This window comes from Xenopus laevis, chromosome 4L, assembly GCF_017654675.1.
Source record: "Xenopus laevis strain J_2021 chromosome 4L, Xenopus_laevis_v10.1, whole genome shotgun sequence".
In the NCBI taxonomy this organism is placed as follows: Eukaryota; Metazoa; Chordata; class Amphibia; order Anura; family Pipidae; genus Xenopus; species Xenopus laevis.
This window is the reverse complement of record NC_054377.1, coordinates 40166058-40219694: the sequence shown is the minus strand read 5'-3', so window position 1 is coordinate 40219694 and position 53637 is coordinate 40166058. Positions and strand designations below refer to the sequence as shown.

Sequence of the window (53637 nt, the reverse complement as noted above, 5' to 3'; positions counted from 1 at the left end):
AGATTTCTTTTTCATTAAAGAAAGTAAAAAATGGGATTTTATGTTTTTGCCTTTATATCCCCATTTAATTGAGTTGTGGCCTAGTCCCTATCACTAATCCTATGGCACTCGCAGACTGCTTATGTGCAAATGTGACTGGTGGTTGTTCAATGTGTAAATCAAATTAGGTTTTATCTTCTGGATTGATGCTATTTGCATTTGGCCAAACTTATACTATCACACCTCCTTTCTTTTCTGTTTGGCTTCCTCAAAAAACAGAAAAGTTAAAACTAAGAGCTCTGCGCCTTAGAAAAGGGCAACTTAAGTCTAAAATAGAATAATGTTAGAAATGCTGTATTTTGTATACTAAATATAAACATGAACTTACCTCAAAAAACAGAAAAGTTTAAACTGAGAGCTCTGCGCCTTAGAAAAGGCCACCCCCACTTTATTTTCCTCCTTGAACTTGAAAATTGTTCAATCTGCTTCAAAGAGACTGTGTATAGGCACCTAGACTGTTTTTCTGCATACAAATAGTTACCCACTCAAAAGTAAAGATTTTCCTAGTGATCCTTTCTCCTTCAGAGTGAACAGGTTGCCCTCTTATGTTCAACCAACAGATGGAGCTGTGTGTGACTCACATTCCCCACATTTTGTAATCTCTGTACTCGAGTACACTTTTGTAGAGCAGTTACGCTTACCAATACTGCACTGTTGAAGCTTGATATCTTCTGCAGGCTTCACTATCCTGCCACACACAGCTTGTGCCTCATTTGATTAATCAACCCCAGAGTGAAGAGCTGGAGGCTTGGGTGTCTGTAGAAATTTTCCAGGGGGGGGGGGGGGCAAGGAAGAAAACATATTACACAAATTACTTGTACCCATGTTTTGGTTTCCACACAAACCTAACAACAGCTTTTCTATAAATATATCAAGTAGTAAGTGTTGCTCATGTATAGCATTGCCATTCTATTAGTGAAACTCTTGTTTGCCAGGACAGTATTTGGTCTTTTCTACTTTCTTAGCGCAACTAGCCAGTGGTTTGTAGAATGTTTTTCCTTTGAGTTCTAGTTACAGCTGGATTTGAATTTTTTCCATATGCTATACCATTTTTGTGGCCCCACCAATATATATTGCATAATAAATTTCCTGTACACAATTTTTTGTGGTCCCATGAAAAATAGAAAATGGGGGTTCTACTGTACATAAAGTAGAGTAACAACAGCAGCAGAAAGTGCACAACGAAATGTCACTAGTATAGAATCTATGTGTATACATTCTATTTCTGCTAGGGGAAAGCTGCTTTGTTCCCAAAGTGGTAGAAGGGTTAAAAGATAAGAAACATCCAAAAATAAACAATGAGGTGGATTCAGGAGCAGGAGAGGGGAGTGAGGTGCAAAACTATAAATTATAATATTATAGATATGTAACGCTAATCTGGGCTATCCAAACCACAGATAGTTAAGTGTCAAGCAAGTCACATGAGCATGGGTTACATTGCGACACACATCGCTAAGTGAAAGTTTCCCATTAAGGTGTAGTGGAACTACAACACTCAGGCTACTGTACATAAAAATATGAATGATTGGACGCCAGGAGGTTCTTAAGGTGAAAAACAAATGGATGGTTTATTAGCACAAGCAAATAACCACAGGGTTTACTCACATATGAGGAGGTATTAGCATATCACAGTTCAAGTGGATAGATGAGGATAATACAGCAATGAAGGATGTGACTCCCCTAAGGCATAGTAGTCAAGCGTACATCAATTCCCTCAGGCAGATATACCTTTAAGTGGTCCAGATCCCATCCAGCGGAGTGGTTAGGGAGAAGTCTAGACTAACACCGTATCCGTTGTGGTCCGTTCACTAAAGGCATACGAGGAAGCCTTTTGGGAAACTACTTCCTGCTACTTATCCTTGATGGAGCACACAACTGCTCTTGCTATATAAGCTGTCTATCTCACTCTCCTAGAGAGTCTATGAATAAACTACCCTGTGCTTGCTAACCTCATTCACAGGTCCACAGGTTTCCTGGTCCCCAACTTAAACACTAAAGGTGCTGTCCCTTTAGGGCGGTTTTACTGGGCCTTGGTGTTCCCAGGCTCAGTGGGCTCAACAACCTAGCTGGAAGGACACCAGGAGCCAAAGAGGAAGATCCACCCCTTTCCACACACTATATTGAAGTGTGGTAGGAAGTGGTCATTACACCCTTTGCCCAATAACTATTGGTTATGCAAATACTCAAATAGATACATAGGCTTTTGCCTAGTAACTAGGGATGTAATGGAAAAGGGTAGGGATTTAAAGCCATAGGATCATAGTAAAACCTATGGGTCCCTACAGATATTTCTCTCTGTACAGATCCACACCTACACAGATATATAGAATGAGGCAGAGAGTTATTAGAAACAGAGAGGTTAGTGTGGGGTAACTCAGCAGAATATGAAAGGGAAGGGTAAAAGAGGAGAGTGTATAGAGTGAGGCAGAGAGTTATTAGAGACTAGACTAGGCTCATTATAGTCTCTATTACTCGCACACACAGTCTGTCAGAACTTCTTACACACAGTTGCCCTCACACACATTAAGGTGCAAATTTATCAAGGGTCGAATTTTGAATTTGACCCAAATTCAAATTTGAATTGAATTTGGACTATTCCCTAGTCGAAGTACACAAAAATTAGCTCAAAATTCAAATTTTTTTTATTCAAATTTTCACTTTGACCTTTGATAAATCTGCCCCTAACACTAATAGCTAATTTTACACACACAAACAATTGCATTCACACTCTAAGCTTAACACAACAGATTCACACTCATCTGCCCTGGGAAAGAAGCTGCTTCATTATAGTTGAGGAGCAGGAAGGACGGAATGGCAGAGCTAAATCTGGACTGCAGCTCTGAGCAGATGAATAGGCATTGGGATGGTCCATTATTTGAATGGGTGCTGACCATAAGATATAAGCTTTTTTTTAAGTTTATTGCAGGTTCTAAATGGTAATTTTAAGAAATGTGTTCATATAAAAAAAGAACAAAACAATATATATATTCATATGGCAAGAGAATATCCTTTATTATGAAGTACAAGTCCGGGGGGGTCAAGTGCCCCCCCTGCCCCTATATGTGGACAGCCAAGGCTGGAGGTTGCAATCTTATATTCAACCAATTCCTTATATAATATTGGCTGTAATCTCCGTACTCCCATAAAAGTTCTTTTGGGAGTTGTTAGCCTCACAAATACTGCACTGTGGCCGTCACATGTCCCCTGCTGCAGGCTTCACTACCCTGGCACACACAACATGTGATTCATTGGAGTAATCATGCCCAGAATTACACAATGCAGCTAAATCAGTGGTACAATGCTGGACACAGGCAAATACTTCCATTTTACCATATGTCCAAACAACCTTATTTATGGCCAGGTTGACTGAATTTCCCTTTTTTTGACTTTAGTATCAGTGAGTGTGTCTGTTGATAAACTGTAAAATGAATGATATTTTAATTACTTTAATCAGCCAGAGTAACCACTCTTTTTTATTGGAGAAAAACACACACACACACACACACACACACATAAGATGCTTCATATTTTCAGTGTATAAAAATGTCCAAAATAACTGCGACACAAAAAAAATCAAGTTTGCATTGATGACTGCAACAAGCTAGCTAGTGTCATAGTGGTCACAGTTTCACCTTGTATCATCCCCATGAAAGCTGTTCAGCATCTGCTTCCAGAAAAAAATGTTCTGAGTGTTATTTTTCCCACAGTGGGTTGCACAGTTGTCCCAAAATAACATAAGCTTATACAAGGTCTGTCAGAAACCAAATCTGCTTGACTCATTAAAAAAATTTAATATCTTAGCATTGTAAAAGCCCTGAGTGTATAAACAAGTCCATATAAATCATGATAAAACATATCCAGTTAGTTATAGACAAGGAAAACACATCAAGACATATCAATGGCTGTGTTTGATGGGCTGGGCTGCATCATATGCACTGTGAACATGGGACCTGTTCCTAAACTAAGAAACAGATGTGGCCAGAAACAATTGCCACGGATATAGAAAACCAATCAGGATCAGAACTGAATACCTAATTTTTTTTTTTTTTTTTTACTGGCTATCAAGGCAATATCCTGTACCAAAAGTAGAATGTACATGTGCTATAACTGTATATCTTACTGTATTCTGGAAATGGAAGTGCAGTAATGCACTGTTCCTTTATAACTGTTACCAAATCATTTTTGTGCAGCATTGCCTTTACCATCGCACTGCAAACAATATTTGTTATTCCGTGTGATTTTGAGTTTTAAATTGTGACAAATCATGTATATAGAGGAAATACAGGTATGGGATCTGTTATCTGAATTGAACTACCATCATGGTTTGAAAGCAGATAAAATTGAGGCAAGCACTTTATTAAAACAAGGTCACAATTTCAGTCACTTCAAGGACAACAGCGAGTACTAGATACTGTACCAGCCTCACTATAATAGTGAGTGGCTTAAGTGAGCTTTAAGATGACTCATGAAATGTCCTGTGCCATGTACATGCACACACATCTTAAAGGGGTGTTCACCTTTAAGGCAACTTTTAGTATGTTATAGAATGGCGAATGCTAGGAAACTTTTCAATTGGTTTTCATATTTATTTTATAGTTATTTGCCTTTTTCTTCTGACCACCACATTTCTTTCCTTCTATTGTGTACACATGGACTTCTGTACCAGACTTCCTGTTTTCAGCCTAAACCTCCAGGGTTAGGGATTGAGCATGCTCAGTTTGCTCCTCTCTCCCTCCCTCCTCCTCCTCTCCATGCTGTAATCTGAGCCCAGAGCTATGAGTGAGCAGGGAGAGACTCAGGCAGGAAGTGATGTCACACCAAGCTAATATGGCAGCTGCTAACCTAAACAAACAGAAACCTTCTAAAAGCTGTTACTCAGGTATGGTAAAGCATTCGTCAGAATAATTATAGTGTTATAGTTTGCACTTCTGCGGCTAATCTATTGGCAATAAATTGCTTTGGTAGCTTTCCTTCTCCTTTAAAATGCAAATTGAAGAGCTGCTGCATAAAAAGCTAATAACTCAAAAACCACAAATAAAAATTGAAAACCAAATGCAAATTGTCTCAGAATATCATTTTCTACATCATACTAAAAGTTATCTCAAAGGTGAACCACCCTTTTAAGGACCTGCTTACATAAATGTTAGTGCACACACAGAGAATTTTGTATGAAAATACATAATTTAATAGCCATGCCTGCACACACAACTTTTTGTAAAAGTAGATACATTTTAAAGGGCACATGTACATAGTGTACTGAATGCATGTTGTGCCTTCCCCTGAATTAACTAATTAAATAACTAAGGGGCAATATACGGTAATGTGTTTTTTTAGCACATTACTATACTATATTATACTGACTTATGTTAATTCCACAATTTTTAAAAAAAAAAATAACACTCATACCCTTTTACCAACCCATAAGGCATAAACAAACCTCACCCCTTTAGTAGCTGTTAAACAAAAACTCCCCAGTAGACTCCATCAAGTAGAGGAACTGTTGCAGCTCCATTGCAAACCTGCCCTAGAGAGTACCAGTACCTCAAAGCTAGACAATATTGCTGACAATTTGTTCACTAACTTTAAAAGAGGGACAGTAAGATAAAAGAAGAAAAAAAAACTTAAAAATTCTAGTCAACAGATACTGTTGGAATATTATATGCTAGAATCTAATTCACCAGAACGGGGTTCCAGCTAACTAGTTTATTCCTGTCTGTTACTGTATATACTTGAAACACTTTGCATAGATAGTTCATTATCTACACTTTGGAATTTTAGCTAGGACAATAAAAACCTTTTAAAACTAAAAACGCTACAAGACTGTGCTGACAGGAACACTTTTTCCAGTAGCTGGGAGTTAAATTATGATTTTGTTTTTACACTGTGCAACACAAATATAGTTATAATGGAATTCCTCCATTTGGCAAGTGAACTGAAAGTACATCAGTGTAAATACTGCCCCAAATGTTCTTTTGGATAGGTAAGATTTAACAGATTGCAGTTTTGTATCAGTGGTTTCCTGAAAGTAGTGCTTTGATTAAAAAAAAAAAAAAGGAAGAGAAAGTTTCCCTGTTTATGCACATGGTGTGTGAAATTAATTTTTGTCAAAATTGCACTAAAATTTCAACAGAAGGAGTGTATATCAATCCAGGGAGATGTTTGATCTTAACTCTGCAGATCATCCAACAACACCCATATAAATATCCTGTTTCTGTGCAATCTAGCACTCATCATCTCCATAAACTGGTATTTTTACCAGGAACCTTATTTATGCAGCTAGTTCTTTTCATTCCACATTTCTTATTGCACTGTTCCTTTTTTAGTTGGATTTTGCTTCTTCTTTTTTTTCATCGTTAGGATCCATCTCTGTCAAAACACAGCTGAAAATCATCTGAGTCCACCGTGTAAGAAAAGCTGGAAAATAGAAACCCATAAACTATGAAATATATATCTATAGCTCTATATACACACACACGTCTATAGAAAGCAGTTTTCATATTATATTATAATAGAGCATTGAGGATTTCATGTTTCTTTAATATCTACAAAGTGTCGTTACTGGTGTTGCCATTTTTTCCAAAGGCACAGTATTAGTTAAATGGAGATCACCTGTGTGTAGCCAAAGGGTGTGCAAAGCAAACATAAATAAACACACAGACTCAAAGATGTAATTGCTGCCAAAAGTGCATTAACTATATGCTGACTTGAAGAGGTGTGCACTTTGCTATTATTTATTTTATCATAATCAAATCACTTTGTAGAGATTTGTTTTACACAAGAAAAAAAATTCAAAGTGATTCAATCCTCTGTGACAATATAACATAGAAACTATACATGTACACTTACACACACCGTTTACGATCACCCATTATTAAATCATGCATTCTAAAACTTAGCAAATGCTAATTAGAAAACAAGACTTCTAAATATAGGATATAAAAAAAATGTGATGTAATTGTGGGAGAAGTATCCTGTCTCATGAAGCACAAAGGATTCTGGTACTCATTTAGCTAGGCACATAAAGCTATGTTGTAAAATTTAATCTAGATGTTAAAGTGAGATTAAATAAACAATATTTAATAGACATTAAATAGACAATAATGTTCTTTCATCTTAAAAAGAAATTCTTCATGCATATGGGATTTTGTATGTTGACTTTATGTTCTTATAACTTGTGTGGCAGGTTTGGGTGGTTTTATATCATAGACAAACAAAACTAAAGCACCTGAACCCTCCCCAACTGACCTATATAAATGTCTGCAATCACAAGTGCTTGTCATGAAATTGGTGCCTGGAAATGCAGAATGGCAGGTTTTCAAGCAGAAGTAAGCATTAAAATCACCCTGTGTGAATTTGCCCAAATTCTGTTTTTAAAAGAATTCTCTCTTTCATAAGAAGGATATGCTTCCTAAGAAATAGTCTCTTATCAGATTCTAACTTAGGGTAGGACTACACGGATGTTTTCGGCAGGATCCAACGCGCTGCGACAAATCGCATGCATTTTGTCGCAGAGGGTAAGATCGCGCCAAAAACATCCATGTAGTCCTACCCATAGATTAAAGGCAGATGTGGTCAATCCTCTGCTAGCAAAATAATGCCAATGAACACCCGATACCTCCTTAATCCTCCGCCTGTCACAGCACACTTGGGGGATTGTTCAGTATAAAAACTGTCTAAATTTTTGGCTAACTAACTATATTACAAACATTTTTTATTTTGCACAAACCTATTTACCCAGTTTTTATTTTTACATTGAACTGTTAAAGAGTAGTAAAGTGTAGCTTCAGATTTCTTTCTGATGGGAGAGCCGACACATAACGGAACAATTCAGTGTAAAAAAAAAAAAAACTTGGATGGGGGAGGAGCCAAGATGGCACGTGAGCAGACGCACTAACCTGTAGCTCCCTACAAGAAATATCCTGTACTTGATTCTACTAAATACATCGCAAAATACTACCAGGAGATCAGCAGCCTTTCTGTGTGAAACATGGGAAAGCAAATGAAACACGACCCGGCTGGACAAATACCTCTCCTCTTCTCAAACAGCCCCAGACCCCATCTTACCACAAGAAGCAGCTGCACCAGCAGAGCCATCGAATAAGGATCTTCTGCAGCCCATAAACGAGTCACATGCCAGCACAACATCACAGCTTGACACCATTAAAGTGAATATCTCGCTCCTCCGCCAGGACGTTCAAAACCTCCGGGAACTAACGAAAGACGTGGGGCAGCGCATGGCGGCTGTGGAAGACGCAATACGAGTCCCTGACTGCCCGAGTATCCAAGTAGCTGCTTGAGGTCTCGGCTAAGGCAGAAGACATCGAGAATATGCTGTAGCAGAATAATGTCCACCTTATTGGACTGCGGCCCGCAAAAAAGATCAGCTGACCTATAATGGCGCCCGCATATACCAGTTTCCCGATTACTCTGCTTCGGTACAGAAGCAGCAAGCATCCTTTCGCAAATGGCGAGGGCTTGGCCTATAGTAAGTATAAAGCCGCTATGTAACAGGAGAGACACCCCTGGCGATTACACATAAACATAACTCATGCCAGTAGTTCACAATACGAACTGAGATATTTTGATGCCTTGTTACCTGGACATTCATATCCTGGATACAAATTATACACATGTGCCTTGGCCATAATTACGGGACACAGTCTGGATAATGCCCCAGTATTTATATATACACTTTTGGATGTTGGCTTACCACAGCAGGGTGTGAAAAAAGCCTAACCACATAAACCTAGGCAAGCATCAAAATGTAAGACATCCCCCCCATGGTAATTCTCACAACTCCACTGGAACTATTTACCAATCCTGGGTTAACTGAGGCACTGTATATCACAGCTACTGGCTATGAGCCCATTTAACAGACAATAGTGGCACAACTGAAATGTTATGATATCAGATTAAGGCAACTGACTGTAGCCTGGCCACAATTGTTCCTCCCCGTAAGAGTTTCTTCACAGTTAAGGGTCTAGGCCCACCCATGTTGGGGGTAAGGTTGCCATCTTTTCCAGAAAAAAAATACTGGCCTTCCTATAGATTCTTTTTTTCCTTTTAATAACATTGAGATCAACCATAATTTTTACTGGCCAGGCCAGTAAAACACAGATCCAGGTGGCAACCCTAGTCGGGGGGATGAGCAGGGTGGGTTAGGGATTCTTTGGGACAGTTTTTTTGTCAACTGGTTCACACTGCCATTGCATACGCAAAATGTCTAACTATTAGCACTGTAACAGGTGACAGATCTCATGCAACCTCTGAAGTTGGCCATAGATGAAAAGATCTTTAAAAGATCTTTTCTTTATCGTGAGACCACGATTATCTCGAAATGATTGTTTAAATGTACGATGTGTCCATCAACTAAAAAGACCATTTCAGGCGATATGGCCAGCAAAACCGACGGGTAGCTGCCTGCTTGGCCCTGCAAACATAGATAGATTGCACTGGGACCGATAAGATTTTTTAACCTGGCCAATCAATTTTCTGACAGATGTCGGACAAAAAATCATAAGATGTACGATCGTTCGAATCCCAATAACTTCACGATAATTTGACGGATTGGTCATATTTCGCTAAAATCGGTCGTTCGGCAAAGAAAAATCTTTACATCTATGGGGACCTTTACGTTAATCTCTTGGAACACCAGGGTGCCTTAGCTTCGGCAGACTTTGCCCAACAGGTGGTATCTGCGGAATACTTTCCCAGAGCCTTCTCAGATCACTCACCCCTGGCCATTACTATTGCCACAGAAGAAGACTGATCATTCCCAAGAAGCATATGAGGCCTATTCGGACACTAATCAGGGCACTGCTAGCCCAGATATTTTATGGGAGGCCTCCAAAGTAGTGGCCCGAGGAGCCTTTATTGGAGAAAATGCAATAACCAGATGGTTGGCCAAACCAGAGTTCAGGGAGGCAGAGACAGCCTTTAGAGAGGCTGAGGAACCCCACATCCAAATATCCACAGAGGCTACCCATTAGACCCTATGTAAGGCACAAAGGTCCCTTGAATTACAATTGACTAGGAAACGGTTATTATATAGAGACCAAAGGATATTTGACCAGGGAGATAAGGCTGGGAAACTGGTGGTGAGACTGGCCATAGCCAGGGACTCCCAAACCTTGATACACAAAATAAGGTACTCCGATTTCTACCCCACAAGGAATCCTTGAGATGTTTGTCAAATTCTACAAGGATTTATATAAATCAAGAGCCACATACTCCCAAGATCAATTATCCCAATCCCTAGAGATGATACAGTTCCCCAGACTTACACGAGAATCTTGGCTCTCCCCTCAAATAAAACTCCTGGCACTGATGGATTCCCAACAGCCTGGTATATTCTGCAAGGCAACCTCTTAATCCAGCAACTGTTCAAAACCTATGAATATGCTATAGAGCAGGGAACTCTTCCTCCCGCGTTTTACAAGGCAAACATAATGCTAATTGCCAAAGAAGGGAAGGACCCAGAGTCTTGCGACTCATATAAGACCATCACTCATTACCACAGATGCAAAGATTTTTGCTAAGATTTTAGCCACGAGACTGGCAAAGGTTGCCCCACAATCATTAACTTGGATCAAACAGGTTTTATGCCTGCAAAATCAACTGCTATTAACCTCAGGAGAGTATATACCCACCTCCAAACACAACAATATGGGCTCTAGGATCCTAGTTCACTGGATGCCACTAACACTGGGAGCATCCAGTGGGTAACTAAATTCAAATATTTGGGCATTGTTATCTCACCAGACCTCTCCTCATATACGGTTGAACATATAGATCCAGCCATTGAACAATTCAAGGCTGTAACAACAGTATTATTCAAGCTTCCTATAACCCTTTGGGGTAGAGTAAACTTGTATGAAATGATTTATCTGCCAAAATTGCTTTATAAGCTGCATAATTCCCCGATATGGGTCCCAGAGAACCTGTTTCACAGGTTCAACTCAATCCTCATTCCCTTCCTTTGGGCCAATAAATCTCTGTGCATTGCATGGTGCTCTCTCATAGCCCTGATTAACAAGGTGGGTCTTGCCTTACCCCACCTACGTTATTTCTTGGCAAGTCAGATGCATCACATACATACCTGGTTCCACAGTGACATAGATGACCCTACCCTTGTATTGTTAGCCAGCAGATTGGGTTTGCTGGAGGCTATAAAGAATGCCATATAGTAAACTGGCGGACTAAGAAGATTGCCCATCTACACTGACTACCCTCTTTAGAGCCTGGAAAATTGCTTGTACACTTACTGGGCATGCGCCGCCAATACTTTCCCCCTTTCTACCTCTCTTGCGGAATTCTAACCTTCCCCATCTTGAAACCCTACAAGATTTCTCATATTGGCAGCCGAGAGGCTTGAAATTCCGGGGGGATATCCTGACAGACCAGTCCTTCCCTACCTATCAACAGCTTAAACTCAAGCTTGAACCCCTGCACCTACAATTGTACAGATATCTACAACTATGCCATGCTTTCAGGGCCCAATTTTCCTCTCTTGACATATCATATACAACCCCCTGGTGGAACAGATCCTACATAATCCAGACACCCCTAACTTAACATCAAGGTTATACCAGGTACTGATAGGTCCTATCACCCCCTCCCTTTACCAAAGCTCAAAGATGCTGGCAGCGATCTCTCCCAGCCCTCAGTGAGGAGCAATGGGAGGAAACCACCGATTCGCTATATGGGGATTTAATCTCATTTATTATTCACAGGTTAATTTCAATTTAAATGTGTTTACCAATTATATGTCACCCTAGCAAGGATTCGGAGAATGGGCGGGCGGACGGACTGTAGGTGAATGTCCACATTGTGGGGAGGCAGAGGCGTCCTTTTTGCATCTGGCATGGAGTTGGATCCCAGTACATAGATTTTGGGAGGAGGTTATAAAATACTTGCCAGACAATTTGAACCTACCCCAAGTGTGCTGCCCTGAGGTTTGTCTACTGGGGTTGGTAGAGGATCTGCTCCCCCTGAATAAGACTCGATCACTCATGAGAATACTGCTATTCTATGCTAAAAAGTGGTGGCGATGGGCTGGATGGGAACTGATACTCCAATAATAAATGTCTGGGTCAAATTAGTAAATAAAGTGTTACCATCCATTAAACTTACATATGTCGCTCGGGGCTGCCCGGCAAAGTTTGATGGATATTTATGATGGCTATATGGAGCCCGTAGTTAGACATAAACCTGGTGGAGATTCCAGATTAAGCTCCCTTTGACAGGGCAGGAACTAGCCCCATCCTTCTGAAATAATGTATGTATAATCCAACTATGCTTGTGAACCATGTTATGTTTTGTTTAAATCCCCCTTGTACCCCCCTTCCCTGAAAAATTTAAAATAAAAATTGGATAAATGTATAGGATGTGCAAAATAAAATTATGTTTCTAAAATAGTTAGTTAGCCAAAAATGTAATCAATATGGGCTGCAATGAGCAGATGTCTAACAAAACGTCCTGCTTTTCAGCTCTCTAACTCTGTGAGTTAGTCAGCGACTTGAAAGGGGGCCACATGGGAAATAATTGTTCAGCGAGTTTGCAATTGATCCTCAGCATGCAGGTCAGATTCAAAAGCAACCAGTTATGACCAATGTGCCCCCCCCCCAAGTCACTGATTGGTTACTGCCTGGTAACCAATCAGTGGAAACCAAGAGAGTAGTTCTGGCTATTATATTAGACATCCAGTCACTCCAGCCTTTATACATTATCTTTTTGGCTAATTATATTAGAAACATTTTTTATTTTGCACAGCCTATCCATATACCCAGTTTTTACACTGAACAATTACTTTAAGCTTTCGGTGCATACACAGTTGCAGCCGGAAAGCTACGTAAATTGATGAAAAGTATCACAAAGAAATCCGAAGCTACCGGACATGCCACCCATGAGCTCTGCTTCACTACTCCGCATATATCAATCAGTATTGCTGCCTGGGTCACTTTTCCAAATATAACACTATGCAGGAAGGGGAGCCAGTGGAGAGTGGAGAATGAGGGCTTTTAGCAGCGAGGTTACTTCTCCTTTAAGTCTAAATATATTCAGAAACGTGCACAATCTTTAAAATATTATATATTAAAATTGATCAATATCGCTACATAGCAAATACTTATTTTGGAGAGCTCTGTTTTTAAAAGACTTACCTAAAATCTTGCTAATGAAAGGAGGCCTTTTGGATTCAGGGAGATAAATTCCCATGAAGTAGACAGGAATCCCAGACAAGGCTATGCCAATCCCAATAAGAGAATTCACAGTATCACTGTACAGTGGAACAATCACCAGAAAGACTGTACACAGGCAAAATACGATGGGGTAAAACAAGCTGAGCTGTAAAAATGGAAAGAAAGTTACACTGTGTAAGAGAGTATAAAAAAACAAGACTATGGGGGGGAGTGTTAAGCAGAGAAAAGGCAAGGGGGGTTTAGTGAGCATATAAAGGGTAATGATGCAAGGCACTAAAATACAAGAGAAGCCAAGACAATGTAGTTGAGAGTTTTATAAATAAATGCATCTAAAACTAAGGATTTTTTTCTTATATAATTCTAAATATTTACATTTTGCTAACAAAAAGGTTTATATCCTGACAAATTCCATGCAATATGTACATACCCAAATAGATAGCCCAACTCAGTCCATGTATTGTCTGTTTTTTACGTGGTTCAACAACAAAGAGTATAATAGGCATACGTTCGTTTATTATAGGAAATGTACTAAATGACCCTGTGTTGGTGTTTGCTTTATAATAAGACCACATTTCCTGTGGATAGCATTGTAACCTTCACTGTGTAAATAACATAAGGACTCACCTTGACTGGTCGTGGTAGTTCAGGCCTTTTATAGCGCAGATAAATCTGACCAGCTATAGACAGGCCAACAAAGAACCAGTAACTGAAACTGTAATAGTTGATAAGCTGGAAGACATCTTTCACAGCCAAATAGACGAGGGTAGCAGCACACTGTATAAAGAGCATACTAACAATATAAAGAACAAGGAGTAACCAATGATAATACACACTATCAGTGATCAGAAATTTTCTGTTGATGTTTAAATGAAATACATCATCTGAGCCATATAATAATATGAGCCATGCATATATTTTATGTGCATCTTATAAAGGTACAATTTATACTTTTTTTTTCTAGAGCAAATACATTTCAAATAATATCTACTTATTTAGCGGAAAATATGATCTCTACTTTTAATAATACGGGTATGGGATCCACAATCTAGAAAACGGTTATCCAGAAAGCTCTGAGTTAAGAAAAGGCTATGTCCCATAGACTCCATTTTAATCAAATAATTCAGATTTTTAACAAGGATTTCCTTTTTCTCCGTAATAATAAAACAGAACCTTGTATTTGATCCTAACTAAGATATAATCAATCCTTACTGGAGGTGAAACAATCGCACTGGGTTTATAAAATGTTTAAAGGACAAGGAAAGGCCAAACATAATATGAAGTTCAGGAAAAGGTGTACCTCTATTCAGTGTAGAAATTTCTTTGATGCATGCCTCTGTTTAAAAGATCCATCGCAGACGATTTCACAAATGCTTGCAGTACAGAATGCCAAACACCCAGAATTCACCGGGCTCCTCTCATGACCCTGACTGCAACGCATGCGCATTAGGACTAAGTTATCGGGAGCGCTCTCTCCCCTGCAGCCGTCTCTCTCTCTTAAATATGCAAATGTCTGCCCTCCCTCCATACAAGCCTGGCCAATTGGATTCTTTAATGGGTATTGTTATTGGGATTCCGTGTTGGGATTCCATAGCTGTTCTCTAAGAGTTAACACACTGCAGCCGGTTACTAAAATATATTTGGTATGCACTTCAAATTCATGCTCTCCTGCTATAACCGAGCTCTATCACTAGCCAAAGAACAATACTTCTCTTATCTAATATCTACTATGTCCTCCAAACCACAGCAACTGTTTGCCACATTTAACTCACTCCTATGCCCCCCTCCACCTATTAATGTTACCGCCCAAGACCTTGCTCATTTCTTTAATGAAAAAAAATCGCTCTCATTAGGCTGAGCATACCGTCCGACAACAATCTCAGACCAACGTGCAGTCCACTCATATCTACTTTGCACTCCTTCACACCTGCAACTCTAGATGAAGTTAGCAAACTTCTAGCCTGCTCAAAACCCACCACCTGCTCCCTTGACCCCATACCCGCTCGCCTTCTCCACCCAATCTCTGATACACTCTCTCCTGCACTTACCCACCTATTTAATCTTTCACTCTCTACTGGTACCTTTCCATCATTATACAAACAAGCTCCCCCACTAACTATCGACCGGTCTCCCTTCTTCCATTCGCATCCAAATTACTAGAAAGGCTTGTTTACAAACGCCTGATCCAGTATCTCACTCACAACTCCCTCCTCGACCCCTTGCAATCTGGCTTCCGCCCATCACACTCGACTGAAACTGCACTCACCAAAGTAACCAATGATCTTCTATTGGCAAAGTCTAAAGGTCATTATTCCATTCTAATCCTTCTAGATCTCTCTGCAGCTTTTGACACAGTTGACCACACACTCCTCCTTGTATAAAAAGAACAGAGGCGCCAAAAGAATAAAAGGATATAAACCAGTTACAAAACAAAAACTTTTAATCAGAGGAGGCAGTAGTGGACTTACCTCCTCCAAGCAGACACAAAACGACTGTAATTAAGCAGACCCGCTTCTTCAGGCAATAAACATAGGAGTTACAGCATCTGGCAGTAGTATACACACTTAGCGCCTCTGTGAGGCGCTAAGTGTGTATACTACTGCCAGATGCTGTAACTGCTTAATTACAGTCGTTTTGTGTCTGCTTGGAGGAGCTAAGTCCACTACTGCCTCCTCTGATTACAAAGTTTTTGTTTTTTAACTCGTTTATATCCTTTTATTCTTTTGGCGCCTCTGTTCTTTTTATACAATACTAAGTCCACCCTGGGAGGAGGGTTGATACCCTTTTTCTATCTACAGAGAGCGACTTCTTAATCCTGAGTGGGGTCAGGACAATCTCCCCACATGCCTTTACAGTGGTTGCCTATTGGTAACCCTGGTTTGTGAGTATATGTTATCTACTCTTATTTCATTATCCCTTACCAATACATATTACACTATTGGGGCTCTTGGTGTTCTTTTTGTTTATCTCTTTGCAAACACACTCCTCCTTGACATTCTACACTCAGCTGGCATTCGGGACACTGCTCTTTCATGGTTTACATCTTATCTGTCTGACCGTTCCTTTAAAGTTTCCTTCTCTAACTCTACTTCTACTACTTTCCCACTCTCTGTCGAAGTTCCTCAAGGCTCTGTTCTTGGCCCCCTGCTGTTCTCGCTCTATACAACTTCACTAGGAAAACTTATTCAGTCATTTGGACTTCAGTATCACCTTTATGCTGATGACACCCAACTCTACTTGTCTACTCCTGATCTTTCTAATTCTGTCCTTTCCCAAGTCACAGACTGTCTCTCTGCTGTCTCCACCTGGATGTCACAGCGCCACCTGAAACGGAACCTTTCAAAAACAGAACTCATTATATTTCCTCCAAGATCTTCCCGTCCCTCAGATATCACTCACCGTAAACAACACCACCTTTCATTCCACCACACAGGGACGCTGCCTAGGAGTTATCTTAGACTCTCATCTGTCTTTTTCACCACACATTCAAACACTGGAAAAATCTTGCCATATTCAACTGCGCAACATTGCTCAAATACGACCCTATCTCAGTTCAGAATCAACTAAAGCACTGATTCAGTCTCTCATCATCTCCCGCCTTGATTACTGCAACTTACTCCTCACAGGTATTCCAACAAGTCACCTTTCACAACTCCAATCTGTTCTAAACGCGGCCGCTAGACTCATTCATCTAGCTCGCCGCTCAACATCAGCTGCTCCCATATGCATGTCCCTTCACTGGCTCCCAATCTCTTCTAGAATCAAATTACTTACACTCACATTCAAGGCCCTTAATAATGAAACCCCTCCCTATATTTCATCTCTAATCTCCAAATACACTCCTTCACGAAACCTACGCTCTGCTTCTGATCTTTGCCTCACTTCTCCTCTGATCACTTCTGCCCATTCTCGTCTACAAGACTTCTCTCGGGCTTCTGCTTTTCTCTGGAACTCTCTGCCACAAGCTGTCAGACTTTCTCCTTCTTTCCAAACTTTCAAGCGCTCCTTTAAGACCCATCTGTTTAAAGAGGCTTATTCGATGTACCTTAATTAATCATTAATGTATCAAAAATGACAAAATGTTTATATAATCCTAATGTCTCAATTGTATCCTAACCTTTTAGTTTGTAAACTCTAATCTCTAGGTCCTTCTAACCCTATTGTACTTTGTAATTCTTGTTTGTTATCCACCATTTATTCCCGGTTTGCTATAACTGCAGTAAAGCACTGCGTATCTTGACAGCACGATATAAATAAATGATGATGATGATAAATATATTTGGTATGTATTTTGACCAAGGCTAATCTTGAGCAGAAGCAACCCCCACCGTTGCTTCCTACTCTTCATTAATCTTGTCAGGTCCCTAAAAGAAATGCTGCGCAGAGCAGCTTCCAGAGGTTTAACAGAGCTGCAAAAGAGTGTTTTATTTAAGAGGGGACCGATTTGCTAAGTTTATATTTAACCTCCTCCTCTTTAAGCTATGTGTGCTTTGATCCTTTCATGGCTGGCCTTCCTGCTCTGCATTCTGCAAGGCACAGTTATTAATGGGTTAATTTTGACTGCGGCTAATCTTCAGCAGAAGCACCCATACCCCCACTGCTGCTTCAATAATCTTGCCGGTGCCAGCGCAGCTTCCAGAGGGAGGTAGAGTGGATTAACAAAGCTGCAGAAGAGATACAGTTTATTTTAAAAGGGACTGATTTGCCGCAACTACTGTTACACACTGACACGTGCAAAACAGCAGGAAGGACTTAGATTCTGACGTGCTGTAGTCCAAAATGGTGGACACGATCATCAAATCAAGAGTTACTGTGCATGCAGGGAATATAACCTTTAGACAAGATATTACGAAAAAAAAAGTTAGCGGTTGAGAAGGAGGGGTGTAAGTGGACTTTAAAATGATTATATCGTTAAAAACTGTTTCCTTGTCCTTTAAATTATTTGTAGTAGACTTAGGGGCAGATTTATCAAGAGTCGAATTTCGAATTCATGGGAGTTTAACTTCAACAAACTCAAAAAAAAAAACTTGAAAATTAAATTTTTCAATTCAGACCTTGATAAATCTGCCGATTAAAGTATCGAGATCGAAATTAAACCAGGTCCCAAGCTTTCTGGATAACAGATCCCATACAGGTATATACATTTTTCTTTGCCTGAAGCTTTCACATAATTGCAACCTTCCAGCAGTTGCTGGAGTCCAGAAACAGTTAAGATTTCAGGATGTTTGTCTGCTGCATGTTTCAGCACAGCATCAAAATGCCTAAAATAACTATTGTAAGTATCAATTTCTTTCATGTCCTTTTGGAGATCTTGAAAAATTGCTTGTTGTTTTGTTGTAATTATTGCTTACAACACACTGATTATCTATTCAATACATATTGCTTGCCTACCTCCAGATCAATAGTAATGGATTAATCTCAAGACAGATTGATCTGTATCTTTAAATATGCAAATTCCCATTAACATTTTGGGTGCCATGCTGTTGGGAATGTAGAGCTCCATTTCTGCATGCATAAGCTGCCATTTAATTTGACCTCACAGAAGTGGGAAATGTATTTACAGGCATTATTTGTAAGCAGAAGATGCAGAGAGAGAGATATATTAATCTTACATTAAACAGCAGTGCAGGCACAGGAGTAAACCTCTCTCGATGGATTAAGCACAGCATGTCAGGTAGATGTCCCTCCCTTGCTCCAACAAAGAACAGCCTGCCGAAAAATACTTTAAACATTAACTTCAGTTGTCAAGGAGTCGACATGTAAACATTTTATTAAAGGATAATTGATTTGTACGCCTACAAGCTGGAGCATGCAAAACAATTGGACATTACTTAATGATAATGTTTGTGGTCATCACAGTACTATTCCAGGTATAAACATCTAAGCAAATATATGGGTTTCATATTTCACTAGTGTAAATATGTAATGGCTTCACACTTTCAATTTAGTGGACAGAGTTAATCTAATTCTGACTAATAGGTTTCAAATTTTAATTAGAGAGGGTAATGTATAGCTGCTACAGTTTTGTCTGAGCAGTCAAAAACAACTTTTGTTAATTTTATTCTGGCTGACTGAATGTAATGACTGCTGTGAGGTACTAGTTTTAGTTGGTAATGCTGCATATGTAATAAAGTGCTTTCGTGTAGACTAGTAACTGTTTCTTAGGGGAACTGTTATAGTCAATCATCCTCGTCAGTTAGTGTTTGTGAAATGACTAAAAGAAAACAGGCTGCAATGTACAACAAACTGCCAGTAGTAAATTATGCAGTCTACTTTATGCTTGTACTCCTGTGCAACTTGTTTGTTTTTTAATCACAAATGAAATATAAGCATGTTACAAAGAAATATGCATGGTCTCATGGAGAGACAACCATAGCCGTTACATTCAGGGCTGAGCAGCATGCATACTCGGTATACGTGACAAGTGATTAAAGTGTTATAAAAGGAGTAATACTACATATTATTGACCTGACAATGTCATAAGAAGTTTAAATTGTTGCTATGGATTACAAGACCTGAACTTTTTGCACATGGTTATATCATAATAATATATCACAACCCCCCCCCCCCCAAATATACTGCCTTCTACAGGGTAATGCCAGTACCAAGTATATCTTTGTAAACATGCTAAGGATCTGGTCAGGGGTGTGATCAAACCACAGCTATTTTAAGACTTCTAAATTCAAAACAAAGAAGGTGGTTTAAACTGAAGTTTTTCAGGATGAAGCCTCCCTGCAGAAAAGCTTAGTCTGCACAAGGTTATTCTTTTGAAGACATCAACTTATAAAAATAAGTAGATCTTAATTAAACCAAACAAGTAAAATATGTCACTGTACTTTAGATTAATAAGGGTATTCAACTCTTCCACCGGTCTGCTCATGCCAAAAAAATCCGTAAACTGTTGTAAAAGTAACCATATATTTATAAAGTAGTGGAGCTTGAAATAAAGATCATTTACCCTTGATTGTAAATTGTATAAGAAAATATGCATTTGCCACTGAAATTTACAATTTTTTTTTACACCCCAACAGATCCAAGTAAATCCCTGGGAGCAGTAAATAATGCATAGAAAACTTGTTTAGAAACCAGCATAGCTTCTAAATTGCAAAAGACGCTTACATAATTTTTAGAAGTATTTCAGATTCTAAGCAGGTTTCTTGCATATAGCAAAACCACTAAAAAGCTTTATAACTCCACCAACATATATCTGTATGTGCTAAATGTTGCCAGTGCAGTTATCTGATGGTAGCACTGATGCTTATTAATTCCAAAGGGCTTTACCTGGAGGCAGCAAGAATGGAAGAGTTAAGTCCACCGAAACAGGAAAGTGCCACAGCCACAGGTATTGTCCAACTGAAAACGCCATATACCAGGTCAGCGAACGTCTAATTATAAGAAAAAAAGCAGTGGGAATGCGCGATTACATGTTTTCTTACAGAAAATTAGAACAATAAAATTAAAGTGACCAAGAGAAAGAGGGAGGCTACTGAAAGAGTACTACTTATTATTATTAGTCGATCAAAGACTAGAAACCTACTGAGGAATAAGTAGGCTTTACCATTAAACAATAATCAAACCCAAAATGCATGTGCTATGATGTTCCCCATCATGTTTCAGTTGACTCACAAAACAAGCTCTGGGTTGCCGTTAGTTACCCGAGCTTACGGACTGATTTAAAATATAGAATATAAATGACAATTGATCAATAGTCAGACCTGTAGCATCAGATTATAGGACACTCATTTGGCTATTCTAAATTAAATTTGAAAACTGATGTCTTTTTTCCCCACTTTTCTCTGCATGATCTAGAAGCCAAATAAAGATTATGTGCGTCTAAGGTTGATTTTTGTTGCCACCCAACCCTAATATTACAAGTACAAATGTGGTCCAGACTGGAGGCAGTATGTTGCAATGCCTAGACCAAATTGTGATTCAACTAGTTAGAAAATGTGATTCAGTAGTGTGAACAAGTGTGATTTCAGCCTTAAGTAAAAAAAAAAAGCTGCAATTAAAGCAAAGGCAACAAAAATACTAATTTCTAGTTATTAAATTAGGTTACTTAAGACAAGCATATTATTTGAAGGTGCATGCTTAATATTTGCTATATTAAAAATTACAAAATAGTAAATTTAAAACTAAATACGAATGTTACTCTTAAGTATATCTCTTTCAGAGAGTATGGTCAACATGTATAAAATCAGTAGTTGATTAATCTGAGTATCAGATTATATATTTAATTATCAATTATATGTTGATTTTATGCAGATTGTGAAAACAGGCCTACTTACCACTGCAACTGCTTCACTGGCAACAACAGCGTTGAAATCTAAAACAGTATAATAAGCTACATTGGTCAAAATATATATAATAGTGACAAGTGGCATGGAAATCCCAATGGATAAAGGTAGGTTCCTGAAACCAAGCAAATTAAGACTGTTAAAAGGAGATGAACATGAAGACAATCTTAAAAAACATCTGAATTTTTCTTCTTAACTGAATGAAAGATGTGTCTCATGTCAAACGTTATCACCCCTACCCACAATTCGACCCAATAATTCTCCTTGTAGCAATCATAATTTTCAGCCAACCTTTTATGGGAGGTATTACTCTTGATATATGTGCAGTAAAGCGGGTTGTGTAGATTTGTGTATATCTATATAAAATAAAATTCTAATGCAAGTTGCCTTGATTTATTTAGAACATTTATCCTCTGTAACAGATCCTCATATAACTGTGTCAAGAACTTATCCCACAGCTATCGCTTTCTAAAGGATATTTCAACATACTGATGAATTTTCTATTAACAAAACCGTCCCAAATCTCTCACCATCATTGCATGGCTACTGTGTGGTGCTATACAAAGTGCTGACCAAAACAGCAGTAGGTACGTTAAGAATATTCAATAGAAGGTACTGTTTTAGTCACTTAAAGAACATGTAAACCCTCCCCACAAAAATGTAATCAGTGAACAGTCTCTTTGAAATCTTTAGATACCTATACCACTCTGGTTGTTAGAAGGTTAACAGTAAAGCTGCAGCTTCCCCTTCATCATTTAGAATCCCTTCTTCTCCTCTAACCCACTTGGCCCCCTTCCTCAGGAATTTACGTTGGCTGTTGGCTCATGAGCATGCTTAGTTCTTCTCAGCTCAGATTACTAAACACACCCTCCAGTCTAACAGCCAATGAAAAGGTAGCATTGCTGGTTCAAATTAAAAAACTCTTGTCTGGTTTTTTTTTTCCTAACCACCTCTCCTGAGCTCAGCTTAACCATTACCGTGCTCAACCCCAGCAGAACTTTTTATCAAAGTATGTTGTGCCTATGTAAACCTGCATTCTGCATTGCATGAACGTTATAGCATACATGCCCTGTTTGCAGATGTCAATGGTGATGTGTCAGAGGGCAAATGGCCGCCGGGTGAAAGCTGCTATTTGTTTTAAGAAAATGTGATGGTGCTGGCAAATGGAGGGGGTATATGCAGCACAAATGATGTGACTTGGGTAGGGAAGATATGCCCAACTTTTATACATGTCAGGAAAATGTATGCTTTACATGTCCTTTAATGATATTTATAGGAGAGAACTAGATAGGTTTTTATATCATAATTACAGGTTAGGCTTAATTTAAATTCTTACTTTTGAGGAAGGATAGTAAAGGGCAGTATACAATATACACCCTTTTTCAGCACAAACAAATTACAGGTAAATAGAATTTATATTGAAAATATATAGTCTATTCTTTTAATTTAAAGGGATTTTTCTTTATTTTATAATGAAGCATTAATGGATAATTATGTTGCTTTTCCACTTACTAAGCAAAAATATTCTGGTTATGAGATAAAAACTACCAGACATGATACATGGGGATGAGAAAGATTTTGTTTTAGGTAGACAGACTTTAATCCCTTCTGTGGAGATCTGGCTGAAAGGAATGTACAAAAAGCACTACTCAAATAACTAACGTACATCTTTAAAATTCTGGACAAGATCTTAAATGACTACGGCAGGTGCTATGTATCCTAGATTGGTAAAATGTGAGCAATACAAATGACACTATAAAAAACAGACAGTGAATAAGAGTCATAAAGTAATCTACAGAACTACGGCTTATTATGGTTAGTGGCTTCCATATCTTCAAACATTTTAAAGCAGCCCAGCAAAGATCTATTACCCTACACCACATTCAGATCCCCGCCCCACCGTGGAGTTGGACTTTACGGAGCCATAAAGCATTGAGTAATTTTTTGGAACTTTAAGACTCAATATATCAATATAGTACAGTAGCAAGAGTTACCTTTCTGGGTTCTTAATTTCTTCAGTTACAAAATTCAGTGTGTCCCAACCCGAATAAGAGAAAAGTGCAGAGTACAGTCCTAAAGAGATGTCTCCAGCATCCCATGATGAACCTGCAAAGGAATCTTCAAAGTTCTCTGTTTGTCCTAGAGAAAGCAGATATGGCTAGTGAGTAGGATATTAACCTTTTCTCTGTTTAAGGGGTGGTTCACCTTTAAGTTAACTGTTATTATGTTGCAGAATGGGCAATTCTATAAAAACTTTTCAATTGGTCTTCATTATTTATTTTTATATATATTTTTTTAATTATTTGCCTTTTCTTCTGACTAAGGTTGCTAATTTATTGTTGTTGCTACTTTTTATTACTGGTCTTTCAAGTCAGGACCTCGTATTCATATTCAAGTCTCTCATTTAAATTAATGCATAGTTGCAAAGGTAATTTGAACCCTAGCAACCAGATTTCTGAAAATAACTCAAAAACCACAAATGAAAAAAAAATGAAAAACTGCAAATTATTTCAGAATATCACTTTCTGTGTCAGTGGTCCCCAACCAGTGGCTCGGAGCAACATGTTGCTCACCAACCCCTTGGATGTTACTCCCAGTGGACTCAAAGCAGGTGCTTATTTTTGAATTCCGGGCTTGAAGGCAAGTTTTGGTTTCATAAAAATCAGGTGTACTGCCAAACAGAGCCACTTGTAGGCTTCCAGTCCATGTAGGGGATACCAAATAGCCAATCACAGCCCTATTTGGCACCACTGGGAACATGATTCATGCTTGTGTAGCTCCACAACTCTTTTTAGATTTGAATGTGGCTCACAGGTTAAAAAAAAAAAAAAAAAAAAAAAAAGAGGTTAGGGGCTCCTGCTCTATGTTATACTAAACATTAACTCAAAGGTGCACAAACCCTTTAAAATTTCCCCATTAATAACATAATTAATAGAACCAAACATAACTTTTACCAGCCCTTTGGCAACCATATATGTAAGCACCATTCCCCGGTTGGAAGAGGAAACAACGGTGTCACAATATAAAAGACCAAAAGTACAAACGTTCAATAAAAATATTTAATTCTGTCATAGCTCTTGAGGGAAGATATTCTCCAAGTCTGTCTCACCTTGAGAGAGTTTGACAATCCCAGTTATGATAATAGCAATTAGTGCAATGACCTTTGCATAGGTAAAAAGATCCTGCACTCGTGTCCCCCATTTTACATATGCACAGTTTATAAATGTGATGAGACCTACAGGCCAAAAGAAAAAAAAAAACAGTTTTTAGTTACGTGTTCATATATACTATACAAAATCTATGAATAATCTGTAAAATATATCCTTAAAGTGATACTGACACTAACAATTCTCTTTTCAAAATATTAATCTACATTAAAAGTTACCTATAGGTCATATTGATCGTTTTATGCGGATAGTTTGGTCACTTGAAGTTCCTAAACCTGGTGGTTTTGCCAACCCGAGTGTCCCTTCTTAACCCGAGTTTCTAATGCTAACAGACTACAATAATGCTGCACAAATATGGCAGCCCCCTCATAGAGGAACAAAAAATGCAGAGTATAAACATTTTATGTAAAAAAATGTTTATGATTATAAATGATTGGGTTTTATTCTGTACCATTTTAGAATGTGCCCTTGCATGCAGCGCAGTTGCAGTGCAACGAAATACAGGATCCTGTTTGAGTATACAGCCACAGCACTGTGCATTGCTTAATGATGACTTCACAAGGAAACACCACAAGCAATGGATGAGAAAAGAGTGGATTTGTAAAAAAAACAAATGCTTTCACTATTGGTGGAGTCAATTGTCTATCAAATACGATATTCAAGTTAGCACCAATGAGCCTGCCAGTAAAAAAGGTAGAAAATTTGAAGAAAGTTTCGGATGCAGTGAAAATAGTTATCTAGTAATATATCAATTATAGAATAAAAATTACATCATATTTAAGAAAAAAATTATTTTTACATAAACTATATACACTCTGCATTTACAATTCATGATATCTCCCCTTCAACAAATATAGAAAGTATGCATCTTACAACTCTTGCCTAGTCAGTTAATAACTTGTGGTTGTGCAGACTTTTCTGTTATTCCAATATTGCTGTTTAACCCTTAATGGTATTAATGTAGGTGCACAATGGTTAATTATAGTGTGCCCTCCTAGATGTATTAATTATTCTATCCAGACAGAAAAACACTCTCTCCCTTAGGCCTATTATCCTACTTTATGGACCAACCAGTGATGCAGAACAGTATAAAAAAAAATTTTCACAACTCTAAATAGCAGTTGTCATAAGCAATGCTTCACAATTTAACCATAATACTGACACACGCAAGCAGCAGCAATCAGCCTGGATGCCATATAAGGTGGGTTACAAGATGGAAAGACGGGTTGCACCAGGTAATTGGCGAAGGTAATAGCAATGACAGCTTGGCTGGTGGGTTCAATGATGAGTAGAGAGGTCCAGAGTCTTATAAAGGCAACAAAGCCACCGAAGGCTTCAAGTATGTAAGCATAGCTTGCTCCAGATTTTTTGATAGTAGTACCCAGCTCTGCATAGCAAAGGGCCCCAATAACTGAGAAGATGCCCCCCAATGCCCAAAGTATTAGAGACAGGCCATAGGAGGCAGAGTAAATAAGCACACCCTTGGGTGACACAAAGATTCCTGAGCCAATCATGTTGCCCACAATGAGGCTGACCCCATTAAGCAATGAAATTTCCTTTTTTAGCTGCATGGTCTCATGGGTGCCTTCAGAAGCCATATTAGAAGTATTAGAGGTATCTTCAGGGCTTGTAGAATTGAGAGGAACAGTCTGGTTCTCCGTCTCCTTCATGCTGTGAATTTAAAGTTGTACACCAAACCTAAAATACTAAAAGTAAACATAATGCAATGAGACATGGTTCATTCCAAAAAGCAAAAGTTATATCTGTTTGTAAATTACTAAAGCTGGCCAATCTGCTGAAGTGATGGTCACAACAGAGTTGTCCATTGGTTGCAATCTGCAAATATTTAGGAGATTCTTATCAGGCATGTCAATCCATTAAACTGAAAATCAGACTATGCAAACCGCTATCTGTTGAATGGATTAAAGGAGAAGGAAAGGTTAAGACGAAGTAGGCCTTATCAGGCAGGAAGTGATGTCACACCACATTAATACTGCAACTCCTATCCTAAACAAACAGTTTCTAGAGCTTTTTACTCAGGTATGGTAAAACATTCTACAGAATAAATATAGCATTCTAGCTTGCACTATTGCAGCTAATGCCTCCGTAGCTTTCCTTCTCCTTTAAAAAGCAACTGGCAAAAGACAGAATCTGGGCCTATGATGTTTCCAGATTGGTTCCTAATAATATACTCATTTTGGCCTAAAAAGATAATTTTCAAATGGTAACTGCTTCTGCATGCTATACCTTAAGCAATTGCCACTGAATACAACAGAACAATTCATGAAAGGTCCCAGCATGTTACACTGAAAAATCAATTATTTGGAGGGAAATTTGGGCTATTGAAATATGTATCTAACGTTACCAGAGAAGCCCAAGGCAATTACCATAGGAATTGTTTCTACACAACCAACTACTAAATATTATGCATACCTGTAGTGCTTTCTTAAAAGGGACCTACACTCTCCATTTAAAGGGTACATACACTCTGCTTTTTGTTACATGATCAGTTGCCATAATGTAGAAAAGGAGCATAAGCACTATACTACTTAGTGTATAAACACTAAGAACTTCCAAAAACAAATAACATATACATATACTCCAGAAAATCCCAGGTCCGAGGATTCATGTCCAGCTATAATTACAGGATCTGTCCCACAAAACAATGCAGGATCAAGATAGTCTACAGAAGATAAGGATAGATATATAGATATATAGATATATATATATATATATATATATATATATATATATATATATATATATATATATATATATATAATCCAGAAAATCCCAGGTCCGAGGATTCATGTCCAGCTATAATTACAGGATCTGTCCCACAAAACAATGCAGGATCAAGATAGTCTACAGAAGATAAGGGTGATGGTAGACAGGGAGATTTGTCACCCACGATTAAATTGGCTTTTTTCAGAAGTCAATCCTTTGTACAGTACTCCTAGCATTCCCCTAAATTTAACAGTAAACTATGCCCATTTTTTTTCTTTGCAAAGTGAAATAAAATGTAATTCTAAGAAATGTTCCAGTATACATTAATTAAAAACCCTAACCCAATGCTTGCCAATTCCGCTCCCTGCCAACACCCAAAGTTTTTCTCCATTTTTTATCCTGCACCCAACCCACAGAGATGCCACTGTGGGAGAGAGAATTGAAGCAAGCAACTTTAAAATTACTGAAATCTGAAAATATGCTGGAAAATTGGCTACAGTTGTATTTTCTTTCATTACGTCAAAACCAGTTTTGATTCCCTTTAATAAAATACAACCGTGGTCATAAACGATAACCTGCTATATTACAGAGAGATTCGTATGAAAAGGTTTACAAGGAAAGGTAAAATTCATGTGTGCTAAGTTGTTAAAGGAACAGTAACGTCAAAAAATAAAATTGTTTTAAAGTAATGAAAATATAATGCAGTGTTGCCCTGCACTGGTAAAACTGCTGTGTTTGCTTAAGAAACACTACTATAGTTTATATAAATAAGCTGCTGTGTAGCAATGGGGGCAACCATTCAAAGGAGAAAAAGCTCAAGTTACACAGCAGATAGCAAATAAGCTCTGTCTGTCTAATGGTGTTATCCATTAGTTAACCTGTGCCAATTAGCTGTTTTTCAATTTCCGCCATTGCTCCACAGCAGCTTGTTTATATTATCTGTAGTAGTGTTTCTGAAGCAAACAGATCAGTTTTACCAGTGCAGGGCAAAACTACATGATATTTTCATTAATTTGAAAACACTTACATTTTTTGGTGTTACTGTTCCTTTAAGCAGGCAGCCTAACCCCACTCCCCAGTGATTTTACTTTGTTAGCTTTACTAGCACCGCCAGCATCGTGCTTAGCATGCAGTACCCTGGGCTATTGTGGGTTTTTTTTTTCAAATTACTGGAGCACCAGTCCAGGGTGCTGTTTGCTAAGAACCACATTGTGCAACTTCCTGTTCTCTAGCCATTCTCGCAGAACTTTTCCCAGGATTTCTGTACAGTGAATACACTAGAGCAGGGATGTCCAACTGGCGTCCCGCAGACATCCCTTGTGTGGCCCCCCACATGAAAGTGTGCCTGCTATGCCCGCTTACCATGTGAAAGCTTTAAAAGGTATCACTACGGACATTAACTGGCCCCTGCATTGTTTAAACCTCAAAGTAAGACTGTGACACCTCTATTGTTTACATCTTTAAGCCCTGTACTGTTCACACCGGAGACCCAGACTGAAACTGCCCACATTGTTCACACTTTAATCAAAATGCTAATGGGGCACCAGCACTGTGTCACTGTATGTAGTACATATTAAGAGTGGTCCTGGTGGGTTTCCCTGTCTCCTCCTCTGTTCTTCCCTATGCCCCATGTGTGTGCAATACTCTGCCTGCCCTATGCTCCCTGTGTGTGTCATACTCTGCCTGCATAGGGCCCCCTGTGTGTTCCACACTTTCCCTGCCCTATGCCCCCTGTGTGTGCCATACTCTGCCTGCCCTATGCTCCCTGTGTGTTCCATACAACCGTGGTCATAAACGATAACCTGCTATATTACAGAGAGATTCGTATGAAAAGGTTTACAAGGAAAGGTAAAATACATGTGTGCTAAGTTGTTAAAGGAACAGTAACATCAAACAATTAAATTGTTTTAAAGTAATAAAAATATAATGCACTGTTGCCCTGCACTAGTAAAACTCCTGTCTTTGCTTAAGAAACACTACTATTGTTTATATAAATAAGCTGCTGTGTAGCCATGGGGGCAGCCATTCAAAGGAGAAAAGGCTCAAGTTACACAGCAGATAGCAGATAAGCTCTGTAGAACATAATGGTGTTATCTGTTATCCATTAGTTATCCTGTGCCATATAGCCGTTTTTCAATTTCCGCCATTGCTACTCAGCAACTTGTTTATATGTTTCTGAAGCAAACAGACCAGTTTTAACAGTGCAGGGCAACACTACATGATATTTTCATTACTTTAAAACACTTTCAGTTTTTGGTGTTACTGTTCCTTTAACTTTTTTCAGGAGTGATAGCCCTGCAGTGAGCACCAACCATTTGTTTTTTTTGGTGTGCTATTAATGTGGACACGGGGTAATCATCGGTGTGGTTAAAGTGGGTGTGGTCTAAAAACAGGGAGTGGATAACACTGGCTTCCATTATTGGCCCTCCACCATGTAGACCAGAAAAATTCCAGCCTTCGGTACCACAGAAGTTGGAATTACAGCACGGAATTACTGAAAATACTTCAATGAAGATGGTGCTAAAGTGCTCTGCAAGCAGTACCACGGGCTGGTACATTTCTTTTAAAGAGGCTCACTAGGCCGGTGTAACAGGTAAACCCAGGTACCTAACAACTTGACAAGTGAGGTTAGTGTTTCCTTTAATATATGTTGGAATGTTGTCTAGCATTATATTATATTTTATTATGCCAAAACCTGGGTGTATATTCCACTACTACATTGTTTTAAGTTCAAGAACCAGGGGCAAATGTGGATAACATAAAGATATAAACATATGTTTTTTTCCAATGGCAATTACATTTACAAATAACTTTGAAACCACTGAAATCTGAAAATATCCTGGAAAACTGTCTATAGTTACATTTTCTTTCATTACCCCAAAACCAGTTTAGATTCCCTTTAATACAGAACGACCATGGTCATAAACGATAACCTGCTATTAATATATACAGTGAAACCTCGATTTTAAGTCCCCTGGTTTTAAGTTTTCCCGCATTTTACACTTTATTTTTGTGGTCCCACCAATTAATAATGCATTTCATTGGGTGCATTTCCCTAATCTTAAGTAATGTTTTACCGGATTTTACATCTAATTGTTATTATTAGTGGAATATAGAGGTTTACAATACTAACCAGATGTATATTTGGCATGGTTCTGTCTGTAAATGGTCAATTCCAATAAGTCTGCCTCTTATAGTCATGCACCAATCACTTATTGCTTTAGGTTGTGTATGTGACTGACAAAGAGGCCTTGCACATGCCCCCCATAGAGTAACATCAACATTGCAATTTTTAACCCTTGTTGTTATTAACACAGTAAATATTGTATATCAAAGTAAAACAGACTCCTGTGCTTATATCCTTTCAGTGCTTGAGGAAAAATTTACTTTAACACATTTCCCTGATTTTTACATTTTCCCGGGTTTTACTTAATTTTTCCTGGTCCCCTGAAAAACTTAAAATGGGGGTTCTACTGTATTAATATAGAGAGGAGATTATTATGAAAAGGTGTCTGTTCCCTTTGACAATGCACCGAGAGCAGAATTACAGACACAATTGAAGTCTATAAAAGTAGAAATATGTGTTGTGATTGCAGAGCATATTGTCTGCTATGAGAAGCAGCAGATTTCTGCTATACTACCTCAGGGTTGGGCAATATCTTGTAGAAGGGAGAACAGGGCTGAGACTTTGCTTTGGAATAAACAAGTACTAGATCCCAATTCCCTCCCCCTTGTGCCTCTCACCTTGCCCTGGCTGCTTTGTCTCTCCAGCAGCTGTTTCCTGCAAAGCCACCAACAACCCCCAAACCACTAAACAAAAGGTAACAATAATTAACAGGGCAGTTCCCTACCAACCCTACCCGAGGGAGTGCCACAAGGTTACCTGCTGCTCGTTGCCTTGCGCTGGTCACAGAAGGGTTATATTTACCAGGTTGGGATGCTGACCTTTATAGTGAGACGCCAACGCAGTAGCAAATAGAGAATATGTCCCGATACTCAGTATCTCGTAAGGGTTATGAAGCTTCGCAAGCAAATCTGTCTCTGTTCATCATAAGGGCTGTTGTTGTTTCCCTTAGTGCGGATTGTGCGCTGCTCGGATGCCTGTCTCTGCCCCTAGCCCACTTCCAGCATCCTGAGTCTCCTCTACCGTTTGCCAGTCTAGCTGGGGTCGTGCTTACCTACTCTCACAACTCTCCAGATGTCCTTCCCAAACCCACTCCCTGTGTGAGATCCCTTCTTCCGCCACAACCAGAAGCCCTGTCTCCGGACCACAGAACTACTCTTCCCGGTCCCTCAGTCCTAACCTTATCAAGTCTTCTCCGCCCGCTGCCGGCGTCACGTGACTTGGGGGGAGGGATTTAAAACGTCACCCAAATTTTTTGTTGTGTGTGCTGATGTCTAATCCTGTGCGACGCACGTGTTCTTTGCTTAATAGTGCGATGAAGGGGCTAAAAGTAGGACAATAGCAGTATTTTAATCTCAAACCAAAAGGACTGCTCTTAACTCGCTTACCTATAACCTGTTACTTTTATTCCTCGTCGGGTGCTCACGGGTCCGTTTACCAAAGCACAGTAAAATTATGCACACAAAATACAGACAAATTTGTTGTCAAATATTTTTACGCCAGTTTACTAACCTGCGGTAAATATAAATTTGTGAATCTCTTTGAGCAAGAATATGTTTTCGCCAGTTATCGCATTTGCTAAAAATAACTACGTACACATTAATGCCTGGTTTACTAAACAGCGAAATGTACGAAAGACAAAATTAACGCCAGAATATTCGCAAAATTTTACCGCCATCTATATAGTGTTGGTAATTTAATTTTTGCTAGAAAATTCTCATGGAGACAGGAAATATTTCATAACACCTTGTTTTTACCCATCATTCTGTTCCTGTTGCAATTCCTGACAAGTAGGATAGCCACCCGGCCGGTTTTTTACCAGCCTAGCCGGTAAAACACCTACCGGGGCCGGTATTACAAATTTACCGGCAATGTAGCCACGGGTAATTTGTAATACCATTTAAAAAAGCCCTTGCCCGCTGGTGAAAACGTACATTTTCTTCTGGCGCTGTGGCTCTGCCAGTGGCAGAACTACCGGGGGAGTAGGGGGTGCGAGCGGGCCACGGCCCGGCTGCGTGTCGCGCACCAGGGCCCACCCCCTATAGTTACGCTACTGGGCCAGCCCCTCTTGCGGCACTACCCATGGCTCTGCCCCTTTTTGTGTGGCAACCCTACTGACAGGAGAAGAGAGAAGTGACAGGATAATCAAAGATGTTTTGGATTATTCTTTTGTCTGCTGCTACAGCAGCTTTTTCAGCTGAAAGATTGTTTTTTAATGGCTAGGAGGGACCAAAGGCTTCTTCAGCCTAGATTAAACTACATTTATATGATGCACACAGATTGATTGGTAAAACTTGTTTATGAATTTTATTTATAGGATTCTAGTGGCAGGGGGTAAGTCTTGTGACTGGATGTATTGAAGTGTGGATTTATATGACGCATACATGTTTGATTGGGTGAAATTTGTTTACTGTGTTGTTGATAATATCTATAAAGTTTAGCAGTCTTGAAGATACATATCTTGCCATGAATCATGCCATAATAAACTCCATAAAACAAGACTATTTTATAGCATAAATATTGGCAAACTTAATTTGTCGCCAGAAAGTTCACAACTTGCTAAAATTACGCTAACGTAAGCTGGTTCATCAACGTAGTTTTCACAAGTGATTGCAATGACTTCTGAATGCATCGCTTTTTATTAAACGTAGTCGCTGCAAATATTTTGGAGGAAAAATATTCTCAACGACAGGGCCAGAACTAGGGGTAGGCAGAGTAGGCACGTGCCTAGGACGCAAAGCTTGGGGGCACCCGGCACGTACTTTTAACTGCTGCCTACCCCTGTCCGGTCTTCATTCCCGCTCCTATGTGCATGCACGTGCCTAAGTGACTTGAGGGTGGAGTGCGCTGTGACGCTGTTGTCAGCGTGCATGCACGCGCTCAGGGTGGGAGGGGGTGATGCGCCAGGTCGGGTTGCCTGGGGCGGCAGCCACGGCTGGCCTGGCCCTGCTCAGTGATAACATGCGGAAACATTACCGCGCTTTAGTAAACGGACCCCTCAGTCTGCAGCATCCCCGCTGCTCAAATCCATATCAAAAGCCAAAAAGACGGCACTCCAGGCAAACAAAAAGCAGGTTTATTAATTAATTATTTATAAACCTGCTTTTTGTTCGACGGAGTGGCGTCCTTCTTTTTGGCTTTTGGTATAGCGGCATTGGTTTAGTCATTTGGAAATTAAAACGGGAATGTGGAGCAATGTATTTACACTTTAAATGCAATGCCTATAATGCAAATGCTTATAATAGGTCTAATTTCCGAGACTGCAGTGCACTAGGCCTTGAAATTGGAGAAACTCTTATTATGTATCAAGCTATCTTGATCCTGATACAAGCGCTTTCACACAGCCTAGTTTGTTGCTCGTATTTGTATTTGTCTGAGCCTGAGGTTTGAAAAATCACACACACTTCTAATAAATCAAGCTGCATGTCTGCATGTAATGTATTTATATTAAATGCAGTCAATGCCTCCCATGTCTCCCTTTTTCTGATTTGATAACTTTAGCTAACATAATCCATATCCATAACAAAATTCATTTTGCAGTTACAGGACCAACTGTCTGGAGGCTGATGAACCACTACTACAAATCTGTGACTCAATCCTCTACTGTGTTCAGTGATGTCCTGGTAGCATGCTAGGCAGGTATTTTCGCATACCGCCAAACTGCCCCGTTTTTCACGGGACAGTCCCAATTTTGACAGCTCAGCGTGCAGTCCTTGATTCTTACTGAAATGTCCCGACTTTCTCTTTGATCTCCTGCACTGAACATCCAGAAAAAGATACAAAGTTTCTAAAACTTAACTGGCTTTTGGCAGAGAGCCCTGAATACATGGCAGGTGCACTTATACATTTTTACAATTTAAGATAAGCAAAGAAACAATTGTAACACTTTAAGATAAGCACATCTCTTGGGAGAACTGTGACTTGCAGTTTAAAGGGCAATTCAACTTCATTAGCAAAACTGTAATAACACATAAAAACCACAGAAATGTGTTCAAACTTTCATAACCTACCAGATTTTGTAAGTGAACATGGTATTTAGGGGGTGTGGACACAAAATGGCTTGGCAAAAATTAAGCCGCTCTCTGCGCAGCAAATCCTTTTGTCTCACTTTTTATTTACAAAATGTTGGGAGGTATGATATACATTTTCATGCTTTTCAGTTATAAGTTTTACAGGCACTAAAGACAAAATAGTAATATGAGAAAGTGAAAATAATGGTTTCTAATTATGTAAATACATGCTACCATTCTGCTACTGTTTAGGATACGTCAGGCTCAGGCATGTAAAAACACAAGAATGTGCCAGTGCATTATACTCTTTGAAATATAGATGGAATGTGCTTAAAAAGTTGTGTTTCTGGTTACTTTATTAAAAAGTTCTGCAAAAAAAAAAACTACTAATCCCACCAATCTGGTTGATTTCCTGCAACCCTCTCTCCCAGGCTGTGCAGGGGAACTGGCAATACTCAGCACACTGCATTGTAAGATAGGAACCAATCAGCAGCTAGGCTGACCTGACCTGAAAGGGAACTGAAGCCTGTCTTTTGCCTGTGTGACTGCAGGGCTGTGATTGGCTGTCCCCTTCCTACTGTGCCTCTGGCAGGCATTGTTAGGATACACCCACCCTTCATTTGAAACAGACAGGGACCAGAGAACATCTATGGGGAGTTCCAATAAAGGGGCTACTTTTTAAGACAATATTAATTTTTGGGCAAAAGTAAAACCAGCACCATATGGTATACATCAGTGCTGTCCAACTTCTATAGTACAGAGGGCCGGAATTTTTCTAATCGACATGGTGGAGGGCCGATAACGGAAGCCAGTGTTAGCCACTTTCTGTTTTTAGACCACACCCACTTTAAACCACACCCATGTTACCGCAAGATCATGTCCATATTAATAGCACACCAAAAAAACAAATGGTTGGTGCTCACTGCAGGGATCAGGGCCAGAACTAGGGGTAGGCAGAGTAGGCGGCTGTCTAGGTCGCCATCATTGAGGGGCGCACTTATAAGGGGATTTTTTTTATCGTTTATTAATTTTTTCAGTTTTTTCAAGCGTTTATTTAATAATTTGTTTCAGTAATCATGGTCACCCAGTTGGGTGGAATCCATCTCCTTCTCCCTCTTGCCGGCAAGTAATAGCTCCTTCTGTGCGGTGTATTGCGACATGCATACACACGTCAATGACATCACTGATGTGTTGGGTGACAGAGAGAGGCAGAGAGCTGGCGGCCTGCTTGGTGTGGCTCTTGCTGCTCTCAGCCTTGCACAGTTGCACTGAACTGAAGACATTCTTTCTATTACTGTGAAAGTGTGAAGCTTCCTGCTGGCACAGCCGGGTACAGATTTGGGGCCCATATGTTTGCTGTTGCTGCTGGGCTGGGCGCTGGCACAGGTATATAACTACTTGGGGGCAATATGATGTGATCAGATTTATTTTTGGCTGCTGCTGGCACAGGTAAAGATTGGGGGCAATATGATGGTTGCAGGAGGGCTGTATGATGGATGGCTGCTGGGCTTGCTGGCACAGGTGTAGGGAGCAGTTATATAAATTACAAAAATGTTGTACACTTTCTTGCTCTCTTTATTTAAAAAGGTTATGTATTTAGGTTATGTAATTAAAAGTGCAAAAGTTGCTGCAGATTTAGTTACCAATGGGAATTTTACTGGTCACCTGCTAAAAAATGAATACATCATTAGTTGCTATGAGTTACTGCACAGGCAAAAGTCATGTCTTTTATTATATAGGGTACTGATGGTATCAGATGCGATGGTGTGTTCTTCCTTCGTTCAAAACTTGGATGCACCTGTGTCAGTATGGGCCCATAATGTTCTGTACTCCCCTGTGGTGGAATGTAGGAAGACTTTGCATCACCTAAGTTCTTAGTTTTTTTTGTTTACTTATCTACCATAGAGAACAAGTACCTTGCTAAATGGCAGAGACTAAATGAGGAAATGGATGACGTAAATGGTATAATTTACCAGCCAGGGAAAACAAACAGCAAGATCAAATTTACTATGTAAATCTAACCAAACTTAGGAGAGAGACTTTTTCTGACATGACAGGCACAGGCAGCACATCATATATTAATTGACCCACAAGCATACCTGCCTTATCTCAGACCCTGAAAGGGGGCAGGTCTTTGTGGGGTAGTCAGTGAAGTTTGGGTAAATTGGGGAAATGTCCAGACATAACTTGATGTGGTCAGGGAGGGATAGGAGCATGGTCTAATATGCCCTTCATTTGATCATTTAAATTTTGTAAGTTATGCACAGGTACAGATACTTCTCAAGCCCTATTGGTAAAGGTGAAAATGTTTTACTTGGGTGTGATTGAAGAGTCAAAATGAGTGATCTAGCCCAACTCAGTTAATTCCAATTCTGATGGATAATTGACATTTTAGATTGTAACTTTTTTTTGGCCAGGGCTCTGTTTTCCTGTTGTGTTTGTTATTTGTTGTTTTTTTTATGTTTTCTTGTGTGTTTAATGTATGCACCCATTTATTGTACAATACTGTACAATATGTTGGTATTTTATAAATACATGATGATAATAATGATTTCTGTAAACTAAACAAGGTATCATAATATAAAACATACCCAATACTAAGGGCAGATGAACTGATTCAAAAATTAAGCAGTACCAGGTATTTAACCACACTTGATCTTACTAAGTTACTGGCAGATTCCCATTCCCAGAGAAACAACACTCTCTGCCTTTGATGATTATTCAACTCCTTTTTGGGGTCCCTCCCCTATTTAAAAGAATAATAGGAAATATTCAAAAACCCCATTGCAAATATGCCTCTGTTTATCTGGAAGATGTTTACATTTACCATTTCTGCTCAACACTCAGTCACATTATCCCACCATGGACTCATATATTTAGATTTAGAAATCAGGGAAGGTGACATGTTGCTTATGTTCAGAGCCTGTTCATGTTTCACTGTTCCTAAAGAAGATGGTGTCCTCATCACTAATTTTTAAAACATTTTTAAATGTGGTGCAATGAGGCTGTGACTTCAAAATTCATATAGACAAAGACAAGAGGTTCTTTGCACTCAACCCATTACAAATATATTAAGTTGTGTATTTTGCTTCAAGACTTCTTCCTGTTACACTTAGAGTTGTAGTATTTCTGGTCAGGTGATCTCTGAGGCAGCACACAGACCATCATGAAATGGTGGTTCAAGGCAAGATGTAAAAGAGCAAGATTTACTTAAATATATATTCCAGTTTGGTAAGATTCTTTAATATGCCACTTAATATGATATAAACTATTTGTTTCTTAAGTGTTCATTTTGGAGGTATAGTTTTCCTTTAATGGTTTAGAAATTAGTGATGAGCACAACTTTCCCTTATTCGTTATAGTTTATACAGGAACAGTGGCCAGCTCCATGTTGTAGCTCCCACCCTTTACAGCTATAGTCAGCTGATCCCAGTAGTGGCAAACATGTTTGGGAGTTTTAACCTTGAAAGAAGCAAATAAATTGCAGATAAATCTTAATCCTTGTGCAAAATGTATGGTAAGGCAGTGAAATTCTTAATGAATCAGATGAAAGTTGAGTGTAGAACAGCCATACCAGGGATGACTTTGACGTAGTGGGCCATCTTAAATATATATCAATATATGGACATACAATCCCTGTTTTGTTTAAAGGGTAAGGCATTTTTTTAGTAGCTTAAGGCACAAAGTGTCCTTAATATATTGGTAATGGGTTGAGTGTAGAGGACCTCTTGTATTTATCCTGTTGTATTACCAATTGGTTTTGTTTCATAAGCAGAAATAAATAGGTTTAATGACTGTTTCAAATGTATGGTACAGGCAGACAGGCAATGTTCTATAAACAGCCTGTGTCTGTTCTCAAGCTTTAAATAGAAAGGCATGGGGTGACAACAATTAATGAGCAGAAAGCTGAATCATTCTTCAAAAGAGTTAAGCTGTCACCTTTCCTAAGATATGCAATGTATGGTAGGCACCCTGGACAAATACGCAGAGTTTGAGAGTAGGGGGTTGGATTGTGTTCTGTTTGTTTTGGTATTAAACCATTTTAATTTGTCTGTGCATTCCAGTACTGACAAAGCTCTTGTTTGAATAAGGTTGGCTTTGTGCCATAATTTACTTGAGAAACATGATCAGGCTGCCATATAACCCTTTCTATTTATTTATACAGAAACTTAAGCTATAGCAAGCTGCTTTAGGAGTCAAGGGAAGGAAATATGAAGTGTATGAAATAAAATGTTTGGGATGTGAGCAGGATAGCATATAGTATTCACTACTTTATGAAAGCTTTACACAGGGCCGAATTTACATAGTGAGCACCCCTAGGCCCACTGCCATTCGTTGCCCCCTGTCCCCTCCCCTTTCATCATCTGGACTGGAGCAATGGGAAATGGCGCACGGGAAATTAAAAAAATTATTGTATCCCAGCGCATCCCCAGTGTTTTTGAACCAATATGGGTGGGGTTCGGTAGCATGCCGCCCCCCTAAAATCCTGCCGCCCTAGGCCTGGGCCAAGGTGGCCGTTTCACAAATCCGAGCCTGGCTTTACAGAATGATGAAATAGTAGTTCTTTATGCTGTAACAAAATCAGCAGATAAAGGGGCAGCTCACCTTTAAGTCAACATTTAGTATGGTATAGAATGTCCTATTCTTAGCAGCTTTTCAGCTGGTCTCCATTTCTTATTTTGCATAGTATTTGCCTTCCTCCTTTGCCTTTTTCCAGCTTTAAAATGAGGATCACTGACACCGGCAGCCAGGAAACTTTTGCTTTTTGATGCTACAATTGTATTGTTATAGTTGCTTTTAAAGGAATGGTTCACATTTAAGTTAGCTTGTAGTATGTTACAGATTGAACAATTCTAAACAACTTTTCAATTGGTCTTTATTATTGGTTTTTTTTATATTGTTTGAATTATTTGTCTTCTTCTTCTGACTCTTTCCAGCTTTCAAATGGGGGTGACTGACAAATTCACTGTAAGGCTACACATTTATTGTTATTGCTACTTTTCATTACTCATCTTTCTATTTAGGCACTTCCTTATTCATATTCCAGTATCTTATTCAAATGAATGCATGGTTAGGGTTAATTTGACCCTAGCAACCAGATTGCTGAAATTAAGTTTCAAAAAATATCGCTGTGTACCTCAAAATTAATTTGAGGGGGAAAAAACAGAAAAAAATATATATGTAATATTTTTGGTAAAAACACCACCATACAAGTGTTTTAGTGTTTTAGTGCACCCCAGAGAGTTTCGTTAACTATGGTGGAGGGTGAGTGAAAAGCACATCAAACGTGTATTTCGTTATGGGTGGAAGGTGGGATCTACTGAATACCCACACAGTAATCTTTAAGGTTTCCGGTGGTATATTATACTCACAAACAGCCATTAGTTAAAGCACATATCGCAAAAGAGGTTCCGTCTCTAAATTCAAATCCTCCTCTTTTTTTCTCTTTCTCCTTCATGGGCAATAAAAAGTGGCATGTGTAGATGCGTAGATACATTTTAATAATAGATAAAATTGCACTCACAAGCATATAGTGTTCCATTTGCATTAAAATCCTGTTTAAGATCAAGTCAGCAGCTGATAGTGATACAGTGTCTCTTTGGTGTCTGCTCAGCGTTCGCTCGAGTTCACTGCGCCTGTTCCAGCTTCACAGTCTGTATGCTTTCGCACTTTCTCGTCACCACTGATGCGTTTCGCCGTTCAGGCTTCTTCAAAGAGTGGTGACTTCTCTTCCGAATGGTCTCTCTTTATTGCCCATGTATTTGAAGCGTTAAACTTTACTAATTTTGTTTAAAAAGCACATAAGTCTATGAATGTTCTTTAAATTACAGCATTCAAAAGGTTAACATATTTACACTTCGAATTTTCAAGATTAATTGTGTCAATTTAAAAAAGTCATATTAAAATTCACTTTCAGGCCAGAAGGGCAAAGTGATTTTAACCTATGTATCCACCAACTCTCTGCTCCTTAACCCTCTCAATTCCAAACCATCTCAAACCCAATGGACATTTATTGTGTTTTTTACAAAAATGTCTTGAAACCGAATGTTTCAAATTTCCTTTAGTTATATTATTTATATGTTCACCAATTAGATTTTTTAACTTTCTATTTGTTTTCCCACATATTGGAGGCCGCATGGGCATTCCAGTATGTAGATAACGTTGGCAGTATCACATTTTATTAAATCCTGAATTTGGAACATTTCTCCAGTTGAGTGGCTTTTAACAGTCTTGATTTTTGCCCCAAACCTACAAGCTTTACATAAACTGCATAGAAAATAGCCTTGAAAAATGACTTTTTGGGGGTTTTTTGGAGGCGGAAGAGAGCCTGACAATTGCTGGATTGGGAGCGTGCTGTGTTTGGGAGTCATGCTGTATTTGTAAGATTGCTGAAATTGCCAACTGGAGAGCTGCTGAATAAAAAGCTAAATAAGTCAAAAAAAATTAAAGCCAACTGCAAATTGTCTCAGAATACCACTCTCTACATCATACCAAAAGTGAACTCAAAGGTGAACAACCCCTTTAATTAGTTATCTTTCTCTTCAGGCCAGCTCCTTTCATATTCAAGGCTCTCATTCAAACTATTGCCTGGTTGCTAGGGTAAATTGGACCACAGCAACCAGATAGATGCTGATATTCCAGACTGGAGAGCTGCTGAATAAAACCTAAATAATCAAAAGATCAAAATAAAGATCAATAACACACTCTGAAGTCTCAGAATATCCTGATATGCATCATACTAAAGGCAAATTCAAAGTTGAACTACCCTTTTAAGAGTAAATTTGAAAATTCTAGCAGCCTATTATTATTTGAGCTGATGAGTTTGCTATGTCTCACTTATAAATCCTGCATGTATTGGGGTTAGAGACTTAAGTGTACATGCGTATTGTAAATAGCTAGAAATGGAGGCAAATTTGTTTTTTCTCCAGTTAAGTCCCTTTAAATCTTCCTCCACCAGTTTATGCATCATTAGAATATGCAAAACGGATATTTAAATTACCAACATAGCATTTTACTTTCATGGCTCATTAATGCAGTCCTCGCCCCGCAATTACTACAGTTATGATCCCATCTTTTGGCCTAAGGGCCAAACAATCATCCCAATAGCGCCCAGGTCAAGGTAGGCATATTGGAGAAAGATCTGCTCATTTGGTGATCTCGCCAAACAAGTTGATCTACAAGTGTATGGCCAACCTTATTAGAAAAAAGGTAAATACCGCTATTAGGGGGTGGTCTTAGAACAGGTTTAAACTACCTTTGGTACTCCCAATGTTGTACACAGTGTTAAAGATATCTACAAATACTTTAGTACTACACAATCTTGAGGAACCTACCCTGGTTACCCATATCAAAGCTAGCAGAGGGAGTGTTGTGTTTTGGTAGCCGAGGATGAGTAGAGTATAACAATTATTAGCAGGTTCATGCAGCCATTACATAACAGTAACTTCAACTCTATCACTCTTAAGCAGTATAGAAAGTACTATGTATACACAGTATAAGTCATGTGCACAGTGACACCTACAGGCCCTTTGTATAAACACCACATATTCCCCCTATAGTAGGAAAGCATTTGGACAAATATAATAAACAGCAACAATTAAACAGTATGTATCTTAAAGCAATATTATACATTTTTTACATCACATAGTCCTAGGTCCATGCAGGTAGTTTTCTAATTCTCTCAGTATGCCTTATAGATTCACTTTCTTCAGGTCTATTGCAGTTGGCATCAGGAGTAGGAAATGTCCTTCATCAAATGGAGCTTCTCCAAAGTCATTCCTAAAAGGAGCAAGACGACTTGCATTCCATTTGCGTCCATCAGACAGTTCATATGTGTATGGTCCTCGCTGGCGTCTCACTTCAAGTGTAGTAAATTTAGATTGTTCTTGTTTCAGTAGTCCTGGTTTCTTAATTCTGACTAAAGATCCAGGCTGAAAGTGCACTTCTCTTGCACCGCATTTTCTGTCTGTATAAACCTTGCATTTGGCTTGTTGACGTTTGACAATGTCAGCAGTATACGATTTTGTAGGCACAGTATTTTGTGGAAGTTTGATGTCTGCAACATGAAACTTAGTGAGCATCTGTCTGCCATGTAATAATCAGCTGGAGATGATTGGGTTGTTGCATGGCGCGTTGCTCTGTAGTTATATAGGAACTTTGTTGGAAATACTTTCCAAGATTTCCCAGTAATATTTGCTGTCTGTAGTGTTTCTTTCAGACTTTACTGTAATAGTCTATCAAGGTTATAGCAAATCTACAGTCTATAGGAGCATCTGTAAAAGGTCCCACAATATCAATAGCAAGTTTTTCCCATGCTGAATCAGGAAATGGTGTAAGTTTCTATAGTATACAGTATATCAATATTAATAATAATATATCAATGTTAATAATATACCTCAACCCACTTACTAGGCTTTTGGTTCTTTTGAGCAAGCAGACAATGCATCCACACCAATAAGCGTATATTAAAGTGATATAGTGTGAAATAAATCAAGTCTCGGTTTTAATCAAGTCTCTACTTTTAGCAAACCATGGTCTTTGCACTTTGGTGTTTGCAACACCCAACACATTTCTGCTTACCACAGTTTTCATATTAAAGAGACCACACAGGAAAAACATTTTATTATTTTAGGGTAGGGTGTAAATGTCTGGCACATTTTATTAATCAGCATAGCTGGAAAGAGCACCTCAATTCAGCAATAGATGTGAATGTAATACTAATACTGGCCTCAGGAAATTCAGAAGATACACTACACTAAAGTGTGCAGCATTATCTTGGCCAAATCACTAGTGAGATGTTTCTCGCCTCTGTCTCAGTATTTCCATATCAGTTTCATGCCAGATTATCACAACCCAACAAAACAGAAATTAGCATTATTATCAGAAGACAGATCATTTGGGACAGACCCCACACAAGAGTTATTTAACATCCAAAGCACAACAAAAAAAGTAAACTGCTGTCACTCGCAGATCTGTACTTTAAATAACCCCTTGCATATCAAAGTAAGATACTTGTTAATTTGCTTTAGCTGAAGGCTCTGGTAACTTTTAACATGTAGACTGTATATTGGAGTGTTTTTTTTTTTAAACACCCCACCTTGAGAACTGCAAATAATTATAAACTACAAATAAAATGACAGATGAACTTTGGGAAAACATTTTTTAAAAGAAAAAATATAAAGTGAATACTGCTTTGATCCGGAACACATAACACATACTGAAGTAATCAAGCAGCATGCAGTCTATGTAAAAATGTTATAAATATGTTGCTGGTAAACCAAGAGTAAAAGAAAGCATGTCACTCAGGCAAAAACACACAAAAAATAAAAATTCTAAATATGCCTCAGTGCTTTTTACCCTTCTACAACTAACACAGCAACTATTTCAAAACTCCATAGTGCAGGCAATTCTAACATTAAAAACAAAAATATTTTACAATTTGTTCAACCTGACTCTACCATATAAATTTAGAGGCTTTTCCTTAAGAACACAAAGTAAAAAAAAAACAAATAGATAAGGTCCTCTATAACTCTTTTTTTCCATGAGATAAAAGGGGGAAGGGAATTATTTGGAAATTCTTCTTTTTGTGAACTGCCACCCTGTTACCTGGAAAACAAACTCATAGAAGACATTAGGACCGATTTACATCAGCTTTTGTTCTTTTCATTTGAGAAATCTCTATCTAGAGACTCTCCAATTCATTGTTAAATTTTCCCCATGCATCTTGAGTTCTCTTCACTCAGCCTTTCATTTTGAGCTTTAAGAACATGGTAGGGAATCCATGTATTCCAAATCTTACTTTTATGGAATCCCCACCTAGAGGACTTCCAACTTTAATTTTCTTTGTACACATTCTTATGATTATTTCTGTTGTAAAATTGCACGGTACAATTTCTTGCTATGTGCCCAACTATGGAACACGCATAGCACCTAAAAACATTCTTTACTGTACTTCTTTTATATGGGAGGGACAATATATTGTTATCAGCATGCATTTTAGGGTGACAGGACTGTTTTTAATTGCAGACTGTTCCCTGGGTTGAATAGGTTTGTAAACCTGTGCTTTAGGAACGTCCTGCTTTTGTACCACAGTCCTATTTTCTGTAGACTTACAGGCCTGGCTTGTCTAACACATTCTACACTAGATAGATTAACTTTAAGTACTGATTCATCTTTTTTACTTAGAATTTCTAGCATTTCTAGCATTCTGCTCACCAACAGCAGAAACAACATTATTACTTGCTCCTAACTGAGCCTTTAGATGTTTAAACTCTGGTTTGCAATTTAAATGAACAACCCCTGCTTTTCTGAAGGTTGCAACCAAACTTTCTGCATCCCTCAGTCTTTGTTATGAGCTGCTCATTCTCTATGTAAACCTGCTTGTACTCTGCAGTTGTTTGCTGGTTGCTAACATTAATAGCAGCAGCATTTTCTACAGAAAATTTCAGAGAATCTACTAACACATTTAAACAATGAACCTTTTCTTCAAGATTCCCTTTTTACACATATAAAATTTTATACTGTTCTGCTATCCAACAGGCAGCATAAACCAGTGCACCTTTACCCTTTGATTTAGAGATAGGTTTTTCATGAATTGCCCTGGCCTCATAATCTTGAGCCTTAGCCCATGGATCTGGAGATCCTTGCATACATTTAATAATCTGTCCTAAGCATTTGACCATGACCATCTTTTGAGCTAAAACATCCATGTTAACAACAATTAAAACAACGCAAAACAATCAATTAATTTACTACACAATATTACACACTCATAAATATGGATTAAATGCCACGCATTGCCTCCTGGCTGGCTCGCCATTTGTAAGTTTCTATAGTATATATCGATATTAATAATAATATCAATGTTAATAATATACCTCAACCCACTTACTAGGGTTTTGGTTCTTTTGAGCAAGCAGACAATGAATCCACACCAATAAGCGTATATTAAAGTTATATATTGTGAAATAAATCAATGGATTGTTATACATAAATGATTACACTCAGAATAAACAATAATTACAACATTTACAGTTACACATTACACAAGTCTACATTGTTGTTACCAAAAAGGCAGGGGAATAGAGTTCAGCATCTCTGCCTTCCCCTATGGTCTGCATTCCTCACATGTTGTCTTGTCCCAGGCTCCTCTGGCTTCTCCAGCTCTCTAGCTGCCTCCTCTCAGCTGCTCCGCCCCTTGTCCTCTGTCCAGCATTCTTTTATTCTGGGTTCTCACCTACCCCTACAGAAACCCTCCCAACTGCCAAGATGCTGTGATAACCCCCCAACTTGCCTACATCCTGTTGAGCAAGTTTTTACATACAAAATCAGTTTTATAGCTCCTGTAGAAACCAGCTACAATGCCAAGACAACACTTTGATATTGAAATTTGTGTAAGGGTGTGACGTGATGTAAGCTTCCTGGAAGACTAACTTTGCAGACTTTGCATAAATTCACAAATTCATATGTAACATAACATAATGACATGCCCAAAATTTACATTTCTTACAATGGTACTGGTTTTGCATCTGGTCTCAACTTAACTTTGTGTACAAAGTTCTTTGCACAGCCCAATGAAGTGTTGCTTTGTGGTGAAAATTTAGACACTGGCTGTGCGGCAGGCACCGGTGCTGTAGTAATGAGACCATTAACTAATTGTAGGTTTAATGCAGCAAAGAGATCCCTTATAGCAGTACCCTTATTCACAATGTAAAAGTCACATTTTGCAGTATTTGATTCAAATTGTACAGTCACTGGCAAGCAACCAAGTACAGGGATTGGATCCTTTAAGTAACTGACCAAGTGGATCTTTTGCAAAGTATTTCAAGAAAATATCCTTTGGTTGTATAGAAACAGCTGAACCTGTATCAAGCATCAGGTTAATGGAGTGCCCCTTGTCAGCAGAAGCAGTATTGACACTGACAGTGCATATAAATTTGTCTGGAATAAATGTACCAGCTTTATCCACACTTAATACTGTGACATTTGTAGTAGTGAACATGAACATCTTTAGCAGAACTACGGCAGATCTTAGCAAAATGTCCTACCTTTTTGCATTTGCAGCACCATACAGCTTTTGCAGGATATATAGCATAATTTGCAGTGTGTTGTGTTGAAACACAGTGAAAGCAGTATTTTTTATTTGTATTTGCTGCACCGTTTTGCAGTGAACCCCTTAGCACTGTATTTTGCCTGTGACTGTGCATTATTAGGCCACAGTTCTGAATTCACAGTCTGTACATTCCCAGCAGTTCCCTGACTGAGAGTTTTAGCCAATGCCACTGCTTTTTCAATTTGGCTAGCAACTGTAATAGCCTTTGCAAGGGTTAAATCCTGCTCTATGAGCAGTCTCTCTCCACTATTTGGTCTCTTAGCATTTCATCTGTTAGATTCCCAAACTCACAGGTAACAACCAGCTCTCTCAAAGCTGCTACAAATTGTTTTGTGGATTCGCCATTACGTTGTCCCCGTTGGCAGAATTTATATCTTTCAGCAACCACATTTACTCTTGGCAGGAAAAAGTTCTCTATAGCAGTAAGAGCAGTTTCATAAGTATCATCAGGTAATGGTAATGTATAGAATATACACTGTCCCTCTGCTCCCAGGCAGTGAATAAGTAAAGCACGCTTTCTAGCAGCAGAAATCTCCCCTTGGTCAGCAGCAATAATGTAATTTTCAAACATATGGATCCAAGCAGTAAAGTGAATGGTAGGCTCACCAGGGTTTGGAAGAAAAGCTGCAGGCTGCTTCAGAGGTAGAAGAGACATCTCATCGCCAATACATTATGTTTTGGTAGCCAAGGATGAGTATAACAGTGCTTTATTAGCAGGTTCATGCAGCCATTACACAACAGTAACTTCTAACTCTATCACTCTTAAGCAGTATAGAAAGTACTATGTATACACAGTATAACTCATGTGCACAGTGACACCTACAGGCCCTTTGTATAAACACTACAGGGAGAATATATGGTACAAATCTCAGCAATTTTGATATCCCAAAAAGCATCAAAGCAATAATAGTCTTTACAGTAAGATCTATATATTTTGTGAGAGCTGAGTGTAATATCTATGGACGCTTCAGTGGTGTAGATTAAAGAAATGCAAACGTCATCCGTCCATCATTAGCCTAAGGCATGGTTATAGAGCAATCTGATTCTCTGAGATTTGGGTTATGTATTGCAGAAAAATACAACTGGTTGAGCATAGCTTGTTAAATGCAGTAAAGGAATTATGGAAATGTTTTGTAACCTCTAGGATTGATTGCTAGTTGTGAACTCCTATTTAGGAGCTCTCATCCATGCACTCTTTATAATCATTTGAGAAATGTAGGTATCAGCAGATTATTTTCACAAAAGTATTTCAGGAGTTCTTTGTTTATACAATAGTGATTCTCATCTCATCTCATTTTTCACAGATATGACTACATAATCAGATATTTACTCCATGTCAGACTCATTTGCAAATATTGGCACCATATGACTTGCTTTAAATTTCACAAAGTTATAACTAACTAAAATTCTACTTTAGTGGAAAAGTTATGATAGTCGTGTTTATTTACTTCCTATCTGAAGAGTTAGCCCCCTTCAAAGGCTAATTAGGATACAATTGGAGGGTGAATTCTTGTTTAAAATATTAAACATATCCCTGTAACTATTGGAATATGATCATTATTACCATGCTTTATTATACCTGTATCTGTTGTTCTTTATGAACTAAGGTAGTATGGTGGTGGTGGGGGGGGGGGGTCTTGAACAAATGTGTAACAGCAAAGGGGGCCTGAGCCCAAAAAGTATAAAGACCTCTGATATAGACTAAATTGCAAACTTTTCTTTCAATAATTTTTCAACTTATACAGGATCCAAAGGATACATTTTTTATTATTGCTTTATAAACTGCTCCCAAACCCAAGTTGTACTTCAGCACAGTCTGATTACTATATATTATACATACTGTAATTATTAAACCTGGTTGCTCAAAACATTTTCTTAGCCATAGCTGTCTGTTTCTTGTATATTAAAGCACATTTTCAAAATAGTAAATGAATTCCAAGACTATGCTGATCCAACCTCCAGTCAGGACTCCAGCTCACATGAAAATATTGGGCAATACAAGTTGCCAGGACACAGCTTGTTGATCAGCATCTGACACACAGAAATACGTTGTGTTTTGGTGCAAAGGTTGGAAGAAACATGCTAAACCAAGACACAGCTTGTCGATTGCCCATCTGACATGCTGAGACTGTGCCGTATGCAGATTATCATTTGAGACTTTTCTTTTTAAATATAAATATGTACATTACTAGTTTTTAGCATTAAATAAAGTAGCAGTTTTACAAATGCACCATGCTTTTTTTGTATGCGCTCTGCCTGTCCTTATACCCTCCTAATATAATGATTACGAAGAACAGACTGATGTTACATTAGGGTAGAGCTATACGAGCGTTTTTGTCCAATCGACGCCTGCCAACAAAACGCATGCAACAAATTGGATGAAGTCACAAGCGTGAAGATATAATTGGACTGAATGAGAAGTCGGAGTTAACAACTACACGGTCCGACTGTCGGATGAAGACGCTGGTTTCTACATCCACATCCGACAGTCATGTCGCTTGAGATGTAATGTAGTTGTTAACTCCAACTTTTCATTCAGTCCAATTATATTTTCACGCATGCGTCTCCATCTGACTTGTCGTGTGCATTTTGGTGGCGGCGGTGATCCGCCAAAAAACGCTTGTGGAGCTCTACCCTTAGACTTGTGCATGTGCAGCACAGTTATCCAAAAATTTGCACCCCCAGTGAGTTTGGCTTTACGTGTCATTTTATGCAAATTAATCTACAAAAACCATTGAATAAGTGATAGCAAGGAAGTGTGTAATTCTTTCTTCCCTTGGACTAATAAGAAAGGAATAGCCAGACTGTGGGCAAAATTCATAAACTGTCTCTCTAGAAGAGCATCCCTATCTTTACTCCATGTAGATGATCTAGTGGGGTAAGCACTGAGCTGTATATTTACACAGAATAGGAACCCAATTTCATAAGAATAATTGAAAGACTGATTTCCCCAAAAGGGCCTTAAAAGTAAATTTCCACAAGCCCTTTTATCAACTGTGTTGATAATAAATAGACATTAACAAATGTTTTTGTCTGAATTATCTTGACTATGACAGATAAATACGGCTGCCTATGCAGAACTGACGTATAATAATTCATTTTACTGAACATTTAGTGAAAATATGCATTTGGGAACTCTAAGGTATGTCATCATTCTGGGCTCTTATATATTCTATTTATAAGCAATGACTTGCTGTAGCCCACATGATATAACGTTGTCAAGCAGTGACCTGTCAAGCAGTGACCTTGACAATGCATTATGGCTCTGCTTGCCACCAGTAGAACAAGATGTATTCTGGGATTTGAACAAAGATGTAGCTGGGGGTGAATGTTTAATGCTCTAAATTGGGAGCAAGACATTATTGTGAATGAAGGTACCTTAAGCATAATAGTCTTTCCACAGTAATCACTCTACAGACATCCTATAAATATAGTAGATTATAAATATGCTGGGACATATTTATTATGAGGGTAATTTCCATGACACTGCACAAACCATTTCTGTACAAAAAAACAATTCTAAAATCAATGACCCAATATTTTGTGCTCAGAAACCATATTATTAATCCAACCAATGGAATTAAAATGAAAAAATGCTCATGATACAGCAGACGCTTCTAATGACAGGTTAGATAGATTTGATTACATTTGTTAACTCACAGGAATTTTGAGTAAAGAGGAATTCTGAACAAATTTTATACAAATGCACCTCAGTGTTTTCTTGCCTAAAAACACTTGTCTGAGATAAAGTTTATCATTATATGCCATAGTAATACCTTGACACGTTTTTCTATTAAAATATCTGTTACAACATCAAGATATTTTTTACATCACCAGAAATTGGGATGGGATTCATTATCTGTAAAACCACTGTTCAGAAAGCTTTAAATATCGGTATGCCATTTCCCAAAGTGTTCTATTTAAGAAAACTACATATTTAAATGTTTGTTTTTACTCTGTAATAGTAATACATAGTTGAAGTATGGGACCGATTATCCTGAATGCTTTGGCCCCCAGGGTTTTCCATAATAATTTGGATCACCATACCTTAAATCTACTAAAAAATCTTTTAAACATTTAAAGGGATACTGTCATGGGAAAAAAATAGTGCTCCAGCAGAATTCTGCACTGAAATCCATTTCTCAAAAGAGCAAACAGATTTTTTTATATTCAATTTTGAAATCTGACATGGGGCTAGACATATTGTCAATTTCCCAGCTGCCCCAAGTCATGTGACTTGTGCTCTGATAAACTTCAATCACTCTTTACTGCTGTACTGCAACCCCTCCCTTTCCCCCCCAGCAGCCAAACAAAAGAACAATGGGAAGGTAACCAGATAGTAGCTCCCTAACACAAGATAACAGCTGCCTGGTAGATCTAAGAACAACACTCAATAGTAAAAACCCATGTCTCACTGAGACACATTCAGTTACATTGAGAAGGAAAAACAGCAGCCTGCCAGAAAGCATTTCTCTCCTAAAGTGCAGGCACAAGTCACATGACCAGGGGCAGCTGGGAAATTGACAAAATGTCTAGCCCCATGTCAGATTTCAAAATTGAATATAAAAAAATCTGTTTGCTCTTTTGAGAAATGGATTTCAGTGCAGAATTCTGCTGGAGTAGCACTATTAACTGATGTGTTTTGAAAAAAAACATGTTTTCCGATGACAGGATCCCTTTAATCAACTCAATAGGATTGCTTTGCCACCAATATTGATTTTCGGTCTTAGTAAGAATCAAGTGCAAGATTCCGTTTTATTATAGAGAAAAAAGGAAATAAATGTTTTTAAATTAATTGGCTAGAATGGATTGTATGGCAGATGGCCTTCCTGTAGAGCTTCCTGGATAAGGGGTTTCCGGATAAGAGATCTCATACATTGGATCTAATAACTAGTTAGAACAAATCCATGTTAACAGAAAAACAATCCATTGCTTTGTTAAACATTTTAAATGTACTTTAGTAGCCTCAAGGAATTTTGCTCTAGATTACAGATTCCTTATCTGCAAATGCCCCTGGTCCCTAACATTCCAGATAATAGAATTTATACCTTGGAAATTTTGTTAAAGACTATGTTTTCAGTTATTTTCCTGTGTATATGTTACACAAATAATATTTATTTGCAAAAAAAAAATCTATCCTAACCTAAAATGTCTTTGTTGCCTATCCTTATTAATTCCTGCAAGGAGAGCACAGAGCTTTGGAAAAAAAATATTTAATTTCTCTGTGCACTCCAGGAGATTTGTAATGATTAATACGATTTGAGTTTTAAATGAGAGCTTAATCTGAAATGTTCTGGCAGCCAGTGGATTAATCATTACTATTGTTATTTTACTAATTCTGGAAATTAGTTTGACAGAGGATAAGAAAGGTTAATTCCTCTTCCTGACACAAGCTGTGCTTATCTTTCTCTATACCTTTTTTAGTTACAGTATGTGAAAAAAAGGAATTAAGATATAATTTGGTGTGACATCATACCTCATTTCATGCCTTTTTCATGCCATTTTGAGGCTGCAATGCTTCTGTTCATAATGAGGCCAAGTTGCTCAACAACTTAAGGTAGAAAAGGGGGTGTGAAAGGTTATCAATTTTCCTGGGGAAAGCCTCTAAGGTACTAGGGCACAAAATGTATAGTAGAATAGATGGCAGCAGAAAGCAAGATGGTAACAGAAAATGCTCAAACTCTTATCCCAATATGTCAGTATCAGAACAACCAATATTGTACAACATCAGCTAAAGGGACATATTTAGGGATCTCTGTTCTGTTAGTCTATTTGACTTCTAGGGGTCTACATTATAACTGACATGTCAACCATCACCACTAGAACTAGTGGATGCCTGCTGATTTGTATTTATCATAGGGCTGTAGAGTTATAACCAAGTCTTTGAAAGTGTTGAAAGTTCAATCCCTGACAGGGGATTTGTTTCCTCCTAGTATTCCAGTTTCCTGTCACACTCCAATAACATACAGGACGGTTTTTAGGCTTCTAACTCAATTGACCACAGTGTTTGTGGATGTGATAGGGACCTAAAATTATAAGCCCCACTGGGTTAGAGACTGATGTGAATGATGTATAATCTGTAAATCACTGAAATGTATATACTGTAACTACTGAGCAATTAAAAAAATATTTTCTCCAATTTTTTTGAATTTGCAAATATATTACACAAAGCTAATATACAGTTGAAGTAATTAATCTAAACTTAGATAATAACGACATCAAAAACTATGTAGTTCCAAATATAGGGAGAGAGACAAAAAACAAAAGAAAGTGAAAAGATTAGTAGACAAAGATACACATGCACATAAAGTCAATGCAAAACATGACCTCTCTGTACTAGGAATGCCAGGGCCTATTTTGACTCCCAGTCCAGACATGTCTTATAGTTAGGGAGGATTTTTTTGCCCCTCTGAGGCAAATTGGAGTGTCGTCAGATGGGCTTTTTTGCTTTCCTCTGGATCGGCAGTTTATTGCCCAGTGTATAGGGGCCCTCAGATGGGCTTCTCTGATCAACCAGGCTTAAAAATCCCCTTGGATTGTTTGGTTTCTTTATGCAGTCCTCGATCCGACTAGAAATCTTTTAACCTGTCCGATCGACTGAACGACCGATTGGCATGGCAAGATAAATGTCGGGACACTCCACACATGATCCAAAAATTGCACAAATCGGGGATTTGTACGATCGGATCTTTGCGTCTATGGCCAGCTTTAATGCTTGATGATTCTAATCAGTTTCCTGTCCATTAATGTGCTTTGATTTGTTGATATAGACACTATCATTTTCCCAGTGTATTGGCTGACAGGGCATTTGTATAATATTTGCTACTTTCAGGAGATTTTTTTTTGTTGTTCTGGTATTAAAGGAGAACTAAACCCTAAAATGAATATATCTAGAAATGCCATATTTTATATATTGAACTTATTGAACCAGCCTAAATGTTCAGAATCTCTGTAATAGTAATGAT

At 38.5% G+C, this 53637-nt stretch overlaps 1 protein-coding gene across 5 annotated transcripts; it reads right to left on the bottom strand.

The window, feature by feature from the left end:
• Positions 1-5201: 5201 nt before the first annotated feature.
• On the bottom strand, positions 5202-31754 carry slc7a6.L (solute carrier family 7 (amino acid transporter light chain, y+L system), member 6 L homeolog). Of its 5 annotated transcripts, none has more exon segments than NM_001097776.1 (10): positions 5202-6453; positions 13200-13383; positions 13863-14012; positions 18848-18944; positions 20517-20620; positions 21524-21647; positions 23527-23671; positions 24642-24767; positions 25862-26405; positions 31310-31688. In NM_001097776.1, coding segments are annotated over 9 exon segments (1533 nt in total). In that variant the 5' UTR covers positions 26370-26405; positions 31310-31688; the 3' UTR covers positions 5202-6358.
• Between the last annotated feature and the right edge of the window lie 21883 nt (positions 31755-53637).

Bases quoted from the DNA above. Each gene is read 5' to 3' on its own strand.
- slc7a6.L (XM_018256313.2), bottom strand. From the start codon at position 26,369: ATGAAGGAGACGGAGAACCAGACTGTTCCTCTCAATTCTACAAGCCCT. The intron at 18,945-20,516 runs GTAAAGCCCTTT...ATTTTTCGGCAG, and splicing joins TCCATTCTTGCTGCCTCCAG to GCTGTTCTTTGTTGGAGCAA. The intron at 6,454-13,199 runs GTAAGTCTTTTA...TCTATTTTCCAG, and splicing joins TTTCATTAGCAAGATTTTAG to CTTTTCTTACACGGTGGACT.